The 59,919-nt window shown below is 39.2% G+C and overlaps 2 protein-coding genes across 4 annotated transcripts in view; both read left to right on the top strand.

Moving 5' to 3' along the window:
* The window catches only part of LOC127420120 (protein SOGA1-like), a 22,962-nt gene extending 14,119 nt beyond the window's left edge, over window positions 1–8,843 (top strand). Inside the window, exons 6-11 of the mRNA XM_051662127.1 lie at window positions 116–187; window positions 1,627–1,788; window positions 2,252–2,503; window positions 4,416–4,459; window positions 4,561–5,950; window positions 7,838–8,843. Of these exons, the coding sequence (XP_051518087.1) occupies window positions 116–187; window positions 1,627–1,788; window positions 2,252–2,503; window positions 4,416–4,459; window positions 4,561–5,950; window positions 7,838–7,987 (2,070 nt within the window). The 3' untranslated portion in view covers window positions 7,988–8,843. The remainder of the gene's footprint in view (window positions 1–115; window positions 188–1,626; window positions 1,789–2,251; window positions 2,504–4,415; window positions 4,460–4,560; window positions 5,951–7,837) is intronic.
* A 25,395-nt stretch (window positions 8,844–34,238) lies between these two features.
* Window positions 34,239–44,202, top strand: LOC127420265 (zinc finger protein 883-like). 3 transcript variants are annotated; one of them, XM_051662354.1, is made up of 5 exons: window positions 34,256–34,266; window positions 37,785–37,846; window positions 38,115–38,276; window positions 38,370–38,893; window positions 42,775–44,202. In XM_051662354.1, the coding sequence occupies exons 4-5, from the start codon at window positions 38,413–38,415 to the stop codon at window positions 44,157–44,159; spliced, it is 1,866 nt and encodes a 621-aa protein (XP_051518314.1). In that variant the 5' UTR covers window positions 34,256–34,266; window positions 37,785–37,846; window positions 38,115–38,276; window positions 38,370–38,412; the 3' UTR covers window positions 44,160–44,202. The 3 variants fall into 3 exon arrangements, with proteins under 3 accessions (XP_051518313.1, XP_051518314.1, XP_051518315.1); XM_051662353.1 differs by lacking the exon at window positions 37,785–37,846 and having other exon boundaries at window positions 34,239–34,266; XM_051662355.1 differs by lacking the exons at window positions 34,256–34,266; window positions 37,785–37,846 and having other exon boundaries at window positions 37,878–38,276; window positions 42,775–43,450; window positions 43,535–44,202.
* The last annotated feature ends 15,717 nt before the right edge of the window (window positions 44,203–59,919 follow it).

Below are 59,919 nucleotides of genomic sequence, written 5' to 3'. Positions count from 1 at the left end.
ATTGATGAAGATGGTGAGGATTTTCTTGATAAGGATTTGAGATTGTTTTTGAAAGCTTTGCAGCTGATATACGTAAGAGCATAATTAAGTTATGGAATACATCTTCTCTTTTTAGATGTACTGTCAGAATGATCCTTGTCTTCTAATGGACACAGAGTCACAGGGATGCAAGTACAACCCTCAAGAGGTTAGTTTTGACTAGAGCTGTAAAAATTAATGCATGCGATTAAAGTTCAACACGTACATTTTTCTTAATCGCGATTAACGCGTTTACAATTAATACACCATAAACCAGCATAAACACTGGTTTGAAGGGCGGAACCTTTGCAATGTGTCTGCCCAGAGTAATTAAACTGACACACACACCACAAACACATACAGCAGTGATTCAGTGTGACTGATAAAGTGATGGACAAAGGAGCTCTTAATACTATTTGATGTACAAAGCAAGCCTAGGTAGAATTTGTGACAGAAATCAAGTATTTTACAGTAAGTAAGGCACATTTTAATTACCACAGAAGCACACCAAGTCTTAACTATCACCAAAACACAGAATGTGACGTTTTTGTATGCAAGCACTTTCCATGTGGAGTTTAAATTGGTGCTTGGCGCTGATGGCCTGATTCATGAACACAGCTTCACGTTTGCTGTAACTAAGCAGATAGCCACAGTCTGCCGAATTATTAATATTGTGGAGGATGTGAGTTTAAGAGATTTAATTCCCATTGCAATGAATATGCAACCTATGTGAGGACTAGTTCTTTCAATTAGTCAAACTCCCACTTAGACTTTGGGAAACGTTTAATGTTACTTGAATTGGTGCTATTTTGGTGCATTTCTGTCTTTATACTGTGGAAGGCTTTGTTTATTAATAAAGCATTATATTGTTACATATTGTTTTGTTTTCTCTCCTAAGAAGGAAATAAATTCATTTTGACAGGAAAAGAAGTAAATTTAGAGTCAAATTTCAGCACTTTCAAAATCTGCGATTAATTGTGAATAACTACGAAAAAAGTATGCGATTAATCACGGTTAAAAAATGTAATCCACTGACAGCACTTATGACATAACTTAGAAATATTTGTTTTTGATTCTTCAGTGTGTAAGAATTTAAGCTTCTGTAGGCAACTACTAGCAACACCAAAATGAATTAATTAACAAATAATGTTAAAAAAAATCCCTCTTCTTCCATTGTTTGGACAAACATGCAGCTGTTCCCCAATTTCACGTCTTGAGGTGAATATTTTGGATATGAAGTTTCTGACTGGCTAACTCACATGGATTGCAGTCTCTTCAAAGAGTATAGGCCTGTCACAGACACATTTTAGTTCTCAGGACACCTATCCAGTTGTAGGGGCATTTTATGCATGGTATTGAAAAAGTGAATGTCTTTATAAATACTCTGAACAATATTGTGCCAATGTCTAAAGTTGATGTTACACATGCATTTTCTTTTGGCATTGTTGCCCAATAGCATTGCTCAAAATGGGCAAGAGGTGAAGACACATTGGTCTTTGCAATGACTAGCTTCCCTGTGTCCTGACCTGTTGCCCATTTCCAATTTATTGGACAAACCTATTGCCCAGTGAACATTCACCATAGGTCAATATACTGTACCTCTTTCAGGTGAGCAGTGCCCTGCTTTCAGACCTGAGGGCAGCACTAAAGGCTCTGTTCTCTGAACTTTATGAGGAGCACAGGGCCGCCCAATATGTCATTCGGCAGTTTGCAATTGCCAAAGCAGCGTGGGCAGTGGAATGTGCAGAGCTGAGGAGCCTCATAAGCAGGGTGAGAACCAAAACATGTTGGGGTCTAAATGATCAACTTTAATTCCCCTGGAGAATATTAATGAAAACTCCTGAAAAGACCATCTTAATCCAGTGAATTTCCATTTCATTTAAAGGGATAGTTCACCCAAAAATAAAAATTTAGTCACTCTTATGATGTTCCAAACGGAGATGTTAGGCAGAATGTTAGCCTCAGTCACCATTCTCTTTCATTTTATGGAAAAATACAATGAAAGAGAATCGTGACTGGAATAAAGTAGATCATACAGATTTGGAATAACATAAGACAGAATAAATGATGACAGAACTTACATTTTTGCGTGAACTATGCCTTTGAGAACCCAGTATATTCTAGGGACTGTAGGGACCTATAGAGGAAATTGGAAAAACATTATGCACCAGAGAGCTCATAATTTTTGTTTCTTAGTTGTTGTGCTGACAAGGTTGTTTGTATTTGTTCATAGCTGGAGGGTCCAGCAGGGAAGGCAGGAGTTAAGGGTCCATCAGACCTGAATATGGCTTTACAAAAGGACCACATCAAGAAGCTTCAGCATCTATTAGCAGAGTCCTACGCTGCAGTCATGGACCTGACACGGCAACTGAAGATCCGAGAGAACACTTGGAGTTCTGAGAGGCAGGAACTCACAGAACACCTGAACCATGTGAGATTGCAGTGCAAAGATTCAAAGACAGCTAAGCAAAATGAAAAAATGCAGGTAAGGCCATTCAATTGGTGTAATACACAGAAACAATCATTTGCATTGGCTGTGTGCGTAATTTGTTTTTTTATTCATTTTAAACATTAAATTAAAATAATTATTGATTTAATTCCATTAATGTTAATTTGAATTTTATATTTTACCAATTTTCATAGCTCTGAACTTTTCTGTCCTATTTTCGTAACCTATACAATGTTTTCTTAGATTTCACAGACAGATGTTTGAAGTCTGAATTATAAACACTATTTTAAATCCCCTGTTTTAGTAATGCAATTTGTAATACGGTTACTAATGCCTCTGTTATTTAGCTTAAAACACATGAAAAAAGCTTGGCCTTGATTCACAGGCCCACTAGATGAACAGAGGGCAGAGAGTCCCGTGAGCCTGTGTGTGAAAGGGTTGTAAAACAGCTCATGGCAACAGAATTTAGGCTAATCCCCTTTTGGGACTGTAGGGCAGCAGGCTGACTGCAGACATTTGCTTCAATCACAACTCCTGACTCTAAAGCTTAGCCAAACCACACTGACCACAGAGGGAGAAACAGAGACTTATCAAGGCTCAGATGAAGTTCAAATAAGGAATTTACTTTCCTTTACAGTAAATGGGGGGTAACAGGGTGCAGGGTGGAAGAAAGAGAGAGAGAAAGTAACAAAGAAATGGTTAATCATTATTTAAGCTGTTACCTTCAGTTTTAAACAATTTGATTAATATTGTCATGCAGGTGGAAAGCAGTTTCATTCTTCACAAACTGTCTAGCTTATTATCTTATATGCTAAGAGTAACAGTGGAATACATACAGTGACAGTTTTGTGAAGGTTTAGGTAAGGCTTGGATGGAGAGCAGAGGAATTTATCAAATACTTTTCTTGATCCAAGAGCTTTTCTGCTTGTTTTGCTGTTTACTTTGCTGTAATCTCTAACCGCCTCTCGGACACACTTTTCCTATAAGACAGCCTTTCTAGTTTGATTATCGTGTATCTAAAATTGCTCATCCCAAACTAATATGGGAAGAATTATAGACAGTCTCTATAAGATTCATTCAGAGATGTTTTGTCATCTGAAAGGTCATACAGTTGTTTTTCATGTAAGCATATATGTGTGTTTCTCCAACTTAAGGCAATTTTAACACTGTAGACTTCTAGAAAGTCATGTTAAAAATATATATTTTATATATTTTTAATATATTATATTTTATATATATTTTTTATAATTTATATTTTTTATTTTTTAATAAAGTCATGAAAATTCCCACCACAGTTTCCATCACATCTCAAATTTTGTATTGTGTTTAATATAATTATGTGGTGGAAATGAGAGTGATGGAATTACTGTAAATTTTATACATTTGAAATAAAATGGCAGACTCATTTGTCTTGCCTAGGCTAATTTCATAGCTAACATTTAATGTATCATAAATACACACAATTAAATAAAATAAATAACAACAATAAAAATGTAAATGGTTTATTTAATTCTTTGTATAGATTTTCATAGTTTTATACATGTAAAAATGTGTGCTTTTATATAGAATGTTCATTGTTTAATATTGAAAGTTTGGGTCTGGGACAAGGCTAAAACAGCTAAAACTATATCAAAGGTATTTAAAAAAATAATTCCAACTAGTAAGTTTTAATGTTACCTTCATATAACAAAAAGAAAAAAAGTTTAAATCTGTCCGAAGTTAAAGAAACACTCATATATTTCTTTTGTCTTTCATGTATCTCATTTCACTCTTTATTTATAGGTACTTAAAGGATTTTTTCCCACTTTTTTCACAAATGTTTTACACCTTAAGTCCTAAAGTATGTTAAAAAAAACAAAAAACATTACTTGGTGCACCTTTTATAATTAATATTGTAAAAAAAAATAATGGAATAATGTGTTCACTAATAATACTCTCTTACTTTAAGTCCCCTGGATACAAGATGATGGAAACAGATGGAAAAAAGGAGAGGTTAGTGTGATTCTTTTGTTTGCACTTAACTTTACTCAAATTATCTGACCATATAACTGCTTAAATTTTAAATTAATTGAGATTTCTTAATTTCTTAATAGATTTCCCAATAGAACAGCAGTCAAAACTGGCACAGAAAAATCCAACAAAAACTGGAAGTACCTCAGTCGAGAGGCTGCCCTTGTGGACAGAGAAGACCCTTGTAAGACCTGGGACTGCCCTATCATGCCTCCCAGTTTCCCTGGTTTGAACCTAAACCACAAATCAATGCAAAGAAGCCACACTGCACCAGAGAGGACCAGCATTCGTATATATTACAGCCCTCCATCATCAAAAAGGATCCATTTGAGCTCTGTAATAGGAGAAGAGAAGGAAGAATGTGAGGTGAGCCAGGACCCACATTTCAGTGCTGTTTTTTCTGGCCTTGTAAACCAAGATTGGGTCACTGCGTATGAAAACTGGCTGGGCAGCGTGCCGTTTGACTGCCAAAGATTAATGGAGAGAGATTCAATGGCTGTCATCAGCTCTACATCCTCTTCTGTTATTCAAACCTCTGTTGCATCCCCATCTCGCTTGGCTTTAAATAACTTGGAAGTCTCAGCCAACTTGAGTGATGACATGAAGGAAATTACTGCAAGTGTGCTGCAAACTTCCCAATCCATGGAGGGGAAAAGAGTGAGAGATTCTGTTAGCAGTGTGCTGCGTGTTAGTACAGGAACTCAAACTCACTCCCAGCCACAAGTTACCACAGTTGGGCTACAGACGGAAGGTCCAAGAAGTCTTTACGCTACAAAGCACTGGTCACCCCGGGTGACCTCATTTGTATCCGCAAGAACTCCACAGATATCAACTTCTTTGGAAAGAGTACCTGGTCCAACAGAGCGGCTTCAGCCACTCACAACCTCTCCAAAAATACAACGCAGACACTCGGCTTCCTCGCCTTTTCCCTCTAAGTCTTCCTCTTCCACTTCCTCTTCCTCTTTCACCACTTCCTCTTTGTCCTCATCCTCCTCATTGAGTTCCTCCTCCAGGCTGGAATATGGAACTAAGGAACGTGGTCCGTGGGGCCTGTCATCACGTGGTTCCCCAGGTTCTGTCTTGGCTCGTTCCACAAGTAGCAGACCGAGCTCAGTATCAGTGCAGTCCAGTGATAAACCTTGCAGCCGGAAAAATGTAGGGATCCACAAGTATGGTCTGGTCCAGGAGTTTCTGCGTAATGTGTGTGGTCGGGGAGAGAAGACCAACGTTGAGGTGGAGAAAGCACCAACAGTGCGAAGAGATCACATAGGTCTGGTGGGTTCAAAGAAATCAGAGCACCCTCCCTCTCGTATACCAGCGGTGCCATTGGTCAGAAATGACAGCATCACCAAGATTGTTAACCGCAGATTTATAAAACAAGGCCAAAAAGAAGAGGGAGTGTGTAGTCATAGCCAGACCCAAACCCAGAGCCAAATCAATAGGGGTTCAGTCAGCAAGAACAAGAGCCTGGAGGTTAGTAGCAAATTTAACCCACTCAGAAATATGTCAGAGAGCAAAATGAGCAGAATGTAAGCTTTGTTTTGTGAATGTCACTTGAGCGGTTTTCTCAAAGGGATAGTTCACCCAAAAATGAAAATTCAGTCATTGTTTATTCAACCTGTGTTGTTATAACCCCAAATGACTTTCCTTCTTTTTATTAACACAAAGGCAGAAATTGTGAAAAAATGTTGTGCTCAGTGATGTCATATAATGGTGTATGGTGACTACCTCTTCTTCAAGCTTCAAAAGAATAAGTTAGAAATCTAATAAATTATTGTATGTAACCCATGCCTTGTTCTAAAGGAATACGATAAGGTTGGTGAGAAACAGCCTGAAATCAAATGTATTATTAAGTGAAACTCTTGACCGACTGTTGTTCTCCTGTGCACGTTCATGATAATGTACTGCATGGGAGCAGAAGTTACGCTGCACCCGCTCGCGAGATGGGCCATTCAAGCAAAAACTCATTTTGTAATCTAAAAACATGTCCGCCACAGCGATATTAACAACAGACAACACAACACAGCTACAGACAAACCAGAGAACAGAACTGACAAAAAACATGTCTGAAGAGTTTGAAGTCGGCGTTATTTGTCTGAATCGAAGTACTCGATGAAACAGAGTCACACTGTGTCCTAACTAGACTCCAAACGACACGCAATAAAAGGTATCTTTTTTATGTTAACCAGAGTTTTTGTCCTAACCAGCCACAATGAATGACTGGACATTCTGTCATTGCTTGGTTTCTATTAATGGCATCGCGCCGTGCAGCCCCATCCACTGTGAACTGGTACGGGTCCACAATCTATGGGCTATCTTCAGCACCTATATCTCTCTCTGTTTGATTGAGTACTCCAATTCAAACAAATAAGGCTGGCCAAAGAAATGCATCTATTCTACAAATTCTTCAGACACGGTTTGTAATTTCTGTTCTCTGGTTTGTGTGCAGCTGTGATTCGTTCTGTTGTTACTATCGCTGTGGCGGACAAAACTAGTTCACTTGAACGCCCCATCTCGCAAGCAGATGCAGTGTAACTACTGCTCTCGTGCATTCTCATGAACGCGCACAGGAGATCAACCGTCGGTCAAGAGTTTCACTTAATAATACATTTGATTATGGTTGTTTCTCACCAAACCTTATCGTATGCCTTCAGAACAAGTCATGAGTCCATACAATTATTTGTAAGACTTCTGAATTACACTTTTGTGTCCTTTTAAAGCTTGAAGAGGTGGTCACCATAATCTGCCATTGTTTGACATCACTGAGCACAATTTTTTTTCATAATTTCTCCCTTTGTGCTAAGAAAAAGAAAGTCATATGGGTTTATAACAACACAGGAGTGAGTAAACAATGACTGAATTTTCAGTTTTGGGTGAACTATCCCTTTATAGGAATAGTTTACCCAAAATTGAAAATTCTATCATTATTTACTCACCCACTCACTCATGTCATTCCAAACAGAATTTTGAAGAATCTTCACTCATGCCTTTTCCATACAATGACAGTTTATACTGACCTGCCATGAGATGTCTGTCAAGCTCCAAAAAGGACAAAAAACTAATAATAATAAAAACTATAAATGCATCATAAAAGTAGTCCATACAACTCCAGCACTATATTCCAAGTCTTCTGAATCCATACTGTAGCTTTTGTGTGATGAACAGGCTGAAATTTAAATCATTATTTACTCTCAAATCGTTCATGCAATTCATTATGCTGCTAGCATTAAAACAACAGCATACAGGTTTGGAATGACTTATGGATGAGTAAATAATGACAGAATTTTTATGTTTTGGGTGACCTATTTGTTTAATGCTAAGCTGAGCATATCTTTTAATTCTTTCCTCTCTATTTGCCAGGACGGAACCTGTGACTGCAGTTCACGCTCCCTGACCTCCTGCTTTGCCCGACCTTCAAACAAAAACCTTCGGCATGTTCACCGTCAGAGTAAGCCCCATTCACATGTATGCCCCTCAGTTGGTGTGAAAGGGGATCCTCTTGCACAGTAAGAGGTGGAGTCATCATGTGCACTGACACCATGGCACAGCTGCCCACATACATACGGACACTAAAGAATACATGGAATCTTTGACCACAAAACTTTGCAAAAGCTTGGCAGAATACTGCAGAGTTCTACACATCCCCGTTCCTTGTCTGATTGCTTATTAAATATTGTTACTGAAAATATTTAATTATGCTTTCAGCTACAATAAGTCTCGCAATTCCATTTGACATAGTAATTCAGCAGATTTAATCCTAAAATCTGCACATAAAATATTACAAAAGAGCCCCATCGTTAATGATATTAATTGATAATTAATTCTATAATAATATTAATTGAATTAATATATTAATGTAGAATTTTGATAAATAAAAAATATAGGGCTTGTACAGAATCAATGGTGCTGTTATTGATTAGACAATCTTTAGACCATCCCTTCAGTCCATTGATAACACAATGTGATTTGTCATAACATTTATTTTTTAATGACATTCTTGAACCTAAGTTGACTTTGATTTTATTTTATTTTTTATTATTATTTTTACTTTAATTTAGGAAACAAAAAAAATCAAGCAACATTTCTTATCTAAGAAAAATATTTCTGTGATATGATATAAATTATGTAGCTTTTTATAATGTTTTATGCATAGCAGAATGTGTATAGGAAACTGGTTATATTTAGATGCCTTATAACTGTAACCTGTTTTTCATAGCTGTCTTAATGTAAAATGTTCTGTCGTGTAAATGCAAACAACAGAAGGGGCCAAGCACCTTAAACAGAGATTAACATTTTCTGAATTGTAGCTGTTTGATTTGTAACACTTAGACATGTCACCTCCATAATGATGTTTCAGGCTTCACTTCCGGACTGCCTGTAACTACAAAAGCAAATAAAAAACCTTTTGTAAGAAAAATGAATGTAGTTTTTAATCCTGTGATTTTGATTACATGACACACACACACTTACTTATTCATTAACACCCATCCTTTATTCTGATTTGTTAGTTTGTCTTTCTTTGCCAGACTGTATTACATTTGCAAAGAAAGATGGATGTTCACATTCAGGATTTTTACCTGTCCAGTGCTATGGAGGATCAGGTTTGCATAGTGTATATGACGCCTTAATTGACAATAGCTGATTGTGAAATTGGCCTATAAACTGGTATTGTGTCTATTGAAATACAGGGTGTAGAATAGGGTACACAATATTAGGCAGGTGGTTTTAATGTTGTGGTTGGTCGATGTATATGTATATATATATATATATATATATATATGCAGTACTGTGCAAACGTCTTTTTCATGTTTCAAAACATTTGTTTTAAAATAGTTATTTATATCTTCAGCTGTAGTGTGTCAATAGGAAATATACATTTCAGACTCCCAAACATTGTTTTTGCAAATAGAATAGAATAGAATAGAAGAACAGGGAGCCCTGAAACAGATGGCATGGTCCCCACAGAGCCCCCCACTGAATATTGAGTCAGTCTGGGATTACATAAAGAGACTTTTGAGAATTGAGACAACTGAAATAGATAGATGAACTGTGGCAAATTCTCCAAGAAGCTTGGAACATCCTATCTGCCAACAACCAAGAAAAACTGTGTCCAGGTGTACCTAGGAGAATTGGTGCTGTTTTGAAGACACAGTTGGTCACATCAAATATTAATTTAGCATTTTTATGTTTACTGAATGACATTAATTGATAAATGGAAACTATTTATGGCATTAGTTATGAAAACATCCTTACTATGCTAAATTTTTCACAAGTGCCTAAAACTTTTGCACAGTACTGTATGTGTGTGTGTGTATATATATATATATATATATATATATATATATATATATATATATATATATATATATATATATATATATACATACACACACACATACACACACACACACACACACACACACACACACAACTGGTCAAAAGTTTTGAAACACTTATTCTTTATAAAAAAAAAAAATCTTCACATTTAGAATAATAGTGAAGTCACCAACACTATGGAATAACATAAATGGAACAATGGGAATTATGTTGTGACTATACAAAATCCAAAATAAATCAAAACTGTGTTATATTTTAGCATCTTCAAAGTAGTCACCCTTTGCCTAGAATTTGCAGAAATGTACTCTTGACATTTTCTCAACCAACTTCTTGAGGTATCACACTGGGATGCTTTTTAAACAGTATTGAAGGAGTTCCCATCTATATGTTGGGCACTTATTGGCTGCTTTTCTTTATTATTTGGTCCAAGTCATCAATTTCAAAAACTTTTTATTTTAACAAAATTTTAGTTTTACTAAATTGTTGGCACAATTATATTTTTCTCTACAAAACTAATTTCAAACATTTAAGCATATACCTTCAGATCAAAAGATTTTTAAGATCATGAGAAACATTTCAGTCAAGTGTTTCAAAACTTTTGACTGGTAGTGTGTGTGTGTGTATATATATATATATATATATATATATATATATATATATATATATATATATATATATATACAGGTGCATCTCAATAAATTAGAATGTCGCGGAAAAGTTCATTTATTTCAGTAATTCAACTCAAATTGTGAAACTCGTGTATTAAATAAATTCAATGTACACAGACTGAAGTCGTTTAAGTCTTTGGTTCTTTTAATTGTGATGATTTTGGCTCACATTTAACAAAAACCCACCAATTCACTATCTCAAAAAATTAGAATATGGTGACATGCCAATCAGCTAATCAAATCAAAACACCTGCAAAGGTTTCCTGAGCCTTCAAAATGGTCTCTCAGTTTGGTTCACTAGGCTACACAATCATGGGGAAGACTGCTGATCTGACAGTTGTACAGAAGACAATCATTGACACCCTTCACAAGGAGGGTAAGCCACAAACATTCATTGCCAAAGAAGCTGACTGTTCACAGAGTGCTGTATCCAAGCATGTTAACAGAAAGTTGAGTGGAAGGAAAAAGTGTGGAAGAAAAAGATGCACAACCAACCGAGAGAACCGCAGCCTTATGATTGTCAAGCAAAATCGATTTAAGAATTTGGGTGAACTTCACAAGGAATGGACTGAGGCTGGGGTCAAGGCATCAAGAGCCACCACACACAGACGTGTCAAGGAATTTGGCTACAGTTTCCTCTTGTTAAGCCACTCCTGAACCACAGACAACGTCAGAGGCGTCTTACCTGGGCTAAGGAGAAGAAGAACTGGACTGTTGCCCAGTGGTCCAAAGTCCTCTTTTTAGATGAGAGCAAGTTTTGTATTTCACTTGGAAACCAAGGTCCTAGAGTCTGGAGGAAGGGTGGAGAAGCTCATAGCCCAAGTTGCTTGAAGTCCAGTGTTAAGTTTCCACAGTCTGTGATGATTTGGGGTGCAATGTCATCTGCTGGTGTTGGTCCATTGTGTTTTTTGAAAACCAAAGTCACTGCACCCGTTTACCAAGTAATTTTGGAGCACTTCATGCTTCCTTCTGCTGACCATCTTTTTAAAGATGCTGATTTCATTTTCCAGCAGGATTTGGCACCTGCCCACACTGCCAAAAGCACCAAAAGTTGGTTAAATGACCATGGTGTTGGTGTGCTTGACTGGCCCGCAAACTCACCAGACCTGAACCCCATAGAGAATCTATGGGGTATTGTCAAGAGGAAAATGAGAAACAAGAGACCAAAAAATGCAGATGAGCTGAAGGCCACTGTCAAAGAAACCTGGGCTTCCATACCACCTCAGCAGTGCCACAAACTGATCACCTCCATGCCACGCCGAATTGAGGCAGTAATTAAAGCAAAAGGAGCCCCTACCAAGTATTGAGTACATATACAGTAAATGAACATACTTTCCAGAAGGCCAACAATTCACTAAAAATGTTTTTTTTATTGGTCTTATGATGTATTCTAATTTTTTGAGATAGTGAATTGGTGGGTTTTTGTTAAATGTGAGCCAAAATCATCACAATTAAAAGAACCAAAGACTTAAACTACTTCAGTCTGTGTGCATTGAATTTATTTAATACACGTGTTTCACAATTTGAGTTGAATTACTGAAATAAATGAACTTTTCCACGACATTCTAATTTTTTGAGATGCACCTGTATATATACACACATATATATATATATATATACACACACACACACACACACATATACACATATTATAGGGTAACATTTTTATAGGAAAAATTTTGGAATGTTAGTTAACGGTATAGTTCACCTAAAAATGAAAATCATCTCAATTTTCTCACCTTCATGCCATCCCAGATGTGTATAACTTTCTTCTGCTGAAGACAAATGAAGATTATTTAGAAAAAAATATCTCAGCTCTGTGGATGAGAGACAGATCAATATTTAAATCCTTGGCTTTTTTACTATAAATCTCCACTTTCACTTTCAGATGTAAAAAGTGAAACTAAACAGGCACCACATGTGGCTTACAGATTTGAAGGTGAAAGTGGAGACTTATAGTAAAAAAGGACTTAAATATTGATATGTTTCTCACCTACACCTTTCATATAACTTCTGAAGATATGGATTTAACCACTGGAGTCGTATAGATTACTTTTATGCTGCCTTTATATGCTTTTTGGAGCTTCAAAGTTCTGGACACCATTCACTTGCACTGTATCAACCTACAGATCTGAGATATTCTTAAAATCTTTATTTGTGTTCTGCAGAACAAAGAAAGTCATACACATCTGGGATGACATGAGGGTGAATTAATGAGAGAATTGCCATTTTTGGGTGAATTAACCCTTTTAGTAATTATTAAGGGGTGTAACAGTTCGATTTTCTGATATAGATCAGTTCTGCTGTCACTGTGATTGTCAACTAACAAACACCTTTAGTGTTCAACATCACATACACCAGAGATGTGTTCAAAAACAAGAGTGATATATCCAAAATTGGCACCAAAAGCCCTTCAGTGACAAGTCATAAAGATTTGTCCCTTAGCATTTTGCACAAAAGTAGATTGCTTAAAAGCATTTGCGTGAAGGCGTTTCAATGAAGTCACTGCAGGAAAAATGTCTCGGTTACGTACGTAACCTCGGTTCCCTGAGACTAAGGGAACGAGACATTGTGTTTATTAACACATATGGGGAGTGCCTTCTTACATGTCCTAGTTGAAACCTCTCTTCAATAATGCCAATATTCTAATATTGACTATGGTGTTTGAGCCCCGCCCGATTTGGTGCGAAGCTGTCTGCTATAAAAGCAGGTGCACAAACACCATTTCCTCAGAATTTCTGACTGAGAACAAGGAGCGCATCACTCGTACCTCAAGAACTCTGAGTCTTGTAGTGCGGCTAGCATTCACATTGTCTCGTTCCCTTCTTCTCAGGGAACCGAGGTTACGTACGTAACCGAGACATTCCCTTACAACTCAGTACATTTGACATTGCATTTATTAACGCATATGGGGAACAGAATCCTATCATGCCCCACTACACGACATGAAAGGAAACATGTCGCTGCAGTCTTGTGGGATGGCGACCGACATGAGTATGCCGCAAGTAAGCGACCCTCATGTTGGGCTAGGAGGGGAGCACTCAGAATGAATATATGAACTATAGTCATATAGTATGAATTAACTCCTTCATGAACCCAGTCGGGAAGGGAGTTTATTTATAATGTAAGTACTTGTGACTTACGGTAAATTATAACAGCCTAATGCAGGCGGTTGTGTAAAAGACGGAGAGCTCATCCTTAAAGGGAGGGGCATAAGTATATATATTTGGCCAATGAATAGCAAGCGCTCTAAACAGAGAGGACTTGTGAAGAGAGAGACATTACATCTAGGTTGTAAAACCTTGTGAATGTGTTTTGAGAGGACCATCCTGCTGCAAAACATATGTCTTGTAAGGACATTCCCATTCGTCCATGCCAATGATGAGGCCATGCCTCTAGTTGAGTGTGCTTTAACACTAATTGGGCAAGTCTTACCCTGCGACTCCTAAGCCAGGGCAATTGTATTGACAATTCAGTGAGAAAGTCTTTGCTTGGAGACGGACATTCCTTTCGTGTGTCCTCCATAGCATACAAAGCTTTTAGGACTAAAGTTAAGTCCCAAGTCGGGAGTGTAGCCAGCCAAGGTGGGTTTAATCGTCTTGCTCCTTTAAGGAACTTTATGATTAAATCATGCTTGCCTATAGAGTCGTCGGCTTCATGTGCGTGAAACGCAGATATAGTTGCCACATACACATTGAGCGTTGACGTATTGAGTCCTGCATCTAATTGCTCTTGAAGAAATATGAGAATTTCGTGTATGGGGCAGTTTACAGGGTCTTTGCCATGTGAGAGACACCAATCAGTAAACACATTCCATTTTAGTACATAGAGGCGTCTCGTGGATGGCGCTCTGGCCTGTAAAATGGTGTTCATGACTGAATGCGTCAGTTCTGGCACATTTAGGGCGCTCCATTCAGGGGCCACACATGCAGGTTCCACAGCTAGGGCTGGGGATGCCAGATTGTGCCTTGCACTTGAGAGAGGACATCCCTCCTCAGCGGTATTTCCCATGGCGAGCTGTACAGCATCTCTACCATTTCCGGAAACCATGGCTGGTCGCGCCATTTCGGCACAACCAATAGAATAATTTCCTTGTCCTGGACTTTGTGTGAATTAGGCAAACCGGGGGAAGCGCATACTTATATATACCCCTCTACTGTTGTGTCTGCTGTACGAATCAGAATGTGTTGAATCACAATTTTGGAATGAAAAGCTCTCAATGCTAGAAAGACAGCCAGTAGCTATAGGCGGTTGACATGTCACGGCCGTTTCGCACCTGTTTCCATGTGTCGAAAGTCAGTCGTCCATTACACACCGTGCTACACCTGTGTTGTATGCATTTGTGGTCAGCACTTTCTTTCTGAAAATTTGACCCAGCATAACACTTTGTTGGTAAAGGGCTGGCGCTGTCCATGATAATAGAGCAGCCAGACAGTGACAAGTTACCGCAATGCACAGGAAAATGAAATGACTTCAGTGGTAATGTTTTTTCAGTTTGAACTGAAACAGACACCGAAGAATGGTCTGTAAATGTTCGTTCATGAGGTGTGCACGCATGAACTCCTTAAAAGGAGATTTACTGGCAGGAGAAAAGTGTGCTTTTCACCAGTTGACATCAGACCAGATTTTCCATATGCAAAGCAGTAAGTCTCTGTGTTCCCTCAGTAGTGCCTCTGATTGGCTGGTAATAACCAATCTCTGAGGTAATTCAAAACGCACACACACCATTCATTTTCAATGGGGCGTGTGCCGCATCGATACATTTCGTGAACGTGCAGGGAGCCAGAGACAGGCTGAAATGAAGGACTTAAAATTGATATGCAGTTCCCTCGAATGTGAATCTAAAAAGCCGCCTGTAACGCAGTGCAATTGGTACATGAAATACGCGTCCTTCAGATCTATTGACGCAAATCAGTCCTCAGGACAGATGTGGGATAAGATCTGTTTCTGAGTTAACATTATGAATGGGTGCGACACTAGCACGCGATTCATGAGTCTCAGAACTAGAATTGGCCGAAGCCCACTGTCCTTCTCCAGAAAGAGGAATTAACAGCTGTAAATCCTGCTGTATGTTCATTAAAAGATATAATGCAGTGCTCACCATTGGGAAGCAGTTGTGCAAAATATGTGGGCTTTGAAGTGGGAAAGCCCTTTATTGAAAAAGTGTGAGCATCTCGTGCGAGCGCTGTACTCTTTTACAATCTTTGTATGTTCATACATGATATAATGCGCCGCTCGCAATTGGGAAGCGGCTGTGCATAATGTGCAAACTTTATTGCATGTGATTAATGAGACACAAAAAACAACATGTTGAACAATATTTTTAACAGCAATATTCATTTCCCGACAAACAGCAGTGGGGAACTGTGGAAAGGTATTGTGTGTCAGGAGTGCTTTTGCTCATCAGTGCGAAGCGAGCACTGATACAGCCATTTCCATTTGGGCCACGGTTTGTGTGGCCTCACCGGTGGCTCGGCGGAGGCAGGTGCCAGCACTGAGGCAGCAGGTATGGGGCTTTTAGTCGGGCGCTGGCTCAAAACAGAGCGAGAGCGAACTGACTGTGATGTACTCCGTTTTGGCATAAAGTGTTTCATAGCCTGTGATTGCTGCGGAGTCATGACGTACCGCTCAGCAAACTTATTAAAAGAGCCGCTAAAGAGGCCGGCTAGAGACACTGGAGCATCCAACAGATTGGCTTTTTCTTTATCACTCATTACTGTGAGGATCAGCCATACATGTTGATCCAGAACTACCAGGTTGCCCATGGACTTGCTGTTCTCTTCTCTGTGATCAACATTAGAGAGTATGGCGTCACTGCGCGAGCGTGCCGAGAAGGGCGCGTGCCAGGACTTAAGACAGTTCGTTATAAACTTCGGGGAAGATTGGGGCAGATTAGCGGGACGTGGCTGCTTGACGGCATCTGGACTGCAGGAACCATTCATCGAGGCAAGACTGTTCAGGTTCCTCTGGGGGAGACCACTCAAGGTTAGGCTCTTCGACTGCCTTTGTAAGGACGCGGAGCATCTTCTTCTCAGTGGAGCATGCTCGTTCCTCACTCTTGCTGGGGGGAGGGGCGGCAGCATCATCCACTGACCACTCGGCTGATGCAGTGAGAGAAATGACATCGTCATTATCATCCCCAGCGTCAGAACCGCAGAATGAGACAAAGCCGCATGCTCTTTCAGAGGGCCGGAGCTCGTCTCGCAAACAGCGTATTGGCAAAGATGCACCTCGTGGAGATTGAGGGGCTCGCAGGGCGTGTACCGGCTATCACAGAAGAGGCTGGTGGGAGAGTGCATGAGGCTGTATCGTCCCTCAGAACGAGGGCAATTCACGAGCGAAGCGTCTTGAGACTCATGTCCTCACAGTGAGGACAGTCTGTCTCCATGAGAGCTGACTCTGCGTGGGCGTGGCCCAGACAGTGAATGCAGCTCTCATGCTGATCTGATGGCATTATTGCCTGATTAGAATATTGCCGTTTTTGTAGAGAGGTTTCAACTAGGTCGTGTAAAAGGCACTCCTCATATGCGTTAATAAACGCAATGTCAAGTGTAAGGAGTCGTAAGGGAACTGTTATTTTTTTCCTGTAAATACTGTTGTCTTGACGAGTACATATCTCTGATGAACTATTCAAGAGATTTGACAGATTCTCTCCGTGTTGAGTAACTCTCAAGTGAGATTGTGAGTTTGCATGTTTGATTGACGGGCCGCGTGTGAGCGCACATGTAGGCTGCATCCGAAACCAGGAAAATGCTGCCTCCGGAGGCTGTATACGGAGCTAGGAAGGGATCAAGGTAAGTCCGAATCCAATGTTTTGTCACATCCTGTCTAATGAGATACCTTCATCTGATAGATTTCTGAAGGCAGCAGTGATGCATCCTTCGCTCCCTATGAAATCCCAAAATCTTGTGTGTGCAGATCCACAGCGGTTGAGCTGAAGATAAAAAATGGCGGCCGAAGAGGCGGCTGATAGCCAATTTGTGTATAATTGTAGTTATGAAATATACACTTGTGTTCTAGATTATTTGACATTGTGGTTCAGTTGGACTGAATGAAGCAGACGTGTTACCTTTAGTGGACACCAGATGGCGTTAATCAGATGCCGGTAACCTAGCAACAATATGACATTATGCTTCCTCAGTAGCCTGTTCAAAACCAGTTGCTGGAGGTACCTTCATACGCAAACGCTGTCTGTTGAGTCAATAGCTGCGTTTACATGGACACTTTTTTGTTTTAATCGGAATGATGATTCCGAACGTACTGTTTACATGAATGCTACATAAAGTGTTCGGATTGATGTTAGCGTTTATATGTATCAAGCATCAGATCGGAACTGCTATTGTGACGTGTGTACACTGCATGATTATACAGCATTCCCTCACCGTTTGAAGGGGTGTTCACACTTGACTTTGAGCACACAAAATTATTTCGGACTTCTCTACAAATGAGGATATGATGCGGCTTGTAGTTTTAATAATCAATACATCATAAATAACAAAAAAATATTCAATTCAAAATGTTCAAATATACCATCTACTTATTTTCCAGCACAATAAAAACATCCAGCTTTGAAATATACAGCCTTTGAATTGAGCCAAGAGGTCAGTTCTGTTTACCTGTTTCATGTTATATCATTATGTAACCTCACTGCCATATACAGTACAGTATATGACCAAAACTCCACATACCTTCTGTGTGCTGCGCTGTGGGATGCGACAAATGTCAGCAAAACTTTTTTTTATTTTTCTGTTTATAAAGCTTAATAAAGTGATACTGCTGTTTACATACCAGAGCCAAAATAACAAAGTCAACCAGTGATGAAAGAGGACAGCAGTGATTAAACACTTACGTTTATAATACCACGGCTGTATAAAATGTGTGACGATTGTAACACATTGTATAAAAAGCACTATAACGTCACTACACAGTATATATTTAATTGTAAGCTATACAGTATACTAACGTTAGTCATTAAACAACACATAAGATTTTGAAGCACAGAATTTGAACACGCCACCAGATTACAATGTAAAAATAGTCACACAGCAAGTTGATATGGAAAATGCTGGATATAAAATTGACAACATATGCATGACAACATAAATAAAACAAAATAGTAATAATTAATCATTTGCATAGGTTTGTTTAACTCAGTTGCTTTCTGTGTTCTTTTTATCAGCTAAAAGCAGATCTTACTTTCATATAGGTGGGATCATCACAGACGTTTAGAAATATAGTGACCGAGTCAGACCAGAAAATATCACAAACATTTATAACTCCTGAATGAGAGATGGGTGGGTGTGCTTGCCGATCACACGTCAGACTGGCCGGTGTATGGAGATAAATCGTGAATAGAATATATTTAAATGTCTGTGAAAGTCAAATCTGGCAACATTTCTGCTGACTTCAGACCTGTACACACTTTTCCTGGCACTTGGCATTGATCAAAAGCAACTTTTGGATTCTTTTATTGACGTAATTTCACAAGTGTTTCTCCATTCACCACTGTTGCTTCTTTACGCTGATGATATGCGCACTGTGAAGACGTCATGACGCCATTATTGCGTCAGTACTGAATATGCGCAGATCATCCCAGTTTCACAAAGTGTTTACATGGCAAAAATTCTCTTTTCAAACGCATTAGAAAAGGTTTACTCCACCCCTTACAATCCGAATGAAATTTAAATAGGATGTGGCCAATTTAAGAGACTTTAATGAGACTTTCTTAATCACAGCCTCGTTGTCATTCCCATTAAAAATCAAACATGGTGCTAGCATGAATAAGGTCTATTGGTACCATGATGCAGTTCATCAACTTCCTCTGTTAACTCAGGCTTCGATCCTGACTTTAAAATTAGATTACGAGCTCGTGCACATGAATGAGTGACATTTGTAGCGCACAACCAATCATGTGAGAGAACGCGATTCACTTCTCATGAGAGACTTAGAGAGATTTACCTCTCTGCTGAAAACTGATGATGCAAATAAGAATTTAAATTAATTTAAACTGTGCACAAGACATTGTTTTAAAAATATAAAAAATGAAAATGCATCAAAGCCAAACAAAGCAACACATTTATATCTGTATTTGTATTAATAGTACTTTTAGAAGTTGGTTAGAAAAGAAGAAAAATAGTACAATTAAGAAAGATGTAGTTAATTTACAAGAAATTGCTAAGGATCCTGATTTCATGCCAAATAGATTAGATAATACATTTAAGTTTTGGGCAGATAGAGGTCTGAAAAGATTTCAGCAACTGTTCACTGATAAAGGAATGGATACCTTTTCAAACCTAGCAAAAAAGTATGAGCTTCCAAATTCACATTTATTTAATTATTTACAGGTAAGAAAATATTTATTAACAGAAGTTAAAGTAAAAGAAATAAAAAAGGAAATGCATCCATTAATAAATTATATAACTGATACATACAACTAATCCAATAAAATGTTAGGAGTTTTAAAGAGTGCACTTGCAAGAGATATACAGGACACTCTGAATAAAATTTTATGTAGGGAGGATGAATTAAAAAAAAAAGAAAAAAAAATTAGTCAGCAAGACTGGGAAGGGTCTATAATACATTCTATACTACTCAATCCAGTGTTTGGAGGGAATATGCTTGGAAGATAAAAATTAGATTTTTTATAACACCTGTTATTCAAAGTAAATACAATAGCATGGTAAAAGGGGATTGTTGGAGAAATTGTGGAGAAAAAAAGGCTCATTACAGTCAAATTCTATGTTAGTGCTCTAAATTGACAACTTATTGGAATGAAGTGATTACACAGGTTAATTTAATATTTAACTGCACAATAGAAATACATCCAGAAAACCTTATTTTGGCTAAAATGCCATTGTCCTTAAGAAATAAAACAAAATATATTTAAGGTAATCAGAATAGCAGCTTTGAAACAGATTACAAAAATTGGCTTAAACCAGAACCCCCACAATTTCAAAGATGGAGAGAAACGATTTTGGAAATACAAACCCAATTCCGAAAAATTTGGGAAAGTATGAAAAATGCTAATAAAAACAAAAAGGAGTGATTTGTAAATTATATTTACCCTTTGCTATATTGAAAGCACCACAACTACACATTATATGATGTTTTACCTTGTGAATTTCATTTTTTTTTTAAATGTACAGTCATTTCAAATGAGATGATTGCAACATGCTCCAAAAAAGTTGAGATGGGCAATTTAAGACTAATAACAATTTGACGACTTGAAATAACAAAGAGATGTGAAACAGGATATGTTAATCAGGTGAGGCAGTTAGGAAGAAGATTAGCTGCCATGGACACTTTACCGCTGGGTGAAGTCAACTGCGCCTTGGCTAGCATCCAGGAGACTCACCATCAAGCTCTCCTCACCCAGGAGCACCGCTTCCAGGAACTCCTTCAAGCCCAGGCCGAGGATCGGCAGGCCTTACGGAGCTGGTTAGTTCCAGGCGGGTCCTCCGCAGTGGCCCCGCAAGCAGCGATGAAGCCGCACCTCGTGCTCATGAAGATGGGACCCCAGGACGATCTGGAGGTGTTCGTGAGCCTGTTCGAACAGTTGGTCACTGCCTCCGGCTGGCCGTGAACACAATGGGCCCTCCACCTGCTGCCGTTGCTTTCCGGAGAGGCACAGCTCGCGGCACAGCAATAACCCACCGAGGACCGCCTGGACTACTCGAAACTGAAGTTGGCTGTCCTGCAACGAGTCGACCGCATGCTGGAACAACATCAGCAGTGATTCCGCTCCCTCACCATAAGCGAAGCTGGCCGCCCATTCACATTTTCCCAGCAGCTCCCTGATGCCTGCCGGAAGTGGGTACTAGCCGAGGAAGACCGCGACATGGAGGGTGTTATTGACCTGATGGTGTTGGAGCAGTTGACTGTTTGTCTGCCCTGAGGAACCGCGGAATGGGTCCAATGCCATCGTCCCATGTCAGTGGATGACGCCGTCCAGCTGCCCGAAGCCTACATGGCGGTCTATCCGGAAGCTGGCGAGCACGAGTCCACATCTCTCTCTCTCTCCTGCTGCTCCTCCCCCACTTGTCCCGCCCTCTCCGCTGATCCCAACCACAGCGATAGCGGCCTGCCCATGGCCCAAGACCAAAAAGGTGGTGAGACAGTTTATGGGGCTGGCTGGCTACTACCGAAGGTTTGTGCCTAGTTTCTCAGATGTCACCAGCCCCTTGACTGATCTCACTAAAAAGGGGGCACCAGATCTGGTCCAGTGGACGGAGGCGTGCCAACAGGCTTTCACGAGAGTGAAATCTGCATTCTGTGGCAGGCCGATTTTACATGCTCCTAACTACTCTCTCCCCTTCATTTTGCAGACGGATGCAACAGAGATAGGGTTGGGGGCCGTGCTCTCGCAGGAAGTGGAGGGGGTGGAGTGGCCCGTGCTGTATATTAGTTGTAAGCTCTCTGTGAGGGAGACTATGTACAGCATAATCGAGAAAGAGTGCCTGGCCTTCAAATGGGCCGTCCTAACCCTCCACTATTACATCCTCTTGGACCACGCCCCGCTTCAGTGGCTCCACCGCATGAAGGATACCAATGTGCGGATCACTCGGGAGATGGGTTTTTAAAGGCCAGCAAAACGTCAGACTGGGAGAGAGAGTCCGAGACGCACACACACACAGATTGAAGCTGAACACTGAAAAGCCGTTATACTTTAAGCACGTATTGAGTTTATGTTGACTATTATCATTGAAGCTGATGTGCGTAAACTGAAGTTCTTTTGGGAAAGCATATTTTGAGTTAAAACCCTGAGAATAAAAAAAACACTCACATGGACTGTGATGCTGGCTCCCGCTTCCTTCTTTCCTTCAACACTGAGAACATTACATGCACAATACAGCAAGACCCCGTACAATTGTGCAGATGAAGACCTGCATAATGGATGAATGGGGGAAAAATTCCACTCTAAACTTAACAAACTTGTGTCTTCAGTGCCCAAATGCCTAATAAGTGTTATTAGGAGAAATGGTGATGTTTCACAGTGGTAAACACTCGACTGTCCCAACTTTTTTGGAGCGTGTTGTAATAATCTGATTTGAAATTACTGTACATTAAAAAAAAAAAAACAATGTAATTCACAGGGTAAAACATAATATAATGTGTAATTGTAGAGCTTTCAATATAGCAAAGGGTGAATATAATTTACAAATCACTCATTTATGTTTTTCTGTTTTTTAGCATTTTTCGTACTGTCCCAACTTTTTCGGAATTGGGGTTGTATACCAAATGGAAAAAGTAACTTTTAAAATTAATAATAAAAGCCTGGAATGTGAACATAAATGGGATTTGCTTGAGACTGTTTCCTTCAGATTCATGATATTTTAACAAAATATGTAAAAATAGGAGGTGATGCCTTAACTTTCTTTCCACTTTGTTTGAAATAAAATATAACGTGTGAATTATATTGAAATTAATTATACATGTTATTTATAGAATATGTTGTGAATGGTTATTTGATATGGTTATTCAAAATGACATCATGTTTTTTTTATTTCTCTTTCTTGATATACAATTTGTACATTGTCTTTATTGAAAAAAGAAGACTGACCCATTTTCAAATCACTTCACACACATTCAGTAAAATACACGTACTTAACCTTGGTTCACTGAGACGAAGGGAACGAGACATTGCATAGCAATGCATATGGGGATACTTTCTTATACAACCTAGTTGAAACCTCTCTACAATAACGGCAATATTCTAATATTGACTATGGTGTTTGAGCCCCGCCTGCTTTTCCATGAAACTGTCCGCAATAAAAAACAGGTGCACAAACACCATTTCCTCAGAATTTCTGACTTAGAACAAGGAGCGCATCGCTCGTACCTCAAGAACTTGAGTCTTGTAGTGCGGCTAGCATTCGCGATGTCTCGTTCCCTTCGTCTCAGGGAACCGAGGTTATGTACATAATCGTGACGTTCCCTTACGACTCAGTACACTCGACATTGCTTAGCAACACATATAGGGAATCCCATCATGCCGCACTACATGACATAACTTCCCAGAGAGGAACATGACGCCGCAGTTTCGTGGGACGGCGACCAACATGAGTATGCTGCAGTAAACCTTGTGTTGGCCAGGAGGGGAGCACTCATAACAATATATGAACTATAGTCATATAGTATGAAATAACTCCTTATGAACCCAGTTGGGAAGGGAGTTTATTTATAATGAAAGTGCTTGTGACTTTATGGTAAATTATAATGGCTTGCATGCAGGCGGTTGTGTAAATGATGGGGAGCCCATACTTAAAGGGAGGGACATAAGTATATATATTTGGCCAATGAATAGCAAGTGCTCTAAACAGAGAGGACTTGTGAAGAAAGAGATGTTACGTCTAGGTTGTAAAACCTTGCGAATATGTTTTGAGAGGACCATCCTGCTGCAAAACATATGTCTTGAAGGACACACCATTCGTCCATGCCCATGAGGAGGCCATGCCTCTAGTTGAGTGTGATGCCAATTGGGCAAGTCTTACCCTGCAACTCATAAGCCAGGGCACTGATTGCATTGACAATCCAGTGAGAGAGCCTTTGTTTGGAGATGGACATTCATTTTGTGCATCCTCCATAGCATATAAAGAGCTGATCAGACAGTCTGAACTGGCAATTACGCTCAACGTATGCATGTAGTGCCCGCACAAGGATTAACAAATGCAATGATTGTTTCTCATCCGAATTAAATGGAGGAGGGAAGAAGGCCTAAAGGTGAACCACCTGCGCTTTGATGGCCGTGGTTAGGATCTTAGGCACATAGCCTTTCCTAGGTTTGACAGTGGCTCTTGAAAGACCAGGTCAAAACTCCAGACATGAATTGCCGGCAGATTGCAGGTCACCTACCCATTTTACTGAGGCCAGAGCCAGCAGTAGTGCTGTCTTAACGGAGAGTATGTGCAAATAAACAGAATCCAAAGGCTCGAAGGGGGGTCCTGCGAGAGCTTTTAGGACTAAAGTTAAGTCCCAAGTCGGGACTGTAGCCGGCCGAGGTGGGTTTAATCGTCTTCCTCCCTTAAGGAACTTTATGATTAAATCATGCTTGCCTATAGAGGCGCCGGCTGCATGTGCGTGATACGCACAAATAGTTGGGGTGAGTCCTGCGTTGACTCTTGAAGAAATATTTGAATTTCTTATATGGGGCAGTTTACTGGGTCTTTCCCATGTAAGAAACAACAATCAGTGAACACCTTCCATTTTAGCGTGTAGAGGCATCTCATGGACGGCGCTCTGGCCTGTAAAATGGTGTTTATGACTGAACGCATCAGTTCTGGCACGTCTAGTGTGCCCTGTTCAAGGGCCACACATGCAGGTTCCACAGCTGGGGCTGTGGATACCAGATTGTGCCTTGCGCTTGAGAGAGGAGATCCCTCCTCAGCGGTATTTCCCATGGCGAGCTGTTCAGCATCTCCATCATTTCCGGAAACCATGGCTGGTTGGGCCATTTCGGCGCAACTAATAGAACCGTTTCCTTGTCCTTCCCTGTGACTTTGCATATGACAGAGTGAATCAGGCATACTGGGGGAAACTTAGATAGTTCAATATGAACTTCGGGGAAGAATGGGGCAGATTTGTGGGACGCTGGCATTCATCGAAGCGAGACTGTTCAGGTTCCTCTGGGGGAGACCACTCAAGGTGAAGCTCTTTGACTGGCCCTTGTAAGGACGAGGAGCATCTCCCTGTCAGTGGCGCATGCACGATCCTCGCCCTCGCTGGTGTGAGGGGTGGCAGCATCATCCACTGACCACTCGCCTGATGCAGAGAGAGACAAATTTCGCTGGTCATTTGTGTGCCATTGCGTCCGCTCCCAGTGGGGCTTGGGACTTCGAGTACCAGAGGGGACAGGGGCATTCTCCACTGAGGCAAATAAATCGATTTCTGTTTTGCCGAATATTTCCCAAATCCTCAATACAGTTTGAGGCTTCCATTCACCTGGTATCACCCCTTGGCGTAACAGTAGGTCTGCACCATAATTCAGGCGGCCTGGGACATATGTCGCTCTCAGGGAGGAGAGATTTACATTTACATTTATGCATTTGGCAGATGCTTTTATCCAAAGCGACTTACAGTGCACTTATTACAGGGACAATCCCCCCGGAGCAACATGGAGTTAAGTGCCTTGCTCAAGGACACAATGGTGGTGGCTGTAGGGATCGAACCGGCAACCTTACCAGTTATGTGCTTTAGCCCACTACACCACCACCACTCCATAGATGATTCTCGATCCATAGGAGGAGGCGACGCATCAGTCTCAACAGTGGCGGTGAATGAATTCCGCCTTGGTGGTTTATATATGCCACAACTGTCATGTTGTCTGAGCGAACCAGGACATGACAGCTCACTATTTCTGACTGAAAAGCATTTAAGGCTAGAAATACAGCCGATAGCTCTTGGCGGTTGATGTGCCACGCTTTCTTATCCCCTGTCCAGGTGCCGAAAGTCGGGCATCCATCGTACACTGCCCTCCAACCTGTGTTGGAAGTATCTGTGGTCACCACTTTCCGCCTGAAAACTTGCCCCAGCACAACACAACACCTTGCTGGTAAAATGCAAGAGCTGTCCATGGTGCTAAAGCAGCTATACAGTGGTGGGATATAGTGATGTGCATGCGCCCTTGGCGCCAAGAATGTTGTGGCACACGGCGCTTCAGCCAGCACTGCAGAGGTCTCATGTGTAAGAGACCTAATGGAATGATGGATGCTGCCGCCATAAATCCCAATGCTTTCTGAAACAGCTTCAGTGGAAGTGTTCTGCCCAGTTTTAACTGAGACAGACACTGTAGAATGGCCTGAATCCGCTCGCTCGTGAGGTGCGCATGTCCGCTTGTGGAGTCGAGGCGGACTCCCAAAAAGGAGATTTGTTGGCTGGGGGAGAGCGTGCTCTTCGCCCAGTTCACATTGAGGCCCAAGCTGTTTAGATGCTGAAGCAGTAAGTCTCTGTGCTGGCATAACAGAGCCTCTGATTGCACCAGTAACAGTCAATCATTGAGGTAGTTCAAGATGCACACGCCGCTCAGTCTCAGAGTGGCAAGAACCACATTGATGCACTTCGTGAATGTGCGAATAGCCAGAGACAGTCCGAAGGGCAGGACTTTGAATTTATATGCTGTTCCCTCGAAATCTCAAAAACATCCTGTGATGTTGTGCAATTTGGATATGAATGTATGCATCCTTCAGATCTATCGACGCAAACCAATCGTGTGAGCATACATGCGTTTAGATCCGTTTCTGAGTAATCATTTTGAATGGGTGCTTTCTGAGTGCACGATATAAATGTCTCAGATCCAGGATCGGCCGCAGCCCGTCATCTTTCTTTGGAACAAGAATATAATGGCTGTAAAAACCCTTTTTGTGCTAGACAATTTAGCACAATTTCTAACGCACTTTTCACGATGAGATTGTGTATTTTGTCTCATAACACTGGCGCATCTTTGGGTGAAACCATGGAAGACAGAACACCGTTGAAACAGGGTGGCCAGCAGGAAAATTGGATCGTATAAGCAATTTCGATCGTTTTTTTGCACCCATTCTGAAATGCCCTTTAGGGCTCACCACATGTCCACGTAACGGGACAGAGGGCAATATAGGGAAGCGGTTGTGCATAATGTGTGTGCTTTGAAGAGGAAAAACGAATGCTGTATTCTTTTTTGCACTTATTGCATTTTTTATTGCATTTATTTGAGTGCAAGACACAGAAATGACATTTTGAACAATATTTTGAACAACAATATTCCTTTCCCAGCAACCAGAAGTGGGGAGATGAGGAACAGTGTTTTGTGTCTCCAATCAAGCCTTTTTTTTTTTTTGAGCAGACCCAGAGGGAACCGCAGGCTCTGCTTTCCGCTTCAAAGGGTTGTGCCCGTCAGGAGCGCTTTTGCTGCACGTGCTGATATGCAGGTGCCGGTGAGGCAGCAGGAATGGGGCTTTTAGTCGGGTGCTGGCTCGAAACAGAGCAAGGGCAAACTGGCTGTGATATACTCCGTTTGGGCATAAAGTGTCTCATAGCCTGTGACTGCTGCTGAATCGTGATGTAACACTCAGCAAACTTATTCACAGAGCCACCAAAGAGGCCTGCTGGAGACACTGGAGCATCCAAAAGAGTGGCTTTTTCCTTATCACTCATTTCTGTGAGGGTCAGCCATATATGTCGATCCAGAACTGCCAGGTTGCCCATGGACTTGCCGTTGGCCTGCGCTGTGACTTTCATGGTATGCAGTGCTAAGTCTGTAGAGGTGCGGAGCTCTCTGAATGTCTCTGGATCGAAGCCTTGCTCGTCCATTTGTCTGAGGAGCTTGGCTTGAAATACCTGGAGCACCGCCATTGTGTGGAGTGCTGATCCAGCTTGTCCTGCCGCTGAGTAAGCTTTTCCCGCCAGTGCGGATGTTTGTCGACATGGCTTGGAAGGATGTATGGGGCGTGATTTCCAAGGCCTGTAACTCGCTGGGCAGAGGTGTGCCGTTACCTCCTCCTCTACAGTGGGTAGTTGGGCATAACCGTTTTCTTCCCTGTGATCCACATTTTAGAGGATGGTGTCACTGCGCAAGCGCGCCAAGAAGGGCACGTGCCAGGACTTAGATAGTTCGATATGAACTTCAGGGAAGAATGGGGAAGAATGGGGCAGATTTGCGGGTCGTTGCCATTCATCGAGCGAGACTGTTCAGGTTCCTCTGGGGGAAACCACTCAAGGTGAAGCTCTTCGACCACCCCTGTAAAGACGAGGAGCATCTCCCTGTCAGTGGAGCATGCACATTCCTCACCCTTGCTGGTGGGAGGGGTGGCAGCATCATCCACTGACCACTCGCCTGATGCAGCGAGAGAAATGACATCGTCATTATTATCCCCAGCGTCAGAACCACTGAACGGGACAAAGCCGCACACTCTTTCAGAAGGTCAGAGCTCATCTCGCACATAGCGTATTGGAAAACATGTTCTTTGGAGAGATTGAGGGGCTCGCAGGGCATGTGCCAGCACAAGGACCACCTCAAAGTCATCCTGCTTGACCTCGCTGCTCCACCATGCCTCCTTGTGTGAATCATCGGGTATCACAGAAGAGGCGGGTGGGAGGGCTCGTGAGGCTGAATCGTCCCTCAGAACGAGTGATTCGCGAGCAAAGCGTCTTGAGACTCATGTCCTCACAGTGAGGACAGTCTGACTCCATGAGAGCTGTCTCTGCATGGGCGCGGATCAAACAGTAAATGCAGCTCTCATGCTGATCTGATGGCGGGATGTGTCTCTTGCACAAAGAACACTTAAGGAATGACATCTTAAAAATACGTCAACAGGTAAATGACTCTTTTAGATTTATAAATATATATATATATAAATATATATTTATATTTATATCACACAATATACAATACACAATATACAATTGCTTTGTAAGGATACATAAACCCTGCCAAAGCGCTGCGGGGAATCAGGATGCTGAGGCCTGTTCACCAGCGAAGCGTCAAGCGGCGAGGTGGTGTGATGTTCGCTGGAGCACTGCAGGGGAGCAGAAAGTCCTCCAGCAAAAATTCCGCCCGCTGACTTGTGTATATCGACGGTGAAGGTACAGGGCTTCTAAATAAGAGATGATCGCTGTCTTGAAGGAAGAAATTCTGAGGAAATGGTGTTTGTGCACCTGTTTTTATAACAGACAGTTTCGCGCCAAAACAGGCGGGGCTCAAACACCATAGCCAATATTAGAATATTGGTGTTATTGTAGAGAGGTTTCAACTAGGTCGTATAAGAAGGCATCCCCATAGTGAGTGTACTGAGTCGTAAGGGAATCAATGTGCACAATTTCTTCTCTACATTTTCTCCTGCCTTGTTTAAACTTTCGTCAGGCACCGCAGCACTTCCTACGTGCAGCTTTCTACAGCCCAAAGCATTTAGTCAGTGTCAGGTATTATGTAAACAAAGATGTCTCATGTGCACAAGTTTCAAATGGGGGAAAGATTAATTGATACTTAAATTTCGGTCTGTTCTTTGCACAACACTATCGAATGGATTCAGAAGAATTTAAATATAAGGCACGAGTGATATGAATGACTTTGTGAAGAATTTACATGTTTCCATTGATCATGGTATAAATATTGTGGGGGTTGTACTTGCATTTTTTTGATTATTGGATGGGTTACCTCCCTCCCATCCCCCCTGGAATCTACGGCACTGTTCTTTGCAGACAACAGCTTAAAATGGGAGAGGTGGCATATGCAATGTTTGTTGCTGCTAGTGTTGTTGCTGTCCATTTTAGCAGGGACGTCCTGTATTTTGGCCGAAGTTACGACATCTCATTTTATCTTAGGGTCCTGTATTTTAGCAGAGAGTGAAACATCCCGTATTGAAGGCTTTGTGTCCTGTATTAAATCATATAAGGGTCGGACGGTGAGACGAGGTCCCGCATCCTGTGATGAAATGATCAAAATGCCCAAGCGTCCCGCATTCACATGACATTCAATACTGTATCGCGTTGTGGTTTCTCGCAACTGGTATGGGTTACTGCAGCTTAGCGCATCTTTTTGGGTAAGTTAAGCCAATGTCTGTATTATTATAAGAGGTTTACAGTGCTTTGCATGCCCTGTAACATATAAATGACATGTGGGTATGTTTCATTCAGAAGTGATGATCTCTATACCCTGTTTACCTTCCACTGTGAGAGTTTTGTAGGGCTGAAATTTGTAATAGAAGAGGCTGAACTGAATTCTGTTTGTAACGATCCTACTGCGCAACCATCATTACTGTATTAAATTTGAAGTGCCCTGTGAAGGCACTAATTATGCGCAGTATGTTTTCTCGTCACAAAACCTGACGTATAACAACCATCGCGTACAGCAAATGACAAAAAAAAAAAAAAAAAAGCCACAGGAAATCTGATTTGACCATTCAGACTGAGACGCAATAAGAAAAATTTGATTTTTATCAGATTCCAAACCCCCTACGAAGGTGGTTTGGATGAGACTTGTAAAAATCTGATTTAATGTGTTTTTGTCCTGTTCAGACTACAAAAACCTAATCGGAATTGAGTGACTGCGTCCAAAAAATCGGATTTTTTCTGCCTGTGTGAACATAGCCGTATTGTCAAGAGGTCCGCTTCCGAAACAGCGCGAAGATGGCACTGTCACGTGGTACCTGCTACTTTCTCAGTGCTGGCCAGGATGGGCAAATCACAATCATTTATTATTACTGGAAGTTTACTGGAGTTTAAAAATGCTTTTATAGATGCTGCTGGGGTGGATTTCCATTCACAGGAATGAATTCTTGCAATTACTAGTTTTTATTAAATATATCTATCCAATGTAAAATGTCTCCAGCAGTTTGTCCTGCAGCAGTATACATTTTTGTTATTTGTTTGTATGTATTTAAAGTATATAGGCATAATTAAAATGTTTAACCCTTGTGCGAACTTTGGGACATTTTTGTTTTTTCGATCATTTTGGGAAATTGTATATTTTAACCTCAGTTCCTGTAATACATCTATAATACACTGTGTATACAAAACAGTTACACTCAGGACCTTAAGGACAAAAATGTCCCCATTGAAACCCATTAAAATTGCAATATTTGATCCCAGTGCCATTAAAGCATAAAATCTGTTGATGATCTGAAAAAGATATTATGCTTTCCTGACTTCAAAATTAAATTTTTTTAGATTTTCAACCAGATGGCGCCATTTTTCTCATGTTTAGCCTATGGAACAAATACATGCTTTTTTCCTATTTTCTGTTTGCTGTATTATAGAGCACTGCAGGCAAATTGAGTAAATGATGCAGCTAAAATTGTGTGGGTGTGTTGGTATGGATGTCAGAGTGTTTTGTATGTGTGTGTATTGAGAAATGTGTGTGTGTGTGTGTGTGTGTGTGTGTGTGTGTGTGTGAAAAGACAACAGTGGCTTTATGTAAACAAACTGGCATTTAAAGGGTTAAAATCCTGAAAATGAATGAATATTTGGTAGTTATGATCAGGACTGATGTTGGTTAAAAAATCTAAGTCAGTGAAAGTGTAAAATAATATTAATATATAATATTTTTATGGCAGTTTTTTGACGTGGACATTTTTGTCCTCTAAGGTACTGAGTGTAAGGTTTTTATTTATTTATTTATTTATTTTTATCTGACACTGCACAAAAAATAATAATGCATCAGAATCAATATTGCTGCTAATCATTGACATCCCAGACTGTGATAATCCAAAAAACTTTTTTCCTTAGCATTTAGTATATGGAAAATAATTCATATTTGTTTTTGTTTTGTTTTTTTCATAAAAAACAAACAAACAAACAAAAAAAACAACAGTGGCATTATATAAACAAACTGGCATTTAAAGTGTTAAAATTCTGAAAATGAATGACTATTTGGTAGTGATTAGAGGCCTGTACCATGAAGCCGGTTCGGTGGCTAGCCAGGTAAGTTTAGCTTGCCTCAACTCCAGGTTTTAGGTACCATGAAAGTTGGTCAGCTTTTACTGGTGTTCATCGCCGTAGTAATTTACGCTACATGGCTAACCTGCTTCATAGCATGTTTCGTTCTGGATTATAGATCGCTAACAGATGCTGAGCCAATCAGCAAAATGACATCTCTGACGCAATCAAGTCACTCCCCCGTGTCTCTTAAAGCACACTTTACAAATAACTTCTTAAAAATCCACAAAATCGACTCTTCATGATAAATGAATGATAATATAAATGATATATATTTGAGAATCTAAATGTAGATTTTCAGCAGATAGAGTGTTTTTATTTTTATTTTATTTATTTAATTGCTTTTCATTCACCCTCTTTGGCCATAGCAAAAATATATATTTGAAAATATAAACATAATATATTAAGCTATATATAAAACAGCCAGTAAGATGGATTAATATGATACCTGCAAAAAATAATAGTTATAAAAATATTAAAAGCTCAAGATTGCTATGGAAAGGGGTGAATGCCACCCAAACCTCTAATTTCTTTCATGGACTCGTGATGAACATACAGTATTTTACTTGAAGTTATAATAATAAAAGCAATAAGCAATATAAGCAGTACACAAAATATGTCTTTTATAAACAGAACAAATACGTCTTATTATTGCATATTTATTTTAAATTTTAAATTTTTTTTTTTTTTTTTGCATACAGTATTCCAAGTGCTCACTTTTTAATTAATCAGTAGCAGCCTTTTTAATGCTTTTTTTTTTTTTTTTTACTAAAGGCAATGTACAAATTGTACAAGAAAGAGAAATAAAAAAAATTAAAAAACACGATGTCATTTTGAATAACCATATCAAATAACCATTCACAAAATATTTGATAAATAACATGTATAATTATATACATGTTATATTTTATTTTAAATAAAGCGGAAAGAAAGTTAAGGCATCACCTCCTTTTTTTTTTTTTTTTTTTTTTTGATAGGACATCATACCTCATATTTTATCTAATTTTGTTCAAAAATCAAGAATCTGAAGGAAACAATCTATCTAAATTAATTTATAATATTTTTAAGAAAATCCCATTTATGTTCACATTCCAGACTTGTATTATTAATTATAAATGTTATTTGGTATATTTCCGAAATCGTTTCTCTCCATCTTTGAAACTGTGGGGGTTCTGGTTTAAGCCAATTTTTGTAATCTGTTTCAAAGCTGCTATTCTGATTACCTTAAATATATTTTGTTTTATTTCTTAAGGACAATGGCATTTTAGCCAAAATAAGGTTTTCTGGATGTATTTCTATTGTGCAGTTAAATATTAAATTAACCTGTGTAATCACTTCATTCCAATAAGTTGTCAATTTAGAGCACTAACATAGAATTTGACTGTAATGAGCCTTTTTTTCTCCACAATTTCTCCAACAATCCCCTTTTACCATGCTATTGTATTTACTTTGAATAACAGGTGTTATAAAAATCTAATTTTTATCTTCCAAGCATATTCCCTCCAAACACTGGATTGAGTAGTACAGAATGTATTATAGACCCTTCCCAGTCTTGCTAATTTTTTTTTTTTAAATTTTTAAATTTTTTAATTCATCTTCCCTACATGTAATTTTATTCAGAGTGTCCTGTATATCTCTTGCAAGTGCACTCTTTAAAACTCCTAACATTTTATTGGATTAGTTGTATGTATCAATTATATAATTTATGAATGAATGCATTTCCTTTTTTATTTCTTTTACTTTAACTTCTGTTAATAAATATTTTCTTACCTGTAAATAATTAAATAAAGCTGAATTTGGAAGCTCATACTTTTTTGCTAGGTTTGAAAAGGTATCCATTCCTTTATCAGTGAACAGTTGCTGAAATCTTTTCAGACCTCTATCTGTATATGAATTCACTTACGCATTGCTATACCAGCTGTTTTATATATATATATTATATATACATTTGCGCTACAAATATCACTCATTCATGTGCACGAGCTCGTAATCTAATCTTAAAGTCAGGATCGAAGCCTGAGTTAACAGAGGAAGTTGATGAACTGAATCATGGTACCAATTAAACCTGATTGGATTGGTCTGAATTTGTCAACTTGAAACCAATCCTGAAACCCTAAGTTCGTTCAACAGCCTTCATGGTACAGGCCTCAGGACTGATGTTGGTTAAATAAATGAACTCATTGAAAGTGGAAAGTAATATTAATATATAATATTATTATGGCAGTTTTTTGATGCAGACATTTTTGTCTTTTAAGGACCTCTGAGTAACTGACCACTGATAAAACCCAAAATGAGTTTTCTCAAACGTGTCCACACTCCAGTCCAGTAGGAGACGGAAAAGCGCCATTAAACACAAGAAGAAGAAAGAAGAATTTGTCTGTAAGTGTCTGAATGTGGTTAACTTAATTTGTGAGTTTGTATTTTTCTGTGCATGTTGTTTTTTCTGTCTTTGGCGTTTTAATGATCGTTAAGTCTTATTATCGTCATTTGTGGCGGGTTTGTGACGGACGCTTTAAAATATTCAGTTTCAAGAGAAACAAACAAAAAACTTCGGAGCCCCTTCAGGGGGTAATTTGTTTTCTGAAATAGTTTTACTTTCCCTCGCTATAAATTTACCATGGTTTTACTACAGTAACCATATTTTAACCATGATATTCGTAGTGAAACTATAGTACGACAGGAAATCTAATACTGTGGTTAAAAACAAAAAATCATTATGTTTTTACTATAATAATTATAGTTTAACTATGATTACTGTGGTAGATTAAGCATTGCATTTGTAATAAAACCATAGTAATCACAAGATTACCCATGGACATCTATATTAAAACAATGGTTTTGGTCCCCCCGACCCCCAAACTAAAACAAACATGGCCCACCTCAGTCATGTTTACTACAGTATTACTATAGTAAAACCATGTTTCAGACCAAATAACATTACACTGTCATGGTAACTGATGATTTTTCAATAGTATGTTGTTTTTTTTAATTTTTTTTTTAATGTGAAAAATCATGTTTTAATGCAAAAAAAAAAAAAACCTTTACTATATTAGTGGACCTGAGGGAAGATAAAACTATATTAAAAAAAGAGCATTTCATGAACCCTTTAGCATTATTTTAAAATTTATTTGAAAATTATGCCATTTTGAAAGAGTTCCAATATATTAAAATAGAGTTTGTCCATCCACTTTTTGTGCTGTTTTGTTATCGACAAAATGAAAATGCGTAAAAAAAAAAAAAAATGTGCGTAATTTGCAGTCTTCTGCCTGTTTCCATTCAAATGGCCTTTTATCGATTAAAAATGGTGCGTGTGATGACGTCATGCTTTAAAAAAATAAAACCACTTTTTCGCATAAGTTTTGGTCAAAATAAATCAGCCCTTAAGACGTTTCCATACAGAAATGTGTGTTTATCACTAATTGTGTACCTTTCGCCTTCCAGATGTCCCTATCCCCCCCCCCCTCCCAAAGTTTCAGTAAAATGGGGAGCGTATTGAAACAATTTGTTGAAATCAGCCAGTTTACTGTCATTTTGCCCTTGTTGCCCTTCTGATAGGACTGTAATATTGGTCCTGATGTTGCGCCTATCGCAGGTTGCCACCGGTTCCGACCTGAAAGCGAATTGTCATGTCCCTGTTCAAGCTGGAAACCTGCACCAAGTAGTGGGGGAAACTTTCGGTCTTAGTATAAGGATCATCTATCAATGTGTATATGCTGTGTGCACAGCTATTAAAGAAAAATTGATGCGGTGTAATATCAGGGTTTACATATGATGCATTCCTGATATTTAATAGGCTATTTTGAACAATCATCTAATCTAAAGCATTGCCATCTCAACTGCATTATGTCCCACATATTTGTCCAGCAACTTTTAACGACCAACTGAACTTGATTGTCATCTAAAATTAATTTTAGCATCATAATGCAATTTACATTTTCTGAAGAAGCTCAGCAAATGGGTAAAGAGGGTTAGATTTAAAATATTTAAATTTTAAATGTTCAAAAGCTAGTTTTCTGAAAGTGAACTCTGCATTGGACAAATAGTTCTGATATTTTATAATCTTGAAAAAAAAGTGTAGAACATTCTGAGAATGTCATTCAGCCGACTTTTCATCTACAGAACAGGGTAAGGCTAATTTAAGTTTATGTAAAGAAAAGGCAATTATGTAGGCCTAACAATATTATATTTTCGTTTGGTAATTTATTTAACTTAATACAGGGAATTTTGTTAAAGCTAAACAATAATTTAATAGAACTGGGCTATATGTTAGTGTTCCAAAAAAGCACACAATGCTTTTCACCTAGTATTGTTTATTATTTTGTAATTTAAAACATCTTTGTGCACAGAAATTATGTTTTTTGTATTGTGGGCTAATTCCATGACTGCCATCCATTATTTTGAATGCTGTGTAAAAGCAACTTTAATAAATGAACGGATGGCTACCGCGATTAATCACAAAGAGTGGCCTTTCATTTGTTCTCTGTGCACTTGTCAATAACAGGTGCATGATAAGATATATTTGTGTTGGCACTCCTGTAAGTGTCATTACGCAGATGTGTTTGCAACATCGGATACGTACAGGTATACCATTAAGACCAATCCATAACAGAACGAATAATGCTTCACGTACTATAAATTGGCTTTCAAGGGTGTATACCTTGTTGTCATGATTAACACAGGCTAACGATTGGGGTAAATTCTGTGATGTGACTACATATTTTTGCATTAATTCCTATTTTTACAACAAAGTGTTTCCAAACCAGTTTTTTGTGACATTTGAAGTATCGAGTTTATGCACTAGAGTTAAATGGGAAAATATTATGTAGATACTTGTGAAATTTGAATGATAATTTGCGTTTCCATCAGCTATATCAGTAAACGTTTTGATGCGCTACACTCTGTCACAAAAAAACACCCTTGGATGGAAACTTAGTTAATGCCATCAACCAAACAACCATTTTTGGTATATAATGAAAAAAGCTTATTTTGGCAATTGTTACAATGCCTTTAATAAATTCCAATATAAAATTAAACTTTTGAAACAATCTGTATTTACATTAGTGCTACACAAGAGTACTAGAAAATAGTGTAGATAAAACAGCTCCCAAAGTCACCAATTTTTTTTTTCTTCAATTAACTTTTTTTTATTGATTTGTAGACATATAACAAAGAAAAAACACAACATATATACATTTAATCAACATACCCCTCCCCAATCACCAACCCCACCCTGACCCCCAACAAACACCCGTGGTCACAAATAAGAATAAAAAAAAAAAATATATATATATATATATATATATAATTAAAACTTCTCTCTCCACAGCCCCCCAAAAACACTAAATAATTGCCCCATTTCCTATAAAACAAATACCAAAACCCTAGCCTTCTGCTTGACAACTCCTCGAAAGCTGCCACCCTCCCCATCTCCGCACACCACTCCGGAAATGAGGGTGCTCCATCTGACTTCCATCCCCTTCATAATACTGGTCAGAACCCAATTTTTTTATGTTTATTGATGACCGCCCCATCGCCCAAAATACTGAGTCTGGGGCAAAATGAAATTTGAGTGTCCAAAATGTCATATAACTCAGAACCTTCAACCAAAATTCTTGGATCTTAACACACCTCCATCTTCTGATTGGTATTGCCAGCAGGTGGGTCAAAGTCACCAAAATTTTACAATATAACCCAAAATTAGTTTTCCCATATGCATCCACACTCCAGTTCAGTAGGAGATGGAAAAGCTCCATTAAACACAAGACGACGAAAGAAGAACTAATTTCGGTATGTGTTCAATGTGTTTAACTTAATTTGTGGGATTTTTATTTCTTTTGATGTGTGTTTTTCTGTGCATGTTTATTTTTAATGATCGTAAATTAATCTTATTATCGCAGTATGTAGCAGTTTTGTGACGGACGCTTTAAAATATTCATTTTCAGGAGAAACAAGCAGACATGTGAGTATCATGTTTAATTTCTGATAAATGAGCTCGTTAAATTCATTGGCTGATTGTAAATTAGTTCAATGAAGGCGAGTATATGTTAAAGCCTGTTATAATATCTGATAATATTCCTGCTGTCAGGAAAATGAAACCAAACTCCAATCACACATTTATATTTATAGGCTACCATATCTGAAACAAAAACAGAGCTGTATATAATCCTATAATAATCTTTTCGAGTTTGAATGTCATTCCATTATAATGATGATGTTTTTGTGTTCAGATGTTCCTCATGAGAGAGCAGGTGGATGTGATCTAAAGTAAATCAGTAGGAACTGATCTGTCCATGCTGGATATTGATGATTTCATCACAAAAATCTCTCAGCTGAAGAAAGAGTTGATGTCACTGAAGACAAATCTGATGGAGAGAGATGACCGGTTACAGGTTAACATTCATTTCATTCTTAAAGTTGAGATTGTAAGCTTTCAAATGATGTGATATGATGAACGGTACAGATGTGATTGTGTTGTTTGTCAGGAGCTGGAAAAAGTTTCCTGTCAATCTTCAGTGTGTGTGACTGATGGGACCTCCACAGAATGTCGGGATTCAGTGTGGAGCGGCAGAGATCAGTCCACACCACAGCGGCTGCTGGACAAACTCTCTGAACAGAGATCCAGAGACACACAGGACTCACAGCTCACTTTACTCCATTCTACTGACAGTATTCAGGGTGATCAAACGTCTGCAGAGTCTCTGGCTTTTGTCTGTAACGTTGGAGAACAGCAGACGCTGCAGACTACCAGTGAAGATGTGTTCAGTGAAGCTGCTGGACTGCAGGAACCTGATGAAGATGAGAGGAGAAATCAAAGTAGAGGAACAACAGAGGAATGATGATGATGATGATGATCAAACCTCCACAGAGTCTCTGGCTTCTGTCAGTAATGTTGGAGAACAGCAGATGCTGCAGACAACAGTGAAGATTGAAGTGAAGCAGGAGGAGATAAAAGAAGAAAACACAGCAGAGGAACAACAGAGAGATGAATATGATTATATTTCTTCAGGTATGTTTCTTCCTTTTAATGATTTACATTTTCATGTCAGTCAACTGTCGTTTTATCACTCAAAATAGATCCCTGCTGTTTTAAAGTGCTCGGTTGTCTTTTAAAAAGGTGCATGTACTACAGTGTTTTTTGTACTGCTTTTTACCAACGGGCTGCACGCATTTGGATCTACATTGTAGCAGCTGGAAAAAACAAAAGAAAAAGTGATGTGCGCTTGCCATCCAACTTAAGTAAAAGAACGCTGCAAATAATGAATAAAGCACACTTCATTATTCCGTTGTCCTGTGTGGGATGGATTTCTAAGCCAGTGGTTCTCAACTGGTTTTGTTTCGAGACCCAGATTTTAGAATGGACATCAAGTGGCGACCCACCATAGTAAAGAACATAACTTGTATTTAAAGGGCCATGAAACACTAAACTACTGAGATGTTAACATATACGTACACTGATGAGCCAAAACATTATGACCACTCTCAGGTGACGCAAATAACATTGATAATCTCCTAACAAGGCCACATGCCAAGGTTTGGGTAGAGTAGATGGTAAGTGAACAATCAGTTCTCGTTGTCAACGTGTTAAATGCAGGAGAAATAGGCAGGAGTAAAGACCTGAGTGACTTTGACAAGGCCAAATTGTTATGGCTAGACTACTGGGTCAGAGCATCTCTGAAACAGCAAGGCTTGTGGGGTGCTCCCAGTCAGCAGTGGTGAGTACCTACTGACAATGGTCCGAGGAGGGACAAACCACAAACCGGCGACAGGGTGTTGGGCGCCCAAAGCTCATCGATGTGCGAGAGTAACGAAGGCAATCCCATCTGGTCTGAACCGACAGAAGATCTACTGTGGCAAAAGACACAGAAAATGTTAATGATGTTTACAGGAGGAATGTGTCACAACACAAAGTGCATCGCACCCTGCTGCGTATGGGGCTGCATAGCCACAGACCGGTCAGAGTGCCCATGATGACCCCTGTCCACCATCGAAAGCGCATACAATGGGCACGCAAATGTAGGATCTGGACCTTGGAGCAGTGGAAGAAGGTCGCCTGGTCTGATGAGTCCTGTTTTCTTTTACATCACGTGGACGGCCTTGTACGTTTGCCCCATTTACCTGGGGAAGTGATGGCACCAGGATGCACTGTGGGAAGAAGACAAGCTAGTGGAGGGAATGTGATGCTCTGGGCAATGTTCTGCTGGGAAACCCTGGCTCCGGTTATTCATCTGGACATCAATTTGGCACGTGCCACCTACCTTTAAAATAAACATAGATTTAATGGCACTTGATGTGACGTTTCAATTTACTATATTGCATTGTCGCATCATTGGTGTTGAGACTGTATAGCCTTGTCCTCTATATGTCTTCTCTTTCTAACACCATGGTCAGGTTTGATGACTGCAAACTGCAAAAAACTGGCACTTCAAATCCATTTTTAAAATTCTAAACATTGACAAACACTCTACTTGCTGTTACTGGCATGACAAGTCATGTTATTTATATTTTGTTCGCGAGATGGCAGCAATATGTCTCCAATTTATGTCACATTCTCCTGTTTTCTTCATGTTTTAACTTATAGAAGTGTAGGCTCTGAATAATTTTTTCCCCCAAAAATTTGCTTATTTGTATATGCAAATTAATGGTAAAATTGAGAAATTTACATAATACAAAATAGCATCAAATCCCCAAAGAAATGCATAATTTTATTGTTCTTCAAGGAATTAAAAATGGTATCATTATCATCAAAAAAAATGGGTTACACATCTAAACCTTCCAGTCAAAAATGAATGCGAATACCAAAGGAAGGTGCCATTTAATACCATAGGAGGGTTAATGTGAGTTAATGGTTTCTACGATCTACGTACTTATACTTCTAATGCTTTTGGGAAAACGCAGCCCTGAGCACTTATATTTGTGAATCAACATCTTGGAGTAAGTCTCAAGTTATCTTGACATCAGCCATCTCCTTGGCAATCATGATTTCAAGCTCGATTACACTTCCTAGCACCATCTAGCATTCTACGCATGTGTCAAGCACTAGCAAGTAGTAGATGTGCTCTGAGTTTTGTTCTGTTTGCAAACGTGCAGTGAGCACATTATATTTAACTACATAACGTGGGATTAACTTTGATTTCACTTTTGTGTAAGGCCGCTACAAGTTAACATCTTAAGTAACCCCATGGCACCATGTATTTGTGTACAGAGGAGGCAAAGATGTTAAAACAAGGAACGCATTTACTGTTAAACTTTGAAAGTCTTCATGCAGTTTTCCTTTTGAATAAAAGTTTGGCGGTTGCAAATTTTTAACTATCTTTAGTGAAGCATTGTACAGTGGTTGGGGCAGTGGAGGGAGTGCATGCAAATTACGTGTTCATTGTGGATCAAACTTTTAAAGTACGTCATTGAACATGGAATAGTTAAAAAAAAACAACAACAAAAAAACTACAAAATCTTTTTTTTTTTTTTGTGCCCAACCAGAAATAATGAGTTTGAGACTCCACTGATAACAAGGCCATATCCACAGGTGAGACCATGGTTTGCGCCTTATTTCTGGGGTTAGATTGCTATAGATAGTCTTTTAAAAAAAGAAAATAAATCAACTTTAGTTTTTTTTATAAGAAATGCTAAACTAAAAGCCTAAGCACTTTTAAAAACATTTAAATACAACTTTTAAAATTGCTATAAAAATTGTCTTAAACAATATATTCACTCTGATAGATTTCATATTAATCAGTTCTAGTTACCAGTTAGTGTTCTTGCAGTTTAGTAAGAATGATTGTCTAGGGGCAGCTGTGGCTCAGGTGGTAGAGCAAGTTGGCCACTAATCGCAGGGTTGGCAGTTCAATTCCCAGCCCACATGACTCCACATGCCAGAGTGTCTTTGGGCAAGACACTGAACCCCAAGTTGCTCCCAATGGCCAGCTAGCACCTTGCATGGCAACTCTGCCATCATTGGTGTGTGTGTGAATGAGTCACAGTGTAAAGCACTTTGAAAACCGCTAAGGTTAAAAAAAGCACTATATAAGTGCAGACCATTTACAATTGTGTACTTTAAAAAAACTTTGTAATTGATGTTTGTCTCCTCATTACCTCATCAGTGCTGTTTAAAGTGTCAGGGCTGTCTAGCCCCAGGGGTGTATTTTTAAGTTGATTTGTTTATTGTATTTAAAGCTTTTTTTTTTTTTTAATTGTTTAAAAGTACCCATTTTAGGGGGCCTGGTAAGTAAAGTAAAGATGCTGACTACCACCCCTGGAGTCGCAAGTTCGAATCCAGGGCGTGCTGAGTGACTCCAGTCAGGCTTCCTAAGCAACCAGTTGGCCCAGTTGCTAGGGTGGGTAAGGTCACATTGGGTTAACCTCCTCGTGGTCTCTATAATGTGGTTCTCGCTCTCGGAGGGGCACGTGATGAGTTGTGCGTGGATGCTGCGGAGAATAGCGTGAAGCCTCCACACGTGCTAGGTCTCCGTGGTTATTCGCTCAACAAGCCACATGATAAGATGCGCTGATTGAGGGTTTCAGATGCAGAGGCAACTGAATTTCATCCTCTGCCACCCAGATTGAGGCGAGTCACTACGCCACGACGAGGACCTAGAGCGCATTGGGAATTGGGCATGCCAAATTAGGGAAAGAGTGAAAGAAATACCCGCTACTGCTGATTTCTAGGGTGGGCGCATGTTAATTTCAAACCCTGATGATTATAGTCATTAAATGCAGTTATCAGGCAGAATAAACGGTATAAATTAATACCGCTTGCACAGCAAACATCACAAATTAATACTGGATGGGTTTTTTTTTGTGTTCCGACATTGAATTAAGGTTCAGTTTGATTTCTTTTTACGTTTCTCGCACTTGAATTTGATTTTTGTCCATTTATTGTGTTTATTGTAGAGCTGATGGAAGTGAAAGAGAAATGTCAAGAACTGAATGAAGTGGAGGACAAACTTCAGTGTCAAAAACATCATGATTTCACAACTGGAGAAAAATCTTTGATTTGCTCGAAGACTAAGAAGAATTTATCACCAGAAAAGTATAAAAGAAGAGCAGCCAAATATACTTTCACTTGCTCACAGTGTGGAAAGATTTTCACAAATAAAAGCCGGCTTAATAAACACATGAAAGTTCATATTGGAGAGAAACCTTACACGTGCCATCAGTGTGGGAAAAGTTTCGCATATACAGTTTGTCTCAAAGGTCATCTCCGCTGTCACTCTGGAGAGAGACCATTTGAATGTGATAAGTGTGGTAAAACATTTGTTTTGAATTCAAGCCTAAGAAAACATATGAAAACTCACACAGATGAGAAGCCTTACAAGTGTTCTTTTTGTGGAAACTGTTTTGCACACCTGTCCTATTTGAAAAAGCACCAGAAAATACATACCGGTGTGGGGGTTCATATGTGCTTTGAATGTGGTAAGACCTTTATTACAGCTGGCAGTGTGAAACAGCACCAAAGAATTCATGCTGGACAAAAACCTTACAAGTGCTCACACTGTGGCAAGAGTTTCACTCACTTACAACACCTGGAAACACACGAGAGAATTCATACTGGAGAAAAACCTTACAAGTGCTCACACTGTGAAAAGAGTTTCACTCAGTCACATCACCTGAAAACACATGAGAGAATCCATACTGGAGAAAAACCTTACAGGTGCTCACACTGTGAAAAGAGTTTCACTCACTCGCATAACCTGGAAACACATGAGAGAATCCATACTGGAGAAAAACCTTACAAGTGCTCACACTGTGAAAAGAGTTTCACTCACTCACATAACCTGAAAACACACAAGAGAATTCATACTGGAGAAAAACCTTACAAGTGCTCACACTGTGAAAAGCGTTTCACTCAGTCACATCACCTGAAAATACATGAGAGAATCCATACTGGAGAAAAACCTTACAAGTGCTCACACTGTAAAAAGAGTTTCACTCATTCACAAAACCTGAAAAAACATGAGAGAATTCACGCTGGAGAAAAACCTTACAAGTGCTCACACTGTGAAAAGAGTTTCACTCAGTCACATCACCTGAAAACACATGAGAGAATCCATACTGGAGAAAAACCTTACAGGTGCTCACACTGTGAAAAGAGTTTCACTCAGTCACAAGACCTGGAAACACACGAGAGAATTCATACTGGAGAAAAACCTTACAAGTGCTCACACTGTGAAAAGAGTTTCACTCAGTCACATCACCTGAAAACGCACAAGAGAATCCATACTGAAGAAAAACCTTACAAGTGCTCACACTGTGAAAAGAGTTTCACTCATTCCTAAGACCTGGAAATACACTGGAGAAAAACCTTACAAGTGCTCAAACTGTGAAAAGAGTTTCACTCAGTCACAAGACCTGAAAAACACAAGAGAATTCATACTGGAGGAAACCTTACAAGTGCTCACACTGTGAAAAGTGTTTCACTCAGTCACAAGACCTGGAAATACACTGGAGAAAAGCCTTACAAGTGCTCAAACAGTGAATAGAGTTTCACTTAGTCACAAGACCTGAAAAACACAAGAGAATTCATACTGGAGGAAACCTTACAAGTGCTCACACTGTGAAAAGAGTTTCACTTGGTTACATTGCCTGAAAAAACAAGAGAATCCATACTGGAGAGAAGTCATATCACTGCTCTTCATGTGGGAAAAGTTTCAGAGCAGTACATAATCTACATAGACATGTAAAAAAGAATTGCCCAAGTAGACACGCTGAGCAAAAATCATCTTCAGGTCCAACAAGATTAAGTAAATAGTTGGAAAGATGAACCCAAAGATGGAATTTTTCCGAACTGGGTAGCATCCTCTAAGAAATTTAGTGATGTTTCGTTTGTGAACGAATCAATCTTTTTAAACCTATCTTTTAAGTGAACAAATCATTGTCGTTTACCTCCATACACTGACTTGGACTTCATGTTCATTAACTTTTAACATGTTCTCCCTTTCGAAGCCAGTGAGCTCTAGTTTGATGCACGAGAATAGTGATTTTTCATGCCTGTAAAGACTGACTATAGTGCAAGCAAATAGGTTTCGAGTGTGGGAGCAATTATTGGTTTCACCGGCTGAAGGAATACACCACTGGATCAGTTGTGTCGGTTGTTTGAGTCTGATTGAAATACAGTAATACAGTTCTTTGTATTGAACCAAGAAGTCAGTGTGTGACATTTTGATCTTCTATTGGTCACACATCCTCTCGTCATGCTGATTCTCAGTTCAGAGTTCACCAAACTTAAACTTTCGATATGTAGCATAGTATGAAATTTCTTCGATGAGGTTGCCATTATTGATTGAGTACATATAAAATCAGTGTTCAAAACGATATATTTGCCTTACCCAGATTCACTATGGTAAGCCTACAAAAAGAATAGGTATTTTTAGCTGTCGGGTCGGATTTGGTGCGAAATCGCTGGCATACAGGTGCATCTCAATAAATTAGAATGTCGTGGAAAAGTTCATTTATTTCAGTAATTCAACTCAAATTGTGAAACTCATGTATTAAATAAATTCAATGCACACAGACTGAAGTCGTTTAAGTCTTTGGTTCTTTTAATTGTGATGATTTTGGCTCACATTTAACAAAAACCCACCAATTCACTATCTCAACAAATTAGAATATGGTGACATGCCAATCAGCTAATCAACTCAAAACACCTGCAAAGGTTTCCTGAGCCTTCAAAATGGTCTCTCAGTTTGGTTCACTAGGCTACACAATCATGGGGAAGACTGCTGATCTGACAGTTGTCCAGAAGACAATCATTGACACCCTTCACAAGGAGGGTAAGCCACAAACATTCATTGCCAAAGAAGCTGGCTGTTCACAGAGTGCTGTATCCAAGCATGTTAACAGAAAGTTGAGTGGAAGGAAAAAGTGTGGAAGAAAAAGATGCACAACCAACCGAGAGAACCGCAGCCTTATGAGGATTGTCAAGCAAAATCGATTCAAGAATTTGGGTGAACTTCACAAGGAATGGACTGAGGCTGGGGTCAAGGCATCAAGAGCCACCACACACAGATATATCAAGGAATTTGGCTACAGTTGTCGTATTCCTCTTGTTAAGCCACTCCTGAACCACAGACAACGTCAGAGGCGTCTTACCTGGGCTAAGGAGAAGAAGAACTGGACTGTTGCCCAGTGGTCCAAAGTCCTCTTTTCAGATGAGAGCAGGTTTTGTTTTCATTTGGAAACCAAGGTCCTAGAGTCTGGAGGAAGGGTGGAGAAGCTCATAGCCCAAGTTGCTTGAAGTCCAGTGTTAAGTTTCCACAGTCTGTGATGATTTGGGGTGCAATGTCATCTGCTGGTGTTGGTCCATTGTGTTTTTTGAAAACCAAAGTCACTCCACCCGTTTACCAAGAAATTTTGGAGCACTTCATGCTTCCTTCTGCTGACCAGCTTTTTAAAGATGCTGATTTCATTTTCCAGCAGGATTTGGCGCCTGCCCACACTGCCAAAAGCACCAAAAGTTGGTTAAATGACCATGGTGTTGGTGTGCTTGACTGGCCAGCAAACTCACCAGACCTGAACCCCATAGAGAATCTATGGGGTATTGTCAAGAGGAAAATGAGAAACAAGAGACCAAAAAATGCAGATGAGCTGAAGGCCACTGTCAAAGAAACCTGGGCTTCCATACCACCTCAGCAGTGCCACAAACTGATCACCTCCATGCCACGCCGAATTGAGGCAGTAATTAAAGCAAAAGGAGCCCCTACCAAGTATTGAGTGCATATACAGTAAATGAACATACTTTCCAGAAGGCCAACAATTCACTAAAAATGTTTTTTTTTATTGGTCTTATGATGTATTCTAATTTTTTGAGATAGTGAATTGGTGGGTTTTTGTTAAATGTGAGCCAAAATCATCACAATTAAAAGAACCAAAGACTTAAACGACTTCAGTCTGTGTGCATTGAATTTATTTAATACACGAGTTTCACAATTTGAGTTGAATTACTGAAATAAATGAACTTTTCCACAACATTCTAATTTATTGAGATGCACCTGTATGTCAGTCATCCTTGCGTCTTTATGTCATATCCGTAAACCCAGAAAGGAAGTACAGGTTGTCACGTGTTCTGGCAGGGAAAGTGATGCTGTTCAGTCACAGTTTAGGACAGCATCGCAGCAGTCAGTTTGGACGTTTATCTGTTAACTGTTTGGCAAAGTTTTTTTACTTGCTAAAATGCTTGGATATATTTTCTGGTAGGGTTTTTGAAGTTTATATTGCTTTTCATGCTTTTATGAATTGAACATTACTCATGTATTTACTGCTTCCAATGTATCTACATTTTCCAGGGAAAAGTCCTGTAACATGTTTACTGACATTCATGGCTTCTGATAATTTTAAAATATTGTTGTTGTTTTGAGGTTACTTAAGTGTGTGTGTGTGTGTGTGTGTGTGTGTGTGTGTGTGCGCGCGCACCACCGTTTTCTCATTTCTTTTACCCCAGTCACATAAATGCTCAATTTATCACTTTCCTTTGTCCTTTTAGCAGATAGTCTGTTAAAAAGCCACTAAAAGTTAAGTTTCTACATGGTAGTTCCCCGTGAAATGTATAAACATCTCAAGTTGTTTATAATGTACCAATTTTATAGCACAGCAATGTACATATTAATTTGTTTAGTGTTACCATGAAACTATTATATTGCACATTTCTACATATTATTTTAATGTTTAATTAAGTATATTTCGTCCCCATCATAATTGAATCCTCATTTTATGTTAGTTTTCAGTTTTATTGTGTGCAGTGCATAGATGTACTATTGTAGTGTTACGGTTCACTTGCATTATCGTCTGATGCTGTACAATAGTATATAAAAATAATAAACTTTTCAACTAGAGTTGATGTCCAGGTAGTCTCAAATCATGAGATTCATCCGTGCAGGAAAACATGTAATGTGTAACACAGCCCGAAACACAACACATGTAAAGTGTTCAGCCACAAGTTGCTTGCAATTTTAGGTTTCAACAACAGATGTCACTAGAGAGCACAGTTATGTAGTGCAGCTTTAAAAATAGGCTAAAATATTTTTTGAGTGTATATACACTCATCGAGCACTGTACACCTAATTATTCATGCGATTATCTAATCAGCCTATGGTGTTGCAGCAGTGCAACGCATAAAATTATGCAAATACTGGTCTGGAGCTCCATTTAATGTTCAAATCAAACATGAGAATGTGAAAAAAATGTGATCTTAGTGACCGTGGCCTGATTGTTTGTGCCAGACGGGCTGGTTTCAGTGTTTCGGTAACTGCTGATCTCTTGGAATTTTCACACAAAACAGTCTCTAGAGTTTACTCGGAATGGTGCCAAAAACAAAAAACATCCAGTGAGCAGCAGTTCTGTGGACAGAAATGCCTTGTTGATGAGAGAGATCAACAGAGAATGGTCAGACTGGTTCGAGCTGACAGAAAGGCTACGTTAACTCAGATAACCACTCTGTACAATTGTAGTGAGCAGAATAGCATCTCAGAAACCACAACACGTCGAACGTTGAGGCAGATAGGCTACAACAGCAGAAGACCACATCGGCACTTTATTAGAACCATAGTATTCCTGATAAAGTGCTCAGTGCATGTATATACACTTTGATCATTTTCGCCTGAGCCTCCCCCTGACCTATGGTGCTGCCCTATAGGCGACTCTCTAGTTCGCCATGCCTAGAAACTGCCCTGCATGAAATCTTCGAAAGGTTCAGTGGCAATCATGGTTTTGCACTTTTATTATAAACAGTTCACATATTGCTAGCAGATATTTTAGATGATTAAAGCTACCAAATAACCACAGATGCATACATTTTTGCTGAACTACTTCAACTAAAAGGTAAGTACTGTTACTCAACCAATCTGTTTTGATTGTTTTTGTGGCATAACTGACCAGAGACAGATGTCAGTTGCTGTCCTCTCCAGTTTGGGTTAGGTCCCATTAATTGCCTTGGCAAGGAAAGGTTATTAGCACATTTCATACACAATGGTAATTAAAAGTGCTTTACATAAAGAAAATATAAGATACATAAAAATATATTTTAAAACCAATTAAGAACAAGAAATTAGAATAAAAATATTAAAATAGATTTAAATTTTTTTTTTGAAAATTATTAAAATAAAAAAATGAAAATAATACAGAAATAAAATGATGCAGTGCAATCAGTAAATGCAGTACTGTTCTCAGTCAGTAAATTCACAGCTAAACAGATGTTAGCTTTAGATGTTTTCAGTCTGGATTTGTATGGGATCAAAATCCCGTCAAAATTATTGCGGTCACTGATCCAAAAATAAGCATGAATCAAAAAGTAATAAGCGCATAAATAAATAAAAAGCGCAGATCATATATAATTAGTGCAGATCAAAAATATATAAACATTTAAAATATGCTGCAAAAAAAAAAAAAAATTAAAATATTAAGCAAAGTCATCAGAATTGCAAATAAAATCATGTTTTCCTTGGTTATATTACTGTTTTTTGTTCTCTCTGACAATTTTGCTCATATTTTCATTTATTTCTTTTTTTTTTTGTAAGCTTACGCTGTATCTTTCTTTGCTTTTGTTTCCAAGTTCTGCGCTTGGCTTTCCAAAACTTGCGAAAAGAGTTTCATGTAAATCAGGGGGCGTTTTGCATCCCTATTGGTCCACTAGGATCGACAGCTCCTCCTCTAGCCAATCATTCGAAGAGGGGTGGTGACCTCACTCCAGTGCAACTCGACGGCTGTTGCTCAATATTATATTATTTGTGGTTGATAGGTATGCTGCTTGTGTCTGTTTTGAGTATTTTCTTCCAGCTCTAGGAAACAATGTGTTGTCAGAGTAGGCCAATATCATAGTCCGTTATCACATGTTTCGAGTCAGCTGAATTTAGTTAACAGTGTCTTTAGTTTAGGCATTATTTAAGACTTCCTTGTTTGTAGGTTATTGGCTGAATATCTAAAAAAAAAACAAGGCTGGGTTGGTGTGGATGTTTAATGCATGTTTTTACTAGCTGTACCAATGTAGTCATGAGTTAAGAAACCAACTTGTTCCGCTTTTACATGAAATAAAATCCAGATCCTGACACCAAGGCCTATTACAATACTGATGAATATAGAAATGCTTACATATAATTGAATATTTGTTTTTATTCTATAAAACAATCTAAAAATGTGCATTATTGCTGACACCTACGTGCACACTTTGGATTGTGTTTTATGCCTGTAAGTCATTTGCTTCAAATGTTACTGAAGTTGTATACTCTGTTATGGAAATGTTTGTAAATGTTTTGGATTTGTATGCTTCAATGTTGCTGTATCTTTAGAGACGGTCACTAAATTTGCGACTATTTGTGAATAAAGAACGTCCAACTTCAAGCCAACTTTATTGCATTATTTATTGACGTGGAGATGCTTGGTCACTTGTTTCTGATTTCGCTGCAGTATCATGGAAAAAGAAACTACATGTAGCCATGCCAACGATGCCAACGTAAGATCAGTACATAACGGCACATTCAGCAACATGGAAAAGCGGATCAAGTTGGGTTCTGAACTCGCGACTACATTGGTACAGCTAGTAAAGACATGCATCAAACATCCACACCAACCTAGCCTTGCATTTTTTTACCCAGCCTTGACACGATACATGTGTTAACGGACTATAATAATGGCCTACTCGGACAACACATTGTTTCCTAGAGCTGGCAGAAAATACTCAAAACAGACACAAGCAGCGTATCTATCAACCACAAATAATACAATATTGAGCAGCAGCCATCGGAGTTGCATTGGAGTGAGGTCACCTCCCCTCTTCGAATGATTGGCTAGAGGAGGAGCTGTCGATCAAGAACTAGTGGACCAATAGGGACGCAAAACGCCCCCTGATTTACATGAAACTCTTTTCGCAAGTTGTGGAAAGCCAAGCGCAGAACTTGGAAACAAAAAAATGACAGCGTACGCGAATACAAAAATGAAAATATGAGCAAAATTGTCAGAGAGCACAAAAAACATTTTGGTTTGCAATTCTGATGACTTTGCTTTAATTTTTCTGTTGTTGTTTTTTTAAATGTGTTTATATATTTTTGATTCATGCTTGTTATTTTTTGATCTGTGCTAATTATTTTGATCTGCACTTATTATTTTGATCTGTGCTTTTTATTTATTTTTGTGCTTATTTTTTTATCTGCACTTATTTTTTGATTCACACTTATTATTTTGATTCACGCTTGTTATTTTTGGATCTGTGACCGCAATACTTTTGACGGGATTTTGATCCCATAGATTTGAATATGGCTAATGTTGGAGCACATCTGACCTCTTCTGGAAGCTGATTCCATCTGCGGGTGGCATAATAGCTAAACGCTGTCTCACCATGCTAATCCTGACTTGATCCTAATGATCTGAGAGGTCTGTTAGGTTTATATTCCACATGCATTTCTGCAATGTATTTAGGTCCTAGGCCATTGAGTGATTTATTCACTAGTAATAGTACCTTAAAATCCATCCTTAATATAACTGGAAGCCAGTGTAAAGACCTGAGGACTGGCGTAATAAACAGATTTTTTGGTCCGGGTCAGAATCCTGGCAGCAGCATTCTGAATGAGCTGCAACTGTCTAATGGTATTTTGGGGAAGGCCAGTGGGAAGTCCGTTGCAGTAGTCGAACCTGCTGGTGATAAATGCATGAACAAGTTTCTCTAAGTCTTGACTGGATACAAGACATCTAATTCTCATTATATATTTTAAGATGACAGTAGGCTGATTTAGTTATTACTTTGATTTGATGGGTAAAACTAAGGTTTAAACTGAATTACCCACCGGCAATAAACATCACCAGAAGAAGAAAACATAAGGATCACTAAAAAAACATTTAACAAAATAGTACATACTGTAAATAAACGGCAAAGTTGTAGTTGTGTTCAGTCGACAGCTGTTGTATTGCATTGTAAGTGGTCTTGTTCAATACACATCCATAATTAACCAGATAGCTAGCTGTTAGCTGGCGACTACCGAGCCTGATTAGTTTCCATGACAGCGGGGCTGCCAGCTAATAATTCCTAAAATGCTGATTTAATTTCTGTGATTCAGTTAGATAGTTGTGTGTATTACTTTGCCGAACTGCTTGCATTTTTAGTGACACATACCTGATCTGATTTTCTAGATGTAGAACATAGGCTAAATATTGAAAGTTACTCAAAAGTTTATCATCGATATCAAAAATTATTATTTTTCGATATATATGGATATAGTTTTATCACCCAGCCCTAATGGTACGTCATGGATATCCACTCAGATTCATATTGCTTATGTTCACTTAGTAACCCCTCCCTTCTAGATATGACCTGAACCAGCTTAGGACCGTCCCAGAGATCCCTACCCAGTTTTCCAGTCTGTCTAGGAGAATGTTGTGGTTGATAATGTCAAAGGCAGCACTGAGATCCATTAATACCAGCACTGATATTTTGCCTGAATAAGTATTTAAGTGAATATCATTAAGTATCTTTAAGTGTGCCGTCTCTGTGCTGTGGTCGGAAACCAGACTGGAAATTGTCAAAGTAGCCATTCCAGTTTAAGAATTTGTTCAGCTGATTTAAAACAACATTTCTAATGATTCTGCCTATGACAGGAAGGTTTGAGATTGGTCTGTTGATTAATATGGAGTTATCCAGATTGCTCTTTTTTTAGGAGTGGCTTAACAACTGCAGTTTTCAGGGACTTCTGGTAAGTGCCTAAAAGAAGTGATGCATTTACTATTTCTAAGAGATCATTTTCTAGACTGTTAAACGCATTTTTGAAAAATTAGGTCAGGAGTGTGTCAAGGCAGCAAGAACACATTTTAAGATGCTGCATAGTTTCTTCCAGGGGTTTGCCATCAGTTGCCTCAAAATCCAACATAGTGTGGGTTGCACCAATCCACAATCCACAACAGCACTAATCCAGGGTTTGTTGATCTATGTTTTATTTTAATATGAATTGTGTTGCACCACGTAATTGTATATACGGTTTAACAAATCAGAGATTAACCAGAGATCAGAGATGGTACCAGGTACTTTTTTTAGTACCACCTCGGTCGAGGTTCCAAGTGAGCCGAGCCGAGCCGATACTAAATGTGACGTCAAAACCCTGCAGATCACTGATTGGTCAGAGAGATTCATCACTACCAGCGTGACTGGATTTGCGACACGGGACATCAACTCGCTATTTTTTAAAGTTAGCAATATCATTTGTTCATGTGACTTTTGAATTGTAAAAAGAAATGGCTGTGCGCAAAACCACACCATGGTCAATAAACGAAGTGCAGACGTTCCTCTCATTAGCGACAAACGACGCAAAACGAAAAAGTCTTTCAGGAAGTGTCTCAGCTGTTGGCCGCACACGGCTACCACCAGACCTACCAACAGTGTAGGGAAAAGTTAAAAAAAACTTAAAAGTGACTACAGAACCATCAAGGACAGCCAGAGTGGTTCAAACAGAAGAAAGTGGAAGTGGTTCGATCAAATGGATGCTGTCTATGGCAATAGACCGGCGAGCAATGGGAGGGAGAGTGCCCTGTTGATGGTACGTTAACTCTATATTCTGCTTGAAATCTTCACTTTATTTAGCTGACCAGCTACTGGAAAGCTTGCTTCTAAAACAACCAGGCCAATTTAACCGTTACACTTGTGTAAAATCACCATGCAACAACTGTTTTATGCAGCACAATGAGCTAATAGCTAACAGCTAGCGGTCGTGTTATTGTTTATGGTCAGTAATGTTTGTGTCGTGTTTAGGATGATGTCACGGCAGTAGAGGCGGCGCAACTATGATGATCAGCCTATAATCCCACCCATGTTGAGGCCGCACTAAACTGCAGTGGAAAAGCAAGCTCAGAAAAGTAAAGCGAGCAGAGTTGAGTCGAACCGTAACGTGCAGTGGAAAAGTGCCATATTGACCGCCTCCTCTCGTCAGCCCCACATATTAACAGCTCAGACTGCCGACTGAAACAAGTATAAGAGATTAGCAGAGCAATAGCAATTTGTCGCTTGTAACTGCTCTCATTAAAGGCCGAAATTACACTCTCGCTTTTCCATGAGAGACCCGTCTCTGTCCCGTGTCCCCGCAAGTATAGGATGGGGAAGTGGGTAAGCGCGCCGTACTCGCACACCGGATTTGAAAGTATGCAACGGGCCAACATTTTGGACCATATTAAACAAATAACATGATAAATGTCTCTCAAAGGGCTCACGGCACATCCACTGTTTGTTTACCTAGTCATTCATGTTTATTTGTAGGTTCGTTTTTTTGTTGAAACCACCTCAGCTGCTAGTTTAAAGTTAATCCCTAACTAAGATTTAAATAAGAGCTTAAAGTATTGAAGCAACAAGATTAAAGTTAATTCAGATTTACTGTGAAATTTAAATCAGGATCAAATCGATGGTTAAAATATAACCCTGATTATTTTATAAACAAGGTTTAAAGTAACTGAAACAGAATTATCAGATAAACCTTGATTTAATCTTAACTAAAGTTTAATCTTTGTTAGTGCAACCCACATAGTGACTAATTTATTCAGTTGTTGTGGTGGGTGCTGCCTGACCTCAGTGCAGCATAAGGACAAGCTGATCACCATTATAATATCATTGATCTTCTTTAAGAAAAAAGATGCAAACTCATTGTGTTTGCTGTCAGAGAGCATTTCAAAGGGAACCTCTGTTGTGGGGTTAGTTAGTCTCTCTACAGTAACAAAAAGAGTGCAGGTGTTGTTTATGTTGCTGTTTATAATGTTTCAGAAGAAAGTCCATCTAGCTGTACCTAGTTTCCAAATCCTATTGTCTTTATAGACGTCATAATGGACTTCAAGTTTTGTTTTCTGCCACATTCGTTCTGCTTTCTTGCATTTTTTTTTTTTTTCATTCTTTGTACTGCTGTTGTGTTTCTCCAATGTGCTTTAAGCCTGCCAGTAATCTTCCTGACCTTTACAGGAGCAATGCCATCAATAGCAGGAGGAGGACATCAACACAGTTGAACAGCAACACAGTTGATGTTCAACACAGTTGTATATCCTGCAGATATACTTGATGTCGTAGATATAACCTTCATAAATTGCACACTAGTATTCTCATTTATGTACCTCTTTTTGTCAGAGACAGATCTATCTTCAGTTGCAGGAGAAATCAATATATCATAGAAAATACAGAATTAGTCAGATAGTGCTTCATCCTTAAAAGCAGTGGATGAAATGTTTAGACCCTTACTAAAGAGCAGATCCTGAGTGTGTCCACAATTGGGAGTGTGAGTTCTTTTGCAGTGTTGTGTTCTGGATTATCTATATGAATGTTGAAATCCTCAGCAATAACAAAACCAAAATCTTTAACAAAGGCTTAAGAGTATTTTGGAGGCCTATAAATAATTATAAATATAATGCGTGGAGCATGTTTTGGTTCAATACTTTGGTATTCAAATGATATGTATTCAAGTGACACTTGCTTAATACATCTTTAAATAGAGCAGCTAATCCAACACCTCTCCTAACAGCTCTGTAGACACTCATAAAAGTAAAATTTGGAGCGGCTGATTGATTGAGGACTGTTGCACTGCAGCTGTATTCTAACCAGGTTTCATTTAGAAACATAAAATCCAAGTTGTTTGTGGTGTTGAGGTTATTGACTAAAAATTACTTGTTCTAAAGTGAGCACATTTTTAAAAGTGCTAAATTGACAATCTGTTTTTTGCCCCACAGCAATCTTGGATTGGTGTCTGATTAGCATATTTGATAGGATTGCCTTCCGTCTTAAGAAAGCCTTAGTCTTTCCACCACCTAATAGAAAAGATATAGAGAAAGCTACAGGCACATCGGGTTCCCGCTTGTTCTGTAAACATTTGTGAATGTTCCTGTTACCATAGTGGGGACCTGACACATATGACTGAGAGCTGTTATCAGATGTTTGTTGTTCACCTAGAGAAGTTTAAGGACGAAGTGTGCCCTGGTGTTGTGGCAGCGGCCAGAGAGCTCTCTCAGATAGAGGGGGAGGATGAGCTTGGCCCCCAGACTTTGGTGGTTGAGGAGCCTTTTTGGTTGGTATCTGGGGGCTCGCAGCAATGGAGTGGGAGATTTTCTTCCAGCATACACTAGTTCCTTCTTTTTCTCAGAGAAGCTCAGAAATGGGGTTGTTGGCTAGAGGAAGAAAGTGTGGGTTGAGAGGGGCTATGGCCAGGGCAGTATTAAGGTGCTCCTGGGCTTGAATGTGTTTACATGCGCGCCTTCCCAAGAACGTCGACGGGGGAGAATGCGGTGGAGGATGCCGAGACTGCCCTCCTGCTGCCGCGAGCCCAGGGCTTAAGCCCTGGTAATCCCGTGCGTTAATACGGCCCTGGCTATGACTGTGGTGTTTCTGGAGGCTGAAGTATGTTATCTGGAATTTTTCCAGGAATTTGTCCTTGGTTGCTGAATCTTGGGACAGTTCTAAGTCATCACAGTCCGACTGTAGTATGCTCTGTGAGTGGAGTTCAGCCTGGACTGTGTCCCTGAGCAGTGGATGTTGTGGCTGCACTGTGTTATTGTGGTATTTGTCGATCAAATGTCCATCCAGGTGTTGAAGTGTGATCCTGTTGTCATCCTGACACTGCAGTGGTGTTTGTGTGCCATTCAGGTTCAGTGGACTGGCACACGTTGCAGATGGATGAAGGGGGAGAAGTAGATATTGTCCTTTAGCACTCTTGCACCAAGTTTATTGGGATGGAGGCCATCTGATTTAAAAAGTTTCTATTTGACTCCAGTAAAGGTTAAAGTTATAAATGTAGTTCAGTCCTCTCACACATTTGCTTCTTGTCCTGGGAGTGGTCCGCTGATGAACGACCAGAGGCGGGTAGTAAAGCGCTACATTTACTCAGTTACATTTACTTGAGTAACTTTTTGGAAAGAAATGTACTATTAGAGTAGGTTTAAAAGTGTGTACTTTTTACTCTCACTCTAATGACATTTTTTTTACATTTACTTTGTTACAATGGGCGGCATTCCTGTCGTTAAATTACTGGGTTTCATTTTAATTAATGCGTAATTTATTGAGAGATTATCTAATGGGACTTTTACGACAGTGGAAGTTCACAGCTGCGCGTGCTGTCACTTAAGCTGAGTCCATCACTGCTGCAGCATCATGCTCTTTAAACTAAGTGAAACACTTTGTTTGCTCAGCACAGTGAAAAAAATAATAGTTTTGTCATGCAATTCCTTCATTTAACACCAAGACACTTCATTTAACACTAAGTGGATATTTCAAGATTAAAATGGAAGCTCCAACTTAAGGCAGCACGCTGAGGTAAGTTGTGGATCTAATGATAAGGCTCTTGACATGGTGATGGTAATTTTCAGGATGATTCTGTATATATGAGCTCTTGTGACTTCAGTTTTTTAGTGTACATTTTTATATCAGTGCAGCAATATATCAGTGCGCTTTGTCCCGCGTCCTGTATGTCATGAGCAGTATTTACGCATTTACCCCGCACCCTTGCGGGGGTACTGGAAACTATCGCAGCTACTTCGGGCTGAGTAACTGTATAAATCCATGAAAACATCCAAGTTAAGTGTAAATGCTTTTTGCTCTGCCAAAAAATCACCAGGGTTGATGTCCTAGTACGCAGGCTACATACTCTGCATTTAGGGATCAGCGGTACTGCTGTACAGAACTAATGAACTAAATTCTTTCAACACTGAAAACTGTAACTACACTGAACTAAGAATCCACGCAGGTCTTTAAAAGCTATGAAATAGTGAAAGTAGGCATTAATAAAGCATGATCTTGCTTTGGTTTATATTTTAACATTATATATAATGTCCCTGTGGGACATTGTTCATGTTTTCGCCGTAATAATTGCTAGAAATGTTTCCAAGCCTCTCTTCTTATTGACAAATTCATCCAGATCTGTGAAAAGCCCTTAAAGGTATAGTTCACCCAAAAATGAAAATTCTCTCATTATTTACTCCTAGCCAGATGCCAGATGTGTATGACTTTCTTTTATCTGCTGAACTCAAATAAAGATTTTTAGAAGAATTTCTCAGCTCTGTAGGTCCATACAATGCAAGTGAATGGGTGCCAACATTTTAAAGCTAAAAAACAAAATTACATAAGTCAGCATAAAAGTAATCCATAAGACTCCAGTGGTTAAATCAATATCTTCAGAAGCGATGTGATAGGTGTGGATGAGAAACAGATCACTTTCACATTCTTCTTCTTGTGTGGTGATTCACATTCTTCTCTGCATATCACCCCATGCTGGGCAGGGAGAAGAATTTATAGCAAAAAATGACTTAAATTTGTATCTGTTTTTCACTCACACCTATCATAGCACTTCTGAAGATATGTATTTAACTACTGGAGTCATATGGTTTACTTTTACTATTCCTTTATTTGCTTTTTGGAGCATCAAAGTTTTGGCCTCCATTCACTTGCATTGTACTGACCTACAGAGCTGAAATATTCTTCTAAAAATCTTAATTTGTGTTCTGCAGAATAAAGGAAGTCATACACATCTGGGATTGCATGAGGGTGAGTAAATGATGAGAGAATTTTTGTTTTTAGGTGAACTATTCCTTTAAAGTGATGGCTCAGCCATAATTTAATATTCTGTCATCATTTCACAATTCTCATGTTGTTCCCCGTGTGACCTTCTGTATTCTGTGGAACCCAAAAGATGTTAGACAGAATGTTAGGGACTGACAGTCTCAGTCACCGTTCACTTTCAAAATATGGAGAAAAAAACACATTCACTGAAAGTAAATGGTGACAGGCAAACATTCTGTTTAAAATCTCCTTATTGTGCTGCATGGAAGAAAGAAAGTCATACGGGTTTGGAACAACATGATGGTAAATGATGACAGAATTTCCATTAATGATAATTCTGTAATACATGTTAAAAAGTTTTTGGCAACTCTACCCACCTCTGTGAACGACTGAACTTTCAATCTTCCAAGTTTTTCAAAGAGTTTATTAAAATCCCTCTTAAGTAGTTCTAACTCATCTTTCAGAAAATAATTTTCCCCATATGTATAATAACCCTATTTACAGTCTTATGAATCACCAGAATGTTCTTATGTACATCAGAAACTGTTGCTTGAGAAAGGCAGCAAGTAGTAGTAGCAATGTTTCGGATAATGGAGTCACCTACTATCAGAGTACAGGACTTAACTGTGATCTGTAGAGGCTAGTAGACCACTTTGATGAGAATTTTCCTTATTTGTTGTAATATTCCAGTCCCAAAAGTCTCTAGTTTTAGTATGGGTGCCAAATTTGGTCGTTTAAGCACTGTGCTGAATTGCTGATATGAAAATTAGAAGTTAAACTGCAAAAGCAAGAGAGCAAAGCACGCAGCAGTAAGCAACATTTATGTAGTAATTTAACATGAAAATATTTACACATAGTTACTCACGCGTGTGAGTGCAAACTACAGGGTGTGCTAAATCAGAGACCAGATTATTGGATTCGTGCACTACATCTGATGAGTCAGCTGAGTGTTGCTTTGGACTTTGGACTGACTGATCATCAAGAGGCAGTTCTTCATTCAATGACAAGTGAGTCACATCACTTTTCTGTTCAACGGACATTGCAGGTATCAGAGTCAACATCGAAATTAGAATTCTTCACAGCCATAAAATTCCGATCACCAGAAAAGGCAACAGAGTCACCATCTTCTTCAGAGTCGTCGTTATCCCCAGACCCATTGTATTGTTTTGTGTCACTTTTAGAATTGTCAGGCAAATGAACAGCAGAAACGCTTAGACTAAGAGTTGAATGGTTCTCAGATGACAAGTCAGCCTCAATGTCTCTTTGCAGGAAATTAACAGGAAGTAGAAGATTTCTGTGTACTGTCTTTTCTTTTCCCAACTCCATGTCTTTTATTTGATACACATTAATGGGAGATCTCACAGATATCACTTCAGGTGATATTTTCAATTGTAGATCTTGAATGACGAATCTGTTCCCGTGAACTGTGCTTCTGAGCAATCTGTGCTGCTTCAACAAGATCACATCTGAGCTGGGTAACAAAGTCTGGAATTCTCCGAAACATGATAGAATGATAGAACGACACAAAACCTGTAATCTCGTGAACAGTG

Source organism: Myxocyprinus asiaticus, chromosome 29 (genome assembly GCF_019703515.2).
Source record: "Myxocyprinus asiaticus isolate MX2 ecotype Aquarium Trade chromosome 29, UBuf_Myxa_2, whole genome shotgun sequence".
In the NCBI taxonomy this organism is placed as follows: Eukaryota; Metazoa; Chordata; class Actinopteri; order Cypriniformes; family Catostomidae; genus Myxocyprinus; species Myxocyprinus asiaticus.
This window is presented reverse-complemented; position numbering and strand designations above follow the sequence as displayed.

What these genes read in the sequence shown, in the direction of transcription:
- LOC127420265 (XM_051662353.1), top strand. Translation starts at nt 38,413, where the DNA reads ATGGGACCTCCACAGAATGTCGGGATTCAGTGTGGAGCGGCAGAGATC. An exon ending in ATATGATTATATTTCTTCAG is followed by an intron (nt 38,894 to 42,774) that starts GTATGTTTCTTC and finishes TGTTTATTGTAG; the next exon opens with AGCTGATGGAAGTGAAAGAG.